General features: G+C 41.6%; 1 protein-coding gene across 1 annotated transcript; it reads right to left on the bottom strand.

Annotated features, from left to right (window-relative positions):
• Window positions 1-15,375: 15,375 nt before the first annotated feature.
• Window positions 15,376-71,790, bottom strand: LOC117555127 (zinc finger protein 516-like). Its single transcript, XM_034229863.1, is given in 7 exon segments — window positions 15,376-19,449; window positions 22,778-22,848; window positions 25,595-25,699; window positions 33,759-34,860; window positions 34,862-35,091; window positions 39,257-41,463; window positions 71,696-71,790. Coding segments are annotated over 6 exon segments (3,309 nt in total). The 5' UTR covers window positions 40,998-41,463; window positions 71,696-71,790; the 3' UTR covers window positions 15,376-19,389.
• Between the last annotated feature and the right edge of the window lie 299 nt (window positions 71,791-72,089).

Below are 72,089 nucleotides of genomic sequence, written 5' to 3'. Positions count from 1 at the left end.
TCGGTGGCCAGGGGGGAGCACAGCGGGGAAATGAACTCACGCTTTATTAGGACTCATATTGACCTGCCTCTCCTCTACCAGCCCCAGCGTCATGCTGTATACACCCCCGATTGAAAACCAGGAGGTGTTCGCCTGGAAAACATTGTCTTCCTTAAGTCACATGCGAGTGAATGTTCTGTTTTTATGCTCCTCAATTCTGCCGTCTTTCTGGTTCAAGAGGAAAAAAAGACATAAAACATAACAAACTTTTAAAAAAGGGGGGAAAAGGTAAACTTGAATCAGATCTGGAAACAACAATAGTATTGTCAAAATGCAAGAAGAAGCAGAAGAGAAAAAAAAACACGTCTCACCGGTGAGGTTTTTTATTTGTACATCAGTTGTGCATGCCAACATCAAACATTTAATGTCAGCATTCTTCAGAGACACACACGAAAGGATGCGAGATGCAAGGCTCACATTGTCATCAAACAATCAAACAGTCATCCGCTTCTCCAAACAGCTTGCAGCTCAGCTCAGCTGGCACCAGACACTCACATTACAATAAACATCTCTCCTAATGTTGTGCTTACACCACGCCACGCTTACACAGACACAATGCACACAGACATAAAAAAATAATACTCTGTTTAATAGGTCGGCCTGACAGCTGGGGAATGGAAGTCGGAAAACGCGAAACACTATTGCGCGAATATCGGCGCAATTCGAAGTCGAATACTTTGCCAGTGGATTATGAAGGAACATTATACTTGATTGTGAATGAATGGTTCAAAGTGCCACAATAAATCCATTATCAAGTTGTTATGTCATACTTAAATTCTCCCCCAAAGTGTTCCCATATATCTTGTCAGTGGTTCATTAGCCGTTTGGACAGGTAAAGCTTTCTGAGTTCGGCCCACAGCTGACCCTATATTCTGCCTCTGTGTTCCACTTAAAAATAATGGACATCCCCTGTCCCGCGTCCATCAATCACACGGCAAGAATCCCGGGAACATAGTTTGGAGGGGTTAGGAATTACAGCTTTCTGACTGGGGATAGATTAGCCAGGCATTAGCAGTGTTTCATTAACCTTGCGTTAAGTGACACCCTCCCATGATTAATGGACATTATTAACAAAAGGGAGATTGTATTTCCGAAAAATGAACCTTTTGTGAAATGTCTGCCGCATTGTTAATAGCTTTGTTTATTATCATTCATAGGAGAGGGCCTTCATTTCTGAGGTAGTGATACATAGAATGGCTATGAAGGAGACTGACAGCAGCACTGAGCGAGGCTCACACACAAGCATGTGTTTTCCAACGCACATTGTTTGCATTTAAAGTATTACACTGCCTCATGCAAGCTTATGTACTTTGCTCCTTGTACTACCTGCTCTCATATTAACATTTCCATGCTACTTTATTTATACTTCACTACATATGAAGGAAGATAGCCTTATAAAAGTTACTTTCAGATAAGGGGTTCGAAGGTGGTAATGGTCATTTTTGAGATGTTTTGCTATTATGTTTCATTACACAACATACTTTTGAGTAGGAAACATCCAATATACACATTAACGTGTTGTATTACTACACTTTTTCTATTTGAGTGAAGATTTTTCCTAAATGTACCAAAAAGCATTGGATAATGCTTTATTTGCATACTTAAAACATAACATTCCATCAATATAGTATATATATATATATAAATCAACTTACAATATATTCAACTGTATCCCCTTAAGACTTTTCATTTTAATGCACATTTTTCATGTGCATTTCATGTGTATGCTCATACAATACATTGTGTTATTACAAATGCAACCAGTTCTTCTCAACATGTTGGCTTGAGATTCCTTACAAAATAAACTGTTCTGTACCATTTTTAACTCTTAAGATGTCTTAAGCGTTAGTAGCAGTTACATGTCTCTCTCTCATTAAAGTTGCTTTCAAGACCCAAAAAGTAAAAAATGATCAAATATCTCACCAAAGAAGGAACAAAATTGAGAAACGTGCCAGAAAATGTGTACAAATTTGAGTTGTTTCGTCTATATGTCACCTCATGAGTCATAAAATGTAACTTTTGATTATTTGGACTTTGCTTTCTAAAATGTACAGTAGTAAAAAGTAGCTACAACTAGTAAAGTAAAATGCTAAATATGCAACAATGCATGAATCCAAAAAGTTAATATCTTATATAACACCACTCTCAGGGACATTGATTGGACCCATATACTTCTAAATACTTATTTAAAAAACTTCAATTACATTTTCTTTGTAAGCAGGACTTTTTAAGGCATTTCTTGGACTCGTACTGGTTTATTTTTACCTTTCTGCACTTTAACTTAAGTGAATGATATGAGTTCTTCTTCCACCACTGAACACTAAGTCTATTTTACAACTGCCAATCACTGATATAACACAGCAGTGAATCAGCTATTATGAAGGCTGTGACATTTGCTGATCTAAAAAAACCAAGCGTGGGGGCACCGAGGAGGTGATTGCATTTGACATTTGAGAGTAAGTACGAGCGACGGTAACCACTGTGGCTCAGCAGACAAAGAAAAGAGCACCACCTATAGAAAGCTAAAGGAAAAAAAAGACCCCACAGACATCGTTTGATCGACACCGGAAACCACAAAGCAAAGACATCACAGAGACAAAAGCATTTTTGAGGATAACCACTTAAACCTCTGTTTCCTTCTCTGTTGCTCCATGTCACAGGGAGCTGTCTGTCCGTGACGTCGGCAGGAGAAACAGCGAGAGTTCACACCGGAGGCGGCCTGTCCATCACCTCTCATCCTGCCGGGCTCTTCTGAGGGTTGCTGTCCTGCACGGTGAGAGGCTGGAGGTGAGGCAGCAGGTGAGGCCAGGGAGGGGAGGGGGGGGCATGAGGTGCTGCTGTCTGGGCCTCCTGTCCTGCTGTCCTGGAAGCTCTCCGGGCCACATGGGAGCACGGTGCTGTCGGCGGCTGTCGGACCACCTGAACAAACCCGGGCTGCCGTCACATCTTCTCCGTGTGTATACGGGGAAGTATGAAGTGCAGGTTTGTTTGAGTTTGTTCGTGTGTGTGCCCTTGACTGCCATGTAGCTGGCTTTTATCTGTGCTCCTTCTGGGGACGACATATTGCAACCCCCCCCCCCCCTCAGCTTAGGCCTAAAAAATATATAAAGCGGCCTGAAAAATGAAATAAAAATGCAAGTCTAGCCGGTAGGTCTGACAGGATAAGCAGCTCAATCATCAACTTGGCCAGGCTATCAAATCCCCAAGCCAGACACAGCACACACATAATGTAGAGGTTAGGGAGCCACTAGAGTGGTCGCTTCAAATCCTGGGACCAGCGTGAAAAAAAGAGGCAGTGGCGGACAAAGTACTTCGATCTAGTAAAGTAGTATACTACCATTTTGAAAATAATTTCTCACAAAGTCCTTCTTACAAGTATAAAACTATAAGCATAAAAATGTACTCAAAGCAAAAAAGTACTCTTTCTGCACAACTGACCACGTGCTGTCAATGGATAAGGCCCTTCCTACATCCATGACATGGTCAAACCATACACTGTTGCGGCCAATCGCCACTCCTTCGCTGCAAATGAGACCCCAATAACCCTTAGCAAAAACACAACTGTTTGCCATCCTGGCCCCAAAATGGTGGAATAAACTTTGGCATCAGGACAGCAGAGTCCACACATCTTCGGTCACAGACTCAAACATCACCTTGGCCAATACAAAATAAATCAAAGAAATCTCTCTTCTGAACGTTGCCCTTAAAAAGGTTTGGTTCTAAGTGAGGCTAATGCAGAAGCACTTAATCTGGTTGGGTTTACAGATAGTGAATGTACCTGCAGGATTCTTGTTGTTTGTTTCTTCATGGTTGGATGCACTTATTGTGAGTTGCTTTGGATATACGCTTCAGCTAAATTAGATGTAATGCAACTGCTATTTTTGTATTTGATTATTATCATAGATACTGTATGACTATTCACTAATTGTTCTTTACTTCAACAAGGTATCAATAATGACTTATAATAATTAATGAAAATGTATTTTTTAAATATATTTTGCATTTTTTATATCTCAATTAAACTGTCAGATTAATGTTGTGGAGTAAAAAGTAAAAAAATTACCTTTGAGATAAAGTGAAGTAAAAGGATAAAGTAGCATATTGATATATGTTCATAGTAAAAGTCATTCAAAATTGTACTCATGTATAGTAATTGTACTTTTTAACTGTCCACCACAGAAATAATCCTCCTCCTGCCCTGTGGCCTTCCTCTATTAATGGGAAATCATCAAATCAAATGCACTACACAAGATGTGTTTTCGTGTGAAATCTGATATTCCATTTTCCTGTAAATGCTGGACTCTGCTCCCTTCCTCTCCACCTCCCATCAGCCTGTAGTGGAGGTCTTTCTCCCTCCTCCTCCTCCTCCTCCTCCTCCTCCTCCTCTCCTCCTCCTCCTCCTCCTCCTCTCCTCCTCTCCTCCTCCTCCTCCTCCTCCTCCTCCTCCTCCTCCTCCTCCTCCTCCGTCCTGCAGCCTGCTGCTGGGGCTGCAGGAGGATGAGTGTCGCTGTCATAACGTCTGGCACTCAAACAGACCCCGCTCCTGACGGGTGGCGGCAAACGCAATGTGACACAGCCAGCAGTATCTGGTTTCTCCTGCACCGACTACATTTCATATGGCTCAGAGGGGCTTAGAGCGGCCACGGGGAGGGAGGGAGTCTCTGTCTGTGTGTGTGTGTGTGTGTGTGTGTGTGGTGTTGTGTGTGTGTGTGTGTGTGTGTGTGTGTGTGTGTGTGTGTGGTGTGTGTGTGTGTGTGTGTGTGTGTGTGTGTGTGTGTGTGTGTGTGTGTGTGTGTGTGTGGTGTGTGTGGTGTGTGTGTGTGTGTGTGTGTGTGTGTGTGTGTGTGTGTGTGTGGCTGTAGGAGGTAATCGAGCAGATGTCAGGAGAGAGTCTGAGAGGGGATGTGTACACTGAGGGACGACTGAAACCTGTCACATTGATTTTCAGTGGTCTAGTAGCATATATCCAAGTGTGTGTGTGTGTGTGTGTGTGTGTGTGTGTGTGTGTGTGTGTGTGTGTGTGTGTGTGTGTGTGTGTGTGTGTGTGTGTATGCGTGTGTGTCCATGTAACAGAGCAAATGTAGTCACACTTTAGCCGCACACTGTTACATTCACTTACAGTGTAAATGCATGTAGAAAGTGAAGCATTAATCCAAAATAAGTCCGAATGCATTTGATTGTTAAAAACGTCCATATCAGCCAATATCATGTTCATGAATCCATTTTAGAAGATTTCACATTTTTGCATGCTGTATATTTCCGATAACGGTAATGTCATGCAATTAACCCACCTCCAAAAAAGGGGCATTCCAATCTATCATGTCTGGCAAAAAAGACAAATATTTTAAAACTGAATCTGCAGCACCAGGCGTGAGGAAAGAATGATTAAAAGAAATCAGCAACACCCATAAAAAGACAATTTTGGCGGGATAAATGAGCGTGCTTCGTGACAAATGTGTTTAAAAAGTGATGTATGAAAGGATCTTTTTCATTCCCTTCTTCTCTTTTTTTTAGGAGCCAAAAATATGAACCTGCACAATGTGTCTCTCCTGGTTAGTCTGCACATTTATTTAAGCGAACCGAGACGTTAAAAACACAAATCATCTTCTTTTCTTATTCTCAGATTGCACTGTAACTCCGCATGTTCTACAGACTGAAAGTGAACCATGGGTGCTCTCAGATAAAATGTCACCGCCATATATATCCCCGGGCTCATTTTAGTGCAAAAGCAGCCACAGTTTTTTGAGCAACACAGGCAGGAGCATGACATCCGTTCACCTTCTTCTCCCTCCTCCTCTTCCTCTATGAATCCTAGAAGCAGAAGATTCCCAGCAGAGGAAACACAGACGCTCTCCAGGTTCTGGGTTAAATACAGTCGCCACAATCACAGCCCTCCTCCCGCCATACATAGTGTGCCATCTTTTGGCCGCTCGCAGAACTGCCTCTTCCATTTCTTTTTTGTTAGCAGGGGAAAGATCATAAAATCAGGGAAATAAAGTGAAATGGTTGTCTGGGGATGGATATGTCCCTTGCAACGTGAAGTGGAACTTGAGGAAATCGGCGGATCTCCTGCGGAGGACTGTTGCTGCAGGGCTCCTTTTTTTCCAAACCCTCACAATTTATGCAAGCTTCCCAGCCGTAAAAACACACATTTCTGCCTTCTGATGTCTCTCAAGCTCGCTCCTAAAAGAGGCGATTGGGCTGAATGAATGAGCCGAGAGCTGAAAGTAATTATGGCAGTTAAAAACAATTAGACATAAATATTACAACTTGGAATAAAATCAGGATGTCAGTGTGTGTGTGTGTGTGTGTGTGTGTGTGTGTGTGTGTGTGTGTTTGTGTGTGTGTGTGTGTGTGTGTGTGTGTGTGTGTGTGTGTGTGTGTGTGTGTGTGTGTGTGTGTGTGTGTGTGATACGCTTCCACCCAGCAAAATACAGAGAGAGAGATAGAGATATTCACCTTCGAAGGGTCACTCTCCTCTTCCTGGCTCATTAAAAACAGCCCCATTAGCAGTGTTCCTTCAGAGCCGACTGCCGACAGATATGTGAGTGTGTGTGTGTGTGTGTGTGTGTGTGTACACTGGATTGTAAAGACATGCAGCGTTTTGGAGGCCTCTGGGCTGCCGAAGAATACATTAAACAGCAAAGAGCCCCTCTCCTCTTCCTGACTGACTCCTGCTGGGACTACTTAGCATTTCTGGGGTGAAAACTTCTCCAGCAAGGTTGTCAAACACTATATACAAATTACAGCCGAGCTAAATTGCTCCTGTATGTGGTTATTTCCCTTTTGTGGTGGCTCATGTGTGTTTTTTGAGCGTGTGTTTGTCTTGGCCCTGACGAATAGGCTGAATTCCCTCGATACGCTACGCGGGCAATGTCGCTGGAAGGGAGAGAGCAGATTTGTAAAAATTGCGTTCAAAGCTGAGAATCCCACAAGAGTCCAAAACTACTTCACAATCGTTTGCTGATGGAAATTCGAGAGGTTTTAATGTGTTTTTTGGGTCACAGGTGGTAAGAGAAAGTTATAAATATCTCTTTTCTTTGCGCTCATTGTATCGGGATCCAGGGAGAATTAAGCTGAAAATGTAAATTAAATGCTAATCACAATCCCTTCACATTTAAGTTTGTCCTTGTTGCCTCATAAAGCTAATGAGTGAGATTTGATTGGCAAAGGCCTGATCTCAGATCAGCACTGGAAGTGTGTTTCTTCATTAGATATGTCCCAATGGTGTACTGAGAGGTGTTGAGGTGTCTGTACTTTGGACTCTATTGCTCTTTTTGTAAGAACTGCTGCATGTTTTAGACCTGTAACTTTGGAAAGGCACTGGTGGAAGGAGTACTCTGACCCTTTAAGCTGCAAAGCACATGTAACCAGGATCCCATGGTTAATGATGAGGACTTAACATATGATTAAAATACACTACAATACATTATTCATCATACCGTTTTTAAAGATATTCTGAGGCAGTCTATGTTTTCGCCATGTGTGGCCATGTTTACATTTGGAGTGCTTTTGGGGGTTTTACCTAAAAAAACGTTTTGTTTTGATGTAGCCATGAGATAAATCTCCCATAGAAATGGAAATAGGAGTATTTAAAGGCTTCACCCAACAGTGCTTCATGAGGTATCCGCATATTAGTCCAGGTAAGAGGATACAATGATAAAGGGCCTGTGGATTTGCCTGTGGGGAAATATTTAGACAAGAAATGTACGTATGTCTTTGATACACTAACATGTAACAGTTTGTCTGCGTTTTTATACCGTTAATAATGGCTTTCTGAAAGCTCCGATTTCTTTCTTTTTCTGGCTGTACCAAACATGGTATTGTAGATTGACAAGAGAATCATCCAGGAACACATAATACATCTGTACAACTTTATTATTAAAACACTTGGTAATAGGACAGTTGACAGACAGAAGACCCTACAAAGTATAACATGCATAACTTCTATAAATGGTCCTACTCCTTTTATGACTTTTTGTAACTTAAGCTAAAGTGTAAAAGATTAAAAGGTTATTCCATTACGTGTAAACAACCTGCATTCAAAATATACTTCAGTAAACGTAGATAGGTGTAATCAGCACAATTGACTAAAGGCATCAAATATAGAGCCTTTTCATTCCACATTCAGGTAATTTTGTAATTTGGTTCTGTGTTGCCCGAACTTGGGGTCAGGCCCCATCCAAAGAGTCACAAGATAAATATCAGGGGTTTGCCACACAAGTTTGTATTCAATGTTGGGTTTTATTAGTTTTATTTATCTCTTATTCACTTTTCTGTGAAATGTTGCATACTTTCACAAAACTCTTACCTAGGGACTTGAGTGTCAATTTGTATTTTAAAATGTATTTTTTTATTTAGGTTGAGGATAAAAGGGCCCTTTTGTAAGAATGAAAATGTCTTGTGTAGTTATTATCATTTACTGAGAATTAAATAACATTCAATTTAGCCAGTGAGGACAATCGTTTACATGATTATAGAAGTCTAATTTATTAGCTAGGAATAGATTAAGTTTAAAGTAAATCATGTAGCAGTGACTCTGAAGCAACAGGGAATGAATAGTGTCCATGGAGGTCCTTAGAAGGACAGTAACACCAATGTGTGTGTGTAGTGTACATGTGGACGTGTCTTGTCATAGTGATAACAAATGGCCTCGCAGCTCACCACCACCAGTCATCCATTAAAGCCGAAACCAGGATTCAAACTCGACCCATCAGAGGTGCCAATAACGAGCAGCCCCGTAGAAAATTATAGGGGAATTTAAGTATGCCGGCTAATGGCATTGGCACCGACACTTTGCCAATACACATTTAGCGGGGTGGTGGTGCGGCTGGCCCGGGGTGCCGGCGCAGACTGACACATCTCTCTTGAGTCTGTCCAGGCGGGAGATTGGCCTGTCCGTCAGCGGCCAGGTCTCCACCATTACCCATGATCACCCCCAGCTCTTCTTACCCTTTTAACCCCCCACCCCTGTACTAAAATACCCTCTCTTCTCCCTTTGTCCACAACATCCCTCCCTGTTTTCCTCTTTTACCGCCACCTCTGTCCTCCATTCTTGTATAACAGCGATGTTGTAGTGGTAAACAAAAGAAGGTGTTTAAACTCTGCCCTCCAGTCGATGATCTTAATTAACAAAACAACCAAAGTAATACAAATCAGATAACGCTGCAGATAATTAATGGGCTTTCTGCCTTTATGAAACTTAAATTGCTCCAACACCATGTGTCTAACATGTTGCATTGTCTGTGATGTTACAGTACTTGTCAGAAATTGTAATGATAGGATGATAATGATAATAGTCCGAAAAGTGGCGGTGCTTAAGTGCACTCTTTATTTCAGTTTATTTTATTTTGTAATTGGATTAAACGTATTCAATTGGGCCACTCAAATTATTTCATGTTATTTTACATTCAACTTAATACAAATAAGTGTGATGAAGTTGATGTGCAGTTGAGTGGTTTGAACTTGTTTTGTTCTCATATTCTGTACTCAGGGTTAGCATAGTACTAACTAGTATATGATATATGATGGGGTGACCTCCCTGTTAGAAACACATGGGAAAGGCTTGCTGCCCTTGAACAAGGTTGGAGACCATCAGTAATTACCAGAGACGAGGGCGGATGGCTGGTGGAGACTGGCGTTTGATGGAAACACAATGCTCATTCTTCACGCGATAATCTCCTCCATGTACAGATCTAAGCAAAGGAATGATAATAAAATGCCAGCAGTTCTTCAGGCTCTGTTATCCTCTGTGATTTGGCTTTGCCGGGGGAAACTGTAACGCGGAGTGAGGTTCAAGGCGTTGAGGAAGAAGAAGAAGAAGAAGAAGAAGAAGAAGAAGAAGAAGAGATGAAGGGTATCGGACAGCATTTGTTTCGACAAGAAGGGCTGATGGTGATAGGACAGGCGTTCAGCCAGAAAATGGATGACCCCCCCCCTTTTCTTAATCTGCCGCGATGCTCATGTCAATTGGTAAAGACCGATTGAATAGATTCCTAATTTAAAGGCTTTATACAACCCCCTCCCTCCCCTTCTTTAATTCTCCTTCCTTGTTGTCTTCTTGCAAAGGAGAAGGAGAGAAAAAGTGTTTTAAAAAAAAGACTTCTGAAAGATCTCTGCCAAAAGTGTAACGTGAAATTTAAGCCACCAGCATTAGCCGGTTAAGTATCAGCGGCAGAGAAGGGGTAATGAATGTAGAAAGGGGAGACATATGAAATGTCATTAATGTTAATTCTAATCACTTTTTGGCTATTAAGCACAAATTAGTGAAGGCGATGTTAAATGTCATGGTCTGTCCTGGGATTCATATAAGAGAGGGTGGGGGCCACGGAATAGGTTCTCATTTACATACTTAAGATCCAACTTAATTCTCACAAGGGGTGATGGCAAATGAAGCCGAATCGTAAACCGACGACGATGACACGCAGGCTGGAGAAAAACACAAACGTTTTCTGGCGGCTGATTCTTCATTGTTCCTGCTCAAGGTTATTTTCTTGAGCTTGTCGTCGAACGTCATTCCCTTGAATAATTCCGCTCAGGCTTTTCCTCCCTCTGGCTTTAAGGTTTGCGCAATTTAAGACCAATCATGTCAATGTGGAGAAGAATTAATCCCACTTAAAAATATATTACATGACTAGAATGTATGTTAACATCCCCCCGATTCTGTCACTGGATATAGACTTTAGTTTTGTGGAGCTGGAGATAGTTGAAGTAAATAATCATGTGGGCTAGATATCAAGAGGAGTTCATTGTCAAGTTCACTTATGTACTCACACGGGCTTGTTTTCATGTAGGTACTCTGTATCTGTCAAGCACTCCAATCCTGGAAAAGAATCAAGGCGGGGAACAATGCAGCGTTTTAGAAGCAAGTGGAGCTCGAGCCACACAAAAAAACCATGTCATGTAATTCATAGCGATAGATAGATTAACCTCAGTGCACCGCAGAGGCCTCTGCATTCTTGTCCACATTGTTCTAATGGCAGCCCCACGGTCTTTGGGAATATCCTGTATTTTTGTGCTGCTCTCTCTTTCTTTCCTCTGTGGCTACAGTTGACTGTGGGAGAGTAAATAACATTTGATATGCATAAACAGCCCCTTCCTATTCATTACTGTCAGAGCGTTGGAGTGCAGGAGGCGGAGGTCAGCATGTGAAGGTCCTCCTCAGGCAGGAGAAATGCCTGTGGTAGCTGTCACTCCTCTCACCCCTCACCACCACCACAACTCATCCCCCAGCCCTCCCTCCATCACCTCCTCTTCCTCCCCCCTCCCTCCCTCCCCTATTAGCACAGGCTCCGGGTCATAACCTTTCCGTGGCATTTTGCGATTCCACAACCCTTTGATTAGTGCAATATTTACATATTTCACAGCGGAGAGGGCGTTCTTGTGTCGCAGACACTTGAAGTGTTGTAAATGTGTTTGGCCTTTTGCCTGGGAAATGCGGAGGAGTCGAACTCTCTGGTGGTAACTGTAGTCAAGGCTGCCGCACTGATATGCGCCGTAGTGTGTTTTAAGTATATTTACCCCCTCCACCGCCCACGCCAGCCCAGACATTGCACATGTACAAGTGCCATTCGGTCTGCGATGTGGCCCTTATCCTCCTGAGGAAGGCCGTTTAGCAGCCATTAGAGAGGGATAGTGCTCCCTGGTGGCAGATATAGATCATGCCCTCTGACTCGGACGGTACACAGCAGAGCTCCAGAGGGTTACATGCAAAGAAGAAAAGAAGAAGTACTCCAGAGAGATGACTAGTCCATTCTTAGATGCAGCGCAAGAGATAGCAGAAATACATGGATGAAATGCGAGGTATGATCAGGGCGAGCATACACAATATAGTGTACTGTAAGAAAGGTTAGAAACTAGCCCTGTGTTGATTAGTACAGTCCATGGTCTCAGGGTCAGGTCCTTGGGGGGTTGGTTGTATCATTATGTAGCGCTGACTTCTATTCTTAACACTACCGCAGGATGCCACCACAGTAAGACATTTTTTAGAGTGTTTGCCAGACTCCCTCAGTCAGTTATTATTGTTCTTCATTTTTTGTGAAGTATGAGGAATAAAAAGGAATTCAGGGCCATTTGGAAGGATTTGTTTTTCTAGACTTATACCTTTTAGAGTTGGCAAGGTTGGACTCGGATTCTAATCAACTTTAGATGTACTTTGTGTTTAGTATTCATTAACTTTAAATGTTCACCAGAAGCATTGAAGTTCAATTTGAGAAAGTGTGAATAGGATCTGTTTCTTTTTTTGTTCACCACTGATTGGTCAGAGAGACACACTTGACATTCTTCTTTCGTGTTTTTGAATGAATATCCCTTCAAGGATGATGTCACAGAAGTTGCATGCGCCGGGACTACACTAATCCGCTGATTCCCCCGCCTACATTGAGGAGCATTAGTCTTGTTCTACAGCTCACACTTTGAGAGTCACTTGCAAAAATGTTCATCATTGGAACATTTGTATAAGAGCACCCCACCTCCTTAAGTTTAGGGTCCTACGTGGCCCTTTGCTGCATGCCCACTTTCTTACCTCAATGCTGTGTAAAGTTTTTTTGGTAAAGTTATGACAATTGTCAAAAATAGCCAAATATTTGTTCCATCGAAGTCTTACAATGTTTTAGGCTTTCTCAACTTGATCACACAATGATTCTGCGCAAAAACGTTTAAATGGTTATGTCATCTCTATCATAAATAAGCTATAAACATCCCTTTAAACAGGTGTAAAACTTTTTTTTGTACATGCTTACCTGTTGATATAACCCTGCGGTAACACATTTGTGACTGACAAAGGGACCAACAATAGCTTACTTTTGCCACATAAAGAAATTGAAAAAGAAAAGTACACTGTGTTCTTCACCCACCTTTCCATCAAATGTGAGTCAGCCTGACATTCGGCGTATTTTCCGTCTCAGTCAGGCATTCAGGCAGTCAGCTTCCCTCTGCTGTGTGACAGAAAGAAGAGATGTCAGCGAACAGGTTTTTCCAGGGAGCTCAGGGCCGTCACGTCTGCCTTCGCAGTGACTGATGAGGTTGGGAAGAGTGACGGGCAGCTGCAGTCTTTTCTCAGCCCGCGGGCCTGCCTGGCATTAACGTTATGTGCCATGTTCTCAGAGGGAACCCGTCATTCACCTGTCGCTCAAACCGACAGACAGATGGTGCACATAGGCACGCAACATGAAAGAGACTGGCAAAGTAGCAACCAATCCCTAGGTGGTCCCTCGCAGTTGAAGGGTGAGGGTTTCTCATCACCGTTGCTTGGCAGCTCGACTTCAACCACGCGGCCACACACGGACATCAAGGTGCCAACGGGCCCCGGACGAACATCAAAGTGGCGATCCATCAAACCTGTCACACGCTATGAAAGGGAACAGCTTGCAGTGTGGCTTATGTCTGATCTGTTTTTCACCTCATCTTCATAAATCATGACCACTTTGACTTTCTTCTACGGGTCATTGGTATTGTGTGTCGAGCGAAATCATAGCCACAGTGTTAAAGAAAATGGAAGCCATTTTTCATGTTGACAATTTTGTAATTTAACTAGTTGCTTTTTGGAGTGCAGTTGAATTTTCGACCACATATCAGTTAGACAACTTATATTACAATACGGAACAGGATGATTTAACATATTCCCGCTCGTCAAAGCCTGCAGGTGGATGTGGGGGTGATGATGGGGCATTGCAGTGGGTGCACTCGGTAGATGATATTGAGAGTGATGTATGTCAGGTGTGTTTGTAGCATTGAGGTTTAAGGTTAACTGCCTTAACTATCTTGCAGGCGTCACATCATTTGTATTACTGTTCAATAGCAAAAGGTATATCAAGCCTTTAATCTGTCGCAGGTCATATTTTGACTTTTGTCTTGGCTCCAAAACTAGAAATGGGTTGCGTTCGAATTGTCAGTTTAGCTTAGGAAGGTTCCTAACGGAGTGAAGTGACTACTCTAGATGATAGGAAATTAGCTTCAATACTTCCTTTATAACCTACTTTAGCTTAGGAAACACTGCACCTTTGAGAGACAGGAGGAAAGGAGAAAGTGCTGTCCCACAATACCTTTCAGCCGCAACATTTACCATGAAACAACATTCGGCCGTTCAAGGAAACTACCGATCGTGACAGAGAAATGCGTATCGTGAAAGTTACGGTGCTTATTAAGCATTTGACAACGTATGCCGTAACTTGAGAAAGTGATTTGTTTTGAATGCTCAACACCTAATGAAGAATATATTTGTCACTGTTGTCCACGTTCATAAAGCCTGCATAGAACAACACACCATAGCACACGGTACAAAGTATGTGCGCTTACGGTAGTCCGCTGTACGGAAAACTGTAGTTTCCCCACAGCCGCACACATTAATAATATCCGCTGGCGCGTCAAAAGTGCAGTCGGATTCTCTTGAAGCCCTGTTGTCTTTTCTTAAGTACTTTTGAATTATCCTAACCACTATTATTTAACCCTGTGACGTTTCACACAGAGGTTAAGGAATAGTGGTTAGGAAAAGACGATAGGAGCTGATTTCTGGACAATTCGACCGCAACCCAGGACTCACTTTGAACTGGAGCATATGCATGTTAATTCCATACCTCATAGTTATGTTCAACTTAAGTTATGTATGATACAAGATGATAAAATCCCAGTTTTTGTTATCTTCGCTGTCATCTTAACTGCGAGGGAGCAAGAAGGGTCAACTGAGTGGGACTCAACTCTTCTTCTTATGTAATGGTTAAGGGAGACACACCAAGTAGTGGATCTGTACTCTGCTGAGTGCACTTTTATGATCTTTCTATTTTCCGTTTCTTTCTATAATTCCTGCTGTACTTCATTCCTGCCAGTTGCCATTGTATATTTAGTTTGTTCTTAACACTGCGCAACCATTTTTGAATATCATTAAATCGGAATCGGGTCATTAAGAGCTTCCAGTTAATCTAATCTGCCTCTGTCTGGACTGGGTAAGGAGAAAAGATACATAAGATAAACATTGGACTGTAGCTACAGTCAGGAAGAAATAGTGGATATGAATATTTAGGATTGAAATACCAGTACAGCTTGTGTGCACACTGCTGAAAGTAACATATGATGACAGCGAGCAACCATGGCGAGAATAAGCCTTGTGAGAGAAACATAAGAATGCAAAATGTGCTCAGTTCTCAGTAATCTTGTCAATATGTACAGATGTTGCACTGAACGTTTATTTGTAAATTCCACATTGGCAGTCTGAGTAAAAGGGAAAAAATAACATTTGCAAATCTGTGAAGCTTTTTCATCTAAACCTGGATGTGTTCAGTCACAGTGGCTGAGGTAGATTTAAAACAAACAAGCAAAGGCAGATGAAACAGAGCCAACAGGTGCCATTTTGTGTGTCTTTTATTGTGGACATGACATTACATCTTTCTGAAATGATGTACAAAAGTGAAACAGAACTGAGAATGGCTCAGACGAGGTAGAGCTTTCACACCGGCTTGCTGACATGACAACTACACGGTATAAAAACTAAAAAACAATCCAGGAAAAAAAAAATCGAATTAAACAAATGCTGCTGTCTGCCTCTGTCCTCTGATCCTTTTTGAAGTGATAATAAATACAGATATCAACCAAATACACTTGGAATAATAATTTCTTCTAAAGTAAATTAATCATGAAGTTCATAACAAATAATAATTAAAAAAGCAATACGGACACAAATAATACAACTTAAGAGGCATGATAAAAACCCAACCAAAGAAAAAAGAACAACACATGCCAGCCCCTGTGGGAGGGCAGCCATGGCTAGCTATTGAACAAATCCTACAGTTTAGTAAAGAGAAATACTAAAAACACACTCTTACATCTTTATTATGAAAAAAAGCACTGCTGCACCTAGAATGATCCAACTTTCAGTGAGGAAACAAAGCTAAAAAGCAGTGCCACACAGCCGTCACAGAACAAATGATTTGTCAATAGAAATCTATGGAAACATCCTAACAAAAAGCCTCTAAACCCCAAGTGACATTGAAGTGTGTTAGCCGGCACCATTAAAAATACATTCTCAAAGAAACCTTAGCTAGTATTGGACAAAATGAGAACGGTTAAAGCAGTAACCTAGTCTAAGTGCACTAGTAATGCCATTTGGTTTCTACCGCTGTATATAAGGGTTTGGTAAGAGTGGATTACAGATAGACAGTTTTATATTACATACACTCACTCCTGCTTCAAAGTTTTTCTAAGTCACACTTCGGAGTACAAATTCATCACTGAGGAGTTCATCTTAAAGGGAATTCTGTACAACATTGGTATTAGTACTACACTACCTCGAAGGCTAGAGTGTCCGTTTCAAGTATTTTCACTACCCACACCTTCAATACACACATTTGTGTATGATTAGGGATATTCAAGCACACAACGCTGTAAGCATAACTCAACAACCTACTGGAATAGCAACCATTTCATCATTAGGGAAAAACTGCTGAGGTCTTCAAATAGATGGGAAGTATAGTACTGTTTACGTTCCGATATCTTTTAACTGCTTAGATTTTTGATGTTATGCGTACAAAATGTCTCCACATTTCAACTCTTGCTGTGTAAATTCGCTTTCAACTGCCTTGCTTTCATCTCTTTTCCCCATCGTGGCAAGACCATAGACTGTATAAAAGAAGTGGACGTAGCCTCAGGGTCTGGAAAGTCAGGCATGCAGAAGTGCCTAAACCTGCATTATGTGTAAAGACCATCAGGGGGCGACTCCACTGGCTCCAAAAATAAGTCAAATTGTATGGAAGTCTATGAGAAAACAACCCTACCCTAATTATTTTAGGGTAGGGTGTGTTCCCATTTAAAGTAAAATAAAAGATAAAGCAGAGTACTCTTTAGGGCTTGTGTTGTGATACAACAACCTGTCAATCAGGATATATAGCAATGGATCATCCAAATGTAGTCACTTCTGGATCCAAAATAACTTATTGCCATGGCCTACATTTCAAACACAAGGTTTTAAACTTGAAAGGGGGGACTTCATGGTGGCTAAATACACATATTTTATACATGATAAGGTCAATGCATGGCTTTTTCAAAAATGTGGAGGCTGTTGAAGAGATACAAAACAAGCCCAGGACATAAAGAGAGCATCTCCTCCTACTCCACCAGCCAATAAACTAAAAACACTTCCATTGCAGAGGTGGTAGGCTAGTATAGAAAGCATCTAGAGGAAGGCTGGAGTACACAGAAGTGGTAAGTCAACCTCTTATACAGTACAGAAAGGACTGAGAATGCACATACACACACACACACACCAATGCACACCCACCAGTGTTAAGGCTGTGACGGCTCTACAATTCAATAGACTTCAAAATGTCTCCATCTCCTGTACCTGAACTCTCTGGAAGCCTGACCTCCTGACTTCTGGCTGCTCTCTCCCTCTTTATCTGACCTCCTCACTCTTTTCCTGCTAGAATGCAAATCTTCACATCACCCTTCAAGAGACCGACAGTGTGAGAGTTCGGCTCGTTTAGTCTGCTTAAATGTTTGGTAGCAAAAGAAGCTCTGCTCTCTGGTTGTTTCAAGTTGAAAAAGGAATAGTTTGAGATATTTTGGGAAACACGCTTATTCCCTTTTTTTGCCGAGATTTATATGAGAAGATGAATTTTGCTTCCGAAATAGTTTCATTTGACTCATTTTGAGACCCCTGTAAAGGTAGAACTTTTCACTATGTTACAATAGTAAAAAATACACACAAATAAACCTTTACTTTGTGTAGAAGATAATCTACCTAATCAGAGGAATACATTATTCCCAATATGTGCAAAACTGGCATTTGTAAATAAATAACTTCATGAGGCATGAAAGGAACACATATAAACTGTTAAAGTATTCAAGATAATACAGGCTGATTAACTGATCCGCAAATGGTCTTAATGAGGGTGAAGTATTTATTTAAATATCTTGTTGCCCCTTAGGTCACATTGGTGCTAAAAACTCACAGAGAGACTGGCTTGCTTTTGATACCAAAAGCTTTAAGCCAAAAAGTCTGTGTTACCCTTTAGAAGCATGACATGAAGATGCACCTTCACTAGCTAACACTTAGCACTACCATATTCTCTTTTGTAATAGCACAATAGTTTATTCTGTGCGATCCAGAGCGAGCGAGCGTCTTCCTGTCATCCCTATTGTTTTGTAGTCGGTCTAGCTCAAAGTCAGAAGTGTCGGAAACACTCCTTAATTTGATGGAGCTATGGAGGGAAACTGCCTCCACTCAGTCCCTTCCTCTTAAATGGACAATAATTGAATGGCCATAAAAAATGGTACGCTCATTTATATTGGCTATTAAAAACGCACACTCTTTTTAATGAGCACTAAAGCAGACACCCCCATTAGCGTTCTCTTTCTGCCTTTAATCCTACCTCTCTCTCTCCTTCTAATCATCAGCTACACAGCCTTAGAGTGGTCACTGCACTGCTAACATTAGACTTTGGAGTGGAGGGAAGTGAGTTTAACACACTCGTGCACACACACACATACACACATTCACACAGACAGATGCAAGTCTAGAACTTCATAAACCCAGAGGAAGAAAGAACATGCAATGCGTCAATTGACTGTAGATCAATTGTGAAGCGTCTTCTCTCTCAACTCTGATGATTGGTGTCCTGAGGAATGCACAACCTCTTCTACAATAAAGCTAAAGCAGAAAAAGAAAGGGAAAGATAACTACAGCAGCCATGCAATGCCATAGTCCTTGATTCAAAAAGCTAGCAGTTGCATTCAAGTTCAGTTTCTCCGCTTTGTTTTATTAAAACTTTGCTTTTCTTGTAAAGCTGCACAGGGTGACATCGGTCTGTACCTCTGAAATGGCAGCAAGAGGTTACTCTTTGTGTTTTTAGGGAGTTCTATGTTCAGAATTCATTGAAGGTGATGTCATCTAAACACAACCTGCTAATTGTTGTCAATCTAAAGAAGCAAAATATCGATTTCTGGTGAAGATACTGCAGAATAATCTTTTGTAAGTAGATAAGACACTCCTCAAAATTGCCTAGCACAGCTTTAACCACCTTCTTATTTCAAATTAAAAAAAGAAAACGACTAGCCTTCATTGTAGAAAATGTGTCTAAGTTCATTAAAGGGTGATGGGTGGCAAGGAGAGGTTTGAAAAGTCCATCATGAGTCTTGGGTCCAGCTTCCAGTCCTCTCATTTTTAGGAATGGTGTTTTTTTTTTGGGTTGTCCCCGACTAGACTGGCCTCAGTCCAGATGGGTTACTCTTGTTGTTGTGGTGGCGTCGGTGTGTGTTTGGCAGCCAGCGCTCCTTGCTCCTCCTGGCTCAGTATTAGACTCCTTGTGTCGGGGTACTGGCTGTTGTCAAAAGGCAAATGGTGGACACTCTGGACGTGTGTCTTTAGGTTCCCTTTCTGAGATGCTCGGTATGGGCAGAGCTGGCAGCAGAATGGCCTCTCCCCTGGGGAAAACACACACAATACACACTTTAAGTTGAAAGGTCAGATGGTAGCCAGAAAGGACATAACACAGGGAATTTGGAGACTTTTTGAGAACACAGATTAAACAAGACAACGATGTAACACACGGATGAGTATTGCTGGAGTGCAAATGAAAAGAAAGGGGGGAAAAACAACCAAACACACAGACAAACATAAACCAAGAGACATGAAGGCATTAGGCTAGAAATAGGGCTTATTATTTGATAGGAACAGCATTCACGGTTAATTTTTTACATCTAATTTCACTTAGAAAGTTAACTGTGCTTTTCTATCCTGAGCCAGATGGACTTCCTTTCTCTTTCCCTGCCATGTGGACAGTAGCGCCACACATCCCCTGTCTGTCATTTCATCTTTTTGTATTCCTCTCAATCACCAGGGCCACCCTATGCCCCCACACACACTCAAACACACCCCGTACACTCTCTTGTAATTAGACTGACCTACAATGGCACAGACACCTCGGCGGAAAAGAAAATAGGAAAAATAATTATAAAAAAACAAGCAACACACACCGGAACAAAACAAACGAGATTGCCATTTAATTGCACCTAATTATCATTTTGATAAATGGAAGAGTATCAAAGCGGGAAAACAAATGACTCCCCGTGCCCCTCCCGCACCTTTCTCCCTGAAGAAGAAACAGGGAAATATAGCTGTTATCATACATCATCAGACGGTGGAGAAAGATAGGAAAGGGGGGTGGAGATACAAAAAAAAGGTATAATTAATCAAACAAAAATCTAAAAAAAAAAACAGCTGGAGAGACGGGGAGGGCGACACGTGAGAAGAAAGCGAGAACCTCCACGACATCGTCCTGCGAGGAAACATCGCCGACGGGACCGCTGCACTACATTATAATAAAGGTTATCGTCACCGTAAAGCAGCGTCAACACTACATCTAATTGGACCCCTCCGCCGTGCCTGCTCCCATCATTCATAGTGTGCGGTAAATCTGAGTCCATTTTGGGTGTGGGTGTGATTAATTAAGATGGAGGCGCAGCGCGTAGAACCCAGCTCTATCCGAATGTCAAAGCAGAACATATGTATTCCTCTGTTCCTCCTCTGTCTCGTTGACTGACTCTAAAAACTCCTTAAAGACATCAAAGCAACTACAGGGAACGTGTTTGCACATCTTTGTTTGAGACATGTATACTTTTTCTGAGTGGTGATGGAATGAGTCCCATGATTGAGTGAGCATCTTACCACTTTCAGTTCCCTCGTCTCGAAGTCAACTATTTATGCCTGAAATAAGGTTTGTGGCTAACACAAGCTTAGGAGATGTTCATGTTTTGTTCGACGTCAGAGAAATACCCCACTCATGAATATCCAAACATTTTTCGATTATAAAAACAGTTACTGACAAAGTGACCAAATGAGGCTGCTTAACATCATCACGCCCCACACAAGTCTGCCTTCAGCGTAGCGGTGCTGATGTGACCTTGATGCAGTCTGTTTATAGCCTAACGTTCTTTATTTCTGGCAATTGCATTATGCTTCAAATATAACAAAAGTGGTGTTAATATGTGGAGAATTATCATAAACGTTTGTGAGCCAAAGGTCTTACTTTATGCAATATTCCAAAATACGATGGAACAATCCCATTGGTTTTTGGCAAAGGAACCCTTGCTATGCTGACTTCTGGTTCGGCCTACAAGTAAGCAAGGCAAGGCAAGTTTATTTATATAGCACTTTTCAACACAAGGCAATTCAAAGTGCTTTACAAAAAATGAAAGACATTAAGAAAATGGCATTTGAAATCAGTCATTAAAAATAAAAGCTAATAAAATAAACATTAAAAGGAAAAAGTACATGGATAAAAGTTACAGTGCAGTCTAAGATATGAATAGTTCAATTAAAAGCAGCGACAAAAAGAAAAGTCTTCAGCCTGGATTTAAAAGTAGTCAGAGTTGCAGCGGACCTGCAGGTTTCTGGGAGTTTGTTCCAGATATTTGGAGCATAATAACTGAACGCTGCTTTACCATGTTTAGTTCTGACTCTGGGGACAGAAAGCTGACCAGTCCCTGAAGACCTGAGAGATCTGGATGGTTCATAATTTAGCAGGAGGTCAGAAATGTATTTTGGGCCTAAACCATTCAGTGCTTTATAAACCAGCAGCAGTATTTTGAAATCTATTCTTTGACACACAGGAAGCCAGTGTAAAGACTTCAGAACAGGAGTGATGTGATCCACTTTCTTAGTGTTAGTGAGGACTCGAGCAGCAGCGTTCTGAATTAGCTGCAGCTTCCTAATATATTTTTTAGTGAGACCTGTGAAGACACCATTACAGTAGTCGAGTCTACTGAAGATAAAAGCATGGACAAGTTTTTCCAAATCCTGCTGTGACATTAGTCTTTTAATCCTAGATATATTCTTTAGGTGATAGTAGGCTGATTTAGTAACAGTTTTAATGTGACTGTTGAAACTCAGGTCAGAGTCCATGACTACACCTAGATTTCTGGCTTTATCTGTTGTTTTGAACATTGCCGACTGAAGCTCAGCGCTAACTTTTATACGTTCTGCCTTCGCTCCAAAAACCATTACCTCAGTTTTATCTTTGTTTAATTGGAGAAAGTTCTGACACATCCAGTCATTGATTTGTTCAATGCACTTACTCAGTGTTTGAATTGGAGCATAGTCTCCTGGTGAAATTGTTACGTAAATGTGTGTGTCATCTGCATAGCTATGGTAACTTATTTTGTTGTTCTTCATTATCTGAGCCAGTGGTAGCATGTAGATGTTAAAGAGAAGAGGCCCCAAGAGTAAGCGTAACAACTGCACCACTCTGACGGCTAACACTTATATTAATGTGTGGTCAATCTACAGGTGTAACTTGTGGGGAGATAATGTGTTTGGTTATTTGTGTGTTTGTCCGAGTGGGTTATGTCTTAATATATTTTAAAACGTATTTATCTCTAAGACCTTCTGTAGTTGCAAGTATCTGATGTCAGCACTTAAGGTGTTAATTGAAAAATTGCCATCTTAAGAAGTACAATTATTTTTCTATAAGTGACATTAAAAGCATCTGCTACCTTTTCCTGACATACTAAAATAACCACCAAGCCTCCAAGCTTTTCAATGAGACAACTGTAAAGTGTTTTACTGGATACACACGCTGTTGTCAGGTGTGATCCAGCAGCATGGGAGAATGCCAGGTGTTAATGCCAGGTGCACATGAACAAAAAAACACATAAAAGGGTGCACCGACACACATGCTGATGTGAGACAATAATAAAAATACACATGCATAAGCAATGAGGGAGCCCAGTGGTTAGCCATGGTGCAACATACTTGTTTGGGAGCTTCAGAAGCGGTGGTGTGAGCGTCAGTACCTCTGTGGAGTCCGTTAAAATCATACCCAACTGTGGGGGGAGAAGGAGGATGGGGGGGTGGGAGGAAAAGGAGGAGGAGGAGGGGAGGAAGGGGGAGGAGGAGGGCATTCGGTTAAAAGCTCTACCAGATTCACACAAGCAATTTCTTTCCTCCGTCCACCACCATCCGCACACATTAGCCACCAGCGCCCTTGCTAATAGAGGTGGGGGGGGGGGGCTGGCAGGGGTGGTGATCATGGTGGTGATGATGGTGATGGAACCTGGTGGAGGCAAGTCAGTGATTTAATATGACGCATGTTAATAGAGGCCTCGGGGTGGCTGGCCTTTTCTGCGTGTGCACGTCCATGCTGAAGACAACCGTCGGTGACAACATTAATTACAGCTTTGGCGAGTGTTTACAGACCCTTATGCATGGGACTGTGTGTGTGTTAATGCGCTATGTGTGTGTGTTTACAGCAAAGCTTGGGGGGAAGCTGAGCGCTGCATCACTTACCATTTGGCCTCTGTCACTTAGAATCACTGGCTGTGCCACATATCATTCACACTCTCTATAAAGAAGCTACTTATCTCACTGTCTACTGCGATCACTGCCGGTACGGGTGATGGACATGACAGGACAGGAGAGGGAGGAAGAAGGCGGGAGAGGGAGGAAGGCAGACAAATAGGAAAAGAGAGGAGATGAAAGGTACGAGAAAAAGAATGAAGGAAAGTAAATAAGGGAACAGGAGATAAGAGGAAAATGGAAGAGAGGAGCAGAGGTTATAGGTGGGATGAGGAGTGGAAATGATACAAAAGAGGAAAGTAGAAAAAGGAAGAAGAGAGAAGAAAAAGTGATATAGAATGATTAGGGGAATTAAACCAAACAAAAGGAGAAGAAAGGAGTCAAGAGAGGACAAAAGAACTGGAGTGCAGAATAAATGAGAGGAAACATGGGAGGAAAAGGAAATACAAAAAAGGTGTGAACAGAGGAAACAAGAGTGTAACAAGTACGAAAAATAGGACAGGAGAGATGGTGAAACAAATAAAGGAAGGACATAGAAAGAAACTGAGATATTTTGTCACGAGTGGAAAGGAAACAAAAAGAGGACAGGAAAGAAGGTGAGAATAGAGGAAGTGATGAGGAAGACAAACAAAGTAAAGATGAGTGTAAAGAAGACAGAACAAAAGAATCAAGGGAGAGGACAAATCGAGAGGAAAGGAAAGGACGGGAAGAGAGGAAATGTAAGTGCACGGAGGAAAAGTAAAGAGGAGAAGGAGGAGGAAGTGGAGGAAAAGGCAGAATGTCTAAATCAAGCTGTTTAGTGAATGGCATTGGGACGCATGCAAATAGATTCATAAGGTTGGCATGGACAAATGCTGTTCTGCTTCATTAGAATACGCAATTCCATCCCTCTAATTGACATGTGATTAATAATGTATACAATTTGTCACAGGTCAGTATGCGGAGCACATCATGTTTCACTTTAAAAAAGAATAGAGACAGCTGCCCAGCCCAGGGCGGGGAGGACTCACAGACCGCCTGTCACACTCAAGTGAACAAAAAGATCCATTTTGATTTATTTCGGGGGATGCAGGAACGTGGTTGACGTATGGAGAGTCAGATGATGAAATATTGTCTGGAATGTGAATCCCCTTGCATATAATCCCTATATCTCATGTGAGCGTTGATTTGGGGGATAACTAGCTGCGAGGGCGATGACGTGTGTGTTCACAGGTGGCACGGGAATGATTGACTGTTGAAGGAGTGGCCAAGAGAGTGGGAACATCTAGAAACACATGAATAACAAGTAGCTTACATGGTGGATCGGCAGGTTAGTGCTGTACGATTCATTGTTTTTGCTGTTTCTTGTTTGCTAAGATTTTTGTCCGGCATACATTTTCCTTTTTGTACTATTTCAGTGGGTACCTAACCCTAACCCAACCAGTTCTCATCCAAAGCCTCTTTTAGTTACTGCGTATACACTTCTGTAAATTCATGTTGAAGGACTCGACTGTTCTGTTTGTAGTCCTTACACTTAGGGTCGTATTTAATGGAAAATACCAACATACCAAGTGGGCTCATTAACAGTTTTTACGAAGATTCCGACATTCACCAATGTGAATGCCCATGCATATATAATATATAAAACTCGATTCACAACATAATCGAGTGGCCCATGGTGGTGGTGGGGTTATGGTATGGGCAGGCGTATGTAATGGACGACGAACACAGGCCACTCGATTCACAACATTACCCTAATCCTACCCCTAACACTACCCCTACCCCTCACACCAGATACTGCCTGGTTTTCGGACCCCCCCAGACCCCCCCAATAAAGCAAAACTGCACGTTTCAGAGTGGCCTTTTATTGTGGCCAGCCTAAGGCACACCTGTGCAATAATCATGCTGTCTAATCAGCATCTTGATATGCCACACCTGTGAGGTGGGATGGATTATCTCGGCAAAGGAGAAGTGCTCACTATCACAGATTTTTTCAGATTTTTGAACAATATTTGAGAGAAATGGTTATTTTGTGTATTTAGAAAATGTTTTAGATCTTTGAGTTCATCTCATGAAAAATGGGAGCAAAAACAAAAGTGTTGCGTTTATATTTTTGTTCAGTGTATTTAAGCCTACAGCGGGGGAGTTTCAGGGAATACAATTGTTATGCTTTACGTGGAATAAAAAACATTGATTATGAGGCATTTCCATGATCTTGTTGATCCAGTTGAAGTACGTGTTCACGTGCATTCTGTCTTTCTTTGAGTGTGTCTGTGTCAGTGTGGATGTGTTTACCTGTATGGGATCTCATATGTGTACGCAGGTGGCTGGGCTGACTGAAACTCTTCCCGCACTCGTGGCAGAAATACTGTCCCTGCCGCATCAGAGACCTCATCATCCCTAAAACACACACAGGACAGAGAAACGCACAATTAGAAACAATAGTAAAGAGAAAATAGTCAGGACATCAGAGGTTCAATTTGTTAGAGGTTGAAACAGAGGTACAATAGGATTCAAATTAATGGTATGCACTGTTAGCAGACACAGGCAAGACAAGGTATTTAAGTAACACTTTATATTAAGGTACACAAATTAACCATCAACTAGTTGTTGATTAACATGCATATTAGCAGTATATTGGCTCTTTATTAGTCATTATAAAACACTTATTGATGCCTTATTCTGCATGACCATATTCTACAAGTAATAAGCCATTAGTTGAGAGGTTTTCCTCAATAAACCTCTAATTAGTGCTTATTTATTGCAAGTAAGGAAGTTGTTGTACATGAGTTTTGGTCTTAATATGCTCTGCTCAATATGGGCCTAATAAGGCAGTAGTAGGCCTACCACAAGAATAGTAATTCTCCAATAATAACACTTAACAAATATAATCTATTCTTATGTAACAAGACATGAAAGTATAAGTGTTAATTGTGTCTAAATAACAACAAATTAGGTATTTCTATTTTTCAAGTTTCAGAATTCTGCGAGGGAGCTTTGCACTATATAATGCCCAAAACAATCATTAGAGTGGGACAAACGTGGTTCTTATTTGTTTTTGGCAAACAATAACACTGTTTGTCCCATTATGTAGATGCTTAAAAATATATAGTAGCCTACTGTCAGTGGACACGCAATATTTTCTTTGTTTGTGTTATATATATCGTTTGTGTAATCTCTTTTGGGGATCGGACCTTGAGATGAGGCATGTTGCGATCGCAAATAATGCAAAATTAATGTAGCATTTAGCAGCCACAATGCGTTTGATTGTGAATTACCCACAAGTGTCTAATCCTAAAACACCTAAGAGCTGCATTTTCTTGCGATTTGCTCTTTGCTCGCCGCGTCGTTGGGCGCAGAGCCTTGCGGTGAAAACAGCCAGTAAAGTTTTGTTTCTATAGTTACCTCCCCTTGCTAGCTTGCGCCGCTTAGCACCTGTCATCTGAGTGGTTGCCCCCGAAAAGTCCAACCCAGTCTCATGGCATTTCGTGTTCACCAACACGATTTTTAATCTATTGATTCGTGTTCACCAACACGATTTGCCCCTTTTTTTCGTGTTGCACAGCACGATTTTAAAAGCAATGTATTTCTACTGGTAATGTGTTTCGTGCCTGCAGGCTGCAGCACGTCTTTTTCTCCGGTCGGCTCGTGGAAGACCGGAAGCTGTGTTGTTCATAAAAACATGTTATTAATCAATATCAAGCCACAGTTATTGCTTTATTTTAAATTGTATAATTTCGGACTTTTGTTGCCGTCTGTGAGGAAAATAAATGGGGCTCAGAGCCTCAGGATACTGAAATCTGTATTTTTTAAATCTTTTTTTCCTTCTAATTTGTTATTCTTTTCAAAATAACACACTGTTATTTTCTCACCAATAACACACAATTATCCTTGCTTTTATTTATTGGTTTAATTCCATAATCTCGGGCTTTTTTGGCGTCCGTCAGGAACTGAATTTCAAAATAAAAATAACTGGAAACAGACGTAGGCATTTCGAGCGATTACCCAAGATCCTCAGCTATGGGTTTAAGCTCGCTGATTGGATGTTTTAGCCGCAATGCATGCTGGAATTTGGTGTTTATATGATATGAAATCCGGAAAACATTTTAAAATAATAAAATAATACTTAATTCCGAGTGCTCTTGCTTTTCTCTTTGAAAGTCATCACATAACGGCATTGTAATACACGGTTCGGCTGCATTACATATTACAGATCTGCCGTGGTTCTTTATTTATAGAGCCCTGATGAGAAGACCTTTGGACAAACTGGAAGAAATGCCGCCGAAACTGAATACTTGACGTGGATCATAAATATATCAACAATTAAACAACATCTTCAATTTCTCTTCACACAATACGTCTCCTTGCAGTATCAACACTAATTCGGCTGACTTTTACATTTGATCTAATTCGTAGATAGGTTATATTTACACCATAACGGTGCACAGCTGATATAAAAGGACTGTAGTTTTTAAAGATATTATTGATTTTCTTTGAATGTAAGAATGTAAATACTGAGTCTGAAATAATATAGCAATATGTTGTAAAATGATGTGAAAGCATGAATAAAACTACACATCTTCAGATGTTGTACATACATAAGTGTCCTACACTAATACTACAAAGTTATTATGGCTGTGTGTACCTTGTGTGCACCTCCTAGTGGTTAAAGCACGTTATTGAATTATTGTTTTTATGTGTTATATTTGATTTAAAAAATATTAAGAGTACATACTTTCATAGGGGGAAAGTATAAATATAGAATATGAAAAATCAAGAAGATACTATAAGTGATCTCTACAATAAAACAGTTTAGTGCAGGATGTACAAAGATATTAATAGGATGATATGCAAAACAGAAAAACTAATTAACCTTTATTTAAACATTAAATAACAGATTAAGGTCTTCTTTTAAATAAGAAAAAAACTTTGGGGGTATCTATCTACAGATAAATATTAAGCCTGACAAAGTACATAACGTCTAATATATTGCTTTCCTGCAATGTTAACTATGTTGAAGCACTTATTTTAACTGATATTATACAGTATGTATGAATTATACTCTTATGTAGATAGTATAAGAAATGTGCAGAATATGACAGTTTAATGGTGGAGGTACACACATATTGATAGATGTCTTGTAATGCACTGTTGAGGAACCTGTGTCCCAAGTTTTTCATTCATTGCATAACTACACCGTAGTTGTGTATATGATATGTCAATAAACCTTTGAAAATCTTGAAATCTTGAAATCTTGAAAGGGATGTGCAAAATAGCCATAATATACAGTCTTTAATGAACTATTAGTAGAGAATAACGAGTAATGAATATACTTTATTACTCGTTTCCATTCATGTCAATTGCAGATACATGTTTAGTCTTCTCAACAACCAACTATCAAATATCTCTCCTGATTGTTGGCACTTGACAATCACCTTACCTGAATTTTACTCAGGTGTAACTAAAGTCTGATTTAAGGGTTGTTTATATTTCACATAATTAATCAGAATCTGCAAAGTAACTCAAATAAATGCAGTGGAGTAAAAATACCAGGTTACCTCTGAATTGTAGTGGAGTAGAATTACAAAGTAACAATGAGCTGTCATGTGGGTATTAATGCTGCGCATTATGGACACAAGCGATTTTCACCCATTTATTAATTATATGTTTTACATTTGATAACACCAATGTGTTTAATACTGACTAATTGTGGGAAAAAACGAAAACGTTCAGTAGAAACGTCCCATAGAACATTTTGCGAAACACAATAGCCAGCATGTGTAGTTCTGGGGGGGCGTTCGATTCCAGTTTTGGATAGTCTGGCGTGGTTTCGTTCCATTTCACACAGCTGTTTGACGCTCTGCGTAACCTTACGGGGACTGTAGTCCTAAACGATAGCTTGGGATTATGGGTAGTGTAGTGTCTTCGGCCATCCTAAACTCAGAAATGTTGACAATCGCAATGATGCTCGAAATGTCCCTTATAGGCCTACGTCTGTTTCCGGTTATTTTTATTTTGAAATTCAGTTCCTGACGGACGCCAAAAAAGCCCGAGATTATGGAATTAAACCAATAAATAAAAGCAAGGATAATTGTGTGTTATTGGTGAGTAAATAACAGTGTGTTATTTTGAAAAGAATATCGAAGTAGAAGGAAAAAAAGATTTTAAAAATACAGATTTCAGTATCCTGAGGCTCTGAGCCCCATTTATTTTCCTCACAGACGGCAACAAAAGTCCGAAATTATACGATGTAAAATAAAAGCAATAATTGTGGCTTGATATTGAGTAAGAACATGTTTTTATGAACCACACAGCTTCCGGTCTTCCACGACCCGACCGGAGAAAAAGACGTGCTGCAGGCAAGAAACACACTACCAGTAGAAATACATTGCTTTTAAAATCGTGCTGTGCAACACGAAAAAAAGGGGCAAATCGTGTTGGTGAACACGAATCAATAGATTAAAAATCGTGTTGGTGAACACGAAATGCCGTGAGACTGGGTTGAAAAGTCAGAGGTGAACAAGGTCAAAGTTGAAATAATTGTTACTTTTAGGGTTAAGACAATTTAGAGCAGTTAGCGTTCTCAATAAAAAAAACAGCGTTTTGCCGCTTAAAAAAAAGTACATGCTGCATTCAAAGGCCAGTTGAATGTGAGCAGTTATGTGTGACTTTTCTTATAAGGGATGGAAAATGTGAACATCAGCATCAGTTTATTTCGAGGCAGAATACATTTTCAGATTGAATGACGACGTAAAGGTCAGCGTCGGGCAGAGAGAAGGGAGTGGGTGAACATGAGCACAGAGCCTGGCTCCCAGCAGCGGTGGAGCTAGGTAGCGTCAGTGGTAGTGGACTTGCTCAGGCATCATTAGTATGTCTAATGTGTCATTATGAGCGGCTAGCTCCAGGGGCTGGACTGCAGCTGTCACACAGCATCATCTCAGAGTCTGACAGCCAGACACACATAGCACACACACACACCGCATAAATTACAGGCAATTAAAACGCCCCGGCTGTGATGTGCCCGCTCCGCTGCCCGTGTGTCACATGTCAGGTGTGTATGTCTGCATGTGTGTGTGTGTTTCAAAAGTTGTATATATGTGTGTTTGGTCCAAAAGAGGAAAGAGAGGCACACACACAGAATGACTGAACACTCACAGAATGACTGAACACTCCCATTACATGCGCACGTCAGATTAACACGTTAATGGCCTTAAATGCGGAAAGAAACTTGTTGAATTTTGATGAATTGACTCGCGAGACATGGCGTGAGTACATGAGACATTAGGAAATTCTTCTCTCAGTTTGTCTCTTTTAGAAGCTAGAGAAAGCCAACTTTTTGCAGTGTCAGTATTTACACAAAACCTTAAAACAATCTTGAAGCTTGCTCTACAGTTTTCTGGAAAACTTCAGAAATGTTACATTAACATCAAGAACCTCATATAATATTAACATTTCCACAAGTATATATGACAAATATAAGACAGCTAACCATGTTTTAATGCTACAAGACATAATTGCGTTACTTGCAGGTAACAACTTTTGATTTAAAATGTTCTAAAAGAGCTACTCTCAGTTTACTGCAGATGTATATCAGCATGTGTGCACATTTCTTTATTGAATTATTGAAATGCCAACCTAGGGTTGAGATTACCTGGATGACGTTTGGCGTAAAGCTAAAGTACATCCTGAATTATGGCTGTTTTTAGTTTGTATCTTGATGGTTGAATGCAGTTGTAAGTTGCTTTGGATATTTGTGGCGGCTAAATGAAATGTAATTCAAAATGAACCAGCACTTGATTTATCAATTGTTGATCACCCTGCTCAGTAGACTATGTATCTTGGTCCCAATATTTGGTCAAAATACAAAACAAAATAAGTGTTTTTTTAGTCTAGTTTAGTTTATGCAGTATGAGTAGGTTATCTTTTTGAATGCTACATTGATTTTGCATTAAGGGCAAATAAAAACATTAGAAAACTACGGCAAAACCATGTGATTTCTCAAATGATAATGTTAAACTAAAATAAGGCAGTATAAGAAAGTGACCACAAGAAAGTGATGGGTCATGGGGCATGAAGCCTGATTTTGTTTGGTGAAGCAGACAAAATGCATACAGTGTTGCCATTGAGCATAAAGAAAACTGTTGTTTCATGTTGAGGAAATAACTGTATTTAAGAAATTAAAATGTTTGACTTGAGATATGATTGATAAGGACCTGTCAGCTTTCATATAATAAAGCTTTCTGGTGGGCACCTAAATGTGCATTTCATTTGAGACTGCAACACACATACTAATGCTCTCCTGTGACCTCTCCTGTTGACAGATGAAAGACCTGGAGGTTAGTGGTGGCTCTCTGTGAGGGGGACGCCTACTGCACAGACCCCTGGCAGATGCATCAGCACCGTTAGCATTCAGCCTGGCATATACCTGGGCAGTGCCCGCTAGTTGTGTGTATGTTTGCGTGTGGATGGAGGGACCCAGCAGGACAGGGAGGCAGAGGAGGTGACAGAGAGTGTCTCTGGCAGCCCGACTGCTGGCCTCTGGATACTCTACTCCTACTGCGGGCCGCCAGCCCTTCTCACTGATGCACTAATGAAAGACAAGACAGTGCTGGACGGAAAACGCAAGCGGACACGCAAGCGGACACACATTCGTACGCGTATTACAAAGAGAAAACAGGAGAAAGACTTCAAAAAAGGTCACTTTATAGCATGTGACTCAAAGGGCTAAGGCGGGTGGTGACGATATGCGCCTGGACGGGTGACAGCGATGTCATGCGTCGGCTCTCGGGCTGTTGTCTTTGACCCCTGGCTCCGCACAGCCCCACTTGACCTTAGAGACACAACTGAAAATGGGCAAATAATACGCGTGTTCGGTAATGACCATTTCCAAAGCAGCTGGTGGGGTAATTATTCTGTCTCATCTCTCTCCCTGCCTCTTATTTTCCCTCTCTCTTCATTTCGCCCTCCCTCCATTCGCATCTGTGCGAGTCTCTCGTCAGGCAGAGCCGTGACCTAAACAGTTTGTGACAGCTTTCTGGGAGAGTGGAGCTGGAGACTAGGCATGCCTCCCAGACCTGAGAGTAGCAAAGGTTCTTTCACGTCTCTCACATAAAAAAAGAAGAAGAGATACACACTTGCATCTAAAAAACCCAAGCACATACTGTATGGACACACATGCACCAACACACACTGCCCCACATATAGCCTCTTATCATGTCTGACAAACATGCAAGCACACACATGTGCTCATTTAATGGATAACCTCTTCATTATTCAAAAGCTTGTCAGAACCAAGCACCACGTGTGTCTGTCAATCACTTTCTGCCAGATGGCGAGTTAGTGTGAGAGGCAGAGTTGGCCTGTGTTGGAGAGGATAAATGTGTATACTTCATTGAAGATACTTTAGGTTTGGAACTACGTGATTGCGGCCATCGTGTTTTTTAGCCTTTGAAGTTTGGGCATTCTACTTAAGACAGCTCAAAACTAAAATACTCCGTCACTGGAAAACGTTTCTCTTCAACTCTTGACATTTGGCATTTTCTCCAAAGCTAAGACCCTCAGGGCATTTGGTATATCAGCTGATGATGAGGGATTCCACTGAACGCTAACCAAGAAGGATTGCTCATAAAGGTGGTACTACATACATTTAAAGCTACAGTTGGTAACTTTATAACAAAATAACGTTCTGTCGTATTTGGTGAAACTGTCACTATATCCTGACAGTGGTGAATGAGACAGATTATTTAAACAAAAAATCATGTTCCTTTCCAACCCAAGTTCCCCTAATGGCATTTGCAAGATTCAACTGCACCAAAATAGCACGACCAATCAGAGCCAAGGAGTCTCTAGCACTGCATGTGAACTCCAATCAAACTGTCAAACTAGGCGGAGGTGATGAATCCAATTTCTGGTACTGCAATGCCTGTTTTTTACCTTTTTAGAAAGATATTTGATTGTACTGTATGGTGGTAAAATAACAGCCTGCTCCAAACAATGGGCAATGCTTGGTTTTGGCTCGTGGTTTTATAGCCAAACAGTACCAGACATTTTAGTTACTGTTTATCAAATTGTTAAGTTTGACAGATTAATAATAATAATAATAATAATACATTTTATTTGTAGGCGCCTTTCATGACACCCAAGGACACCGTACAATTTGTTAAAAAAAGAAAGAAAACGCTAATAGTACATGTACAACAGAACATGATAAAAACACAAACAGGAAATCATGGAGGAGACAGTCAGATTGATCGGAGTTCTAGAGACTCCTTTGCTTTGAGGAAGAGAAACATCATTTTCTTGATCTGTCTAATACAGAACTGTCAGGATTTAGTGAAAGAAGAACATATGAAAAAAGGTGTTATATATATAGTTACCAAACATAGCTTTAAACTAACAAAATAAATGTCAACAAGTCAACAGATTGAACAAAAATGGCAGTAGTAAAGTAGTTCCTTACCAGTGGGATCCATCAGTGCGTTGGCCGCCCCCCAGCGGTGGTAGAGGGAAGCCAGTTCATGGGGGCTGTAGTTATTGAGGAAGCCGAGAATGTCTGTTGGCGTCTCTGGCGTCTCTGCCATTGGCTCCTGCTTGACATCTCCACGAGCCTCTGAAGGCAAAGAAGAGGAGGAGGAGGAGGAGGAAGAGTTCAGCAAAGTGCCCCCATGTGCCTGGTAGGCTCCGTAGTCATGTCCTGCAGCGGTGCTATGGGTGATGGTGCTGGGCCTCGTAGCTTTAACCCGCCTCTGGCCGTGGGCGTTGGGAAGCGGCTGATGAGGGGAACCTCTAGCCCGGCTGTACTCTGCGAGGCCATGTTTGCTGGACAGCATGAAGCCGAGGCCCTCTTGAGGCATCACATAGCGGTCAGAGATCCGGGATGCAGAAGCTGCGCTGGGGCTCGGGGCTGAGGAGCGTGAGGCGGCACCTGTGCTTTTCTCCAAAGAGCTGGAGGAAGACGATGAGCCGCCCCGAGGGTAAATATCCACTTTGGGTCTGAAGCGAGACTGATGACTCTGGTCCTCCATGTGTTTGACACTGCTGCTGGTTTTGCTGCTGCTGCCAGGCCGGACGGGGACTCTCACTGCTTGGGTCCCCGAGGTGGATGAGGAGACTCTGGAGGTCGAGGAAGAGGGGGTTGAGGAGGAGGATGAGGATGGCATGGCTGCTTGACTGGCTGGCTTGCTCTTCTTTGGAACCTCGATAGAGTTGGTTGGAGGCTGGGTGCGTTGGGCACGCATCAGTGGAGGCAGCGATGGGCATTCCTTCCCCTCCAGCATTGGCGGGGGACCAGTGCGTCTCCTGGGGGATAATAAGTTGTCTCTGGAGCCCTTGGAACAATTTTTCAGGGCCCATTTCGGAGCAAGATTGGAGCTACTGCTGTTGATGCGGTGAGCCACAGTCTGGTGCATCCAGAGCACCTCGGGGTAGCGGGTGGAGTGAGAGCAGAAGGAGCACTTGTGGCTTGGGAGGCCTTTCCTGTCCTGGGTTAAGGAGGCTATGCCCCTGCAGCCATTGGCCCTCATGCACAGATCAACAGGGGTCATGCTGGGATCGAGCGGGGGGGGATCGAGCTGAGAGGTAAGCAGGAGGAGATGCTGAGTTGTTCATCCCCTGGAGGAGAGCTTTCTTCAGCTTGGGGTAACCACTTGGGGTGCCTCTGCCTGAGCAGGGGCTGGGATTAGGGCTGGGTCTTTCTCCGGGGGCAGCGGGGTGTTGGACACGAACATGAGTCAAGTAGACCTGCAGCTCTCTGGTGACAAAGTCACAAAGGCTGCAGACGTAAGGCTTCTCATCTGTAGAGGAAAGAATGATAACATAAAGGTTAATGACTGCAAAGGAAATATTCTTGATATATATATTGTACTTCTACTACTACTCCAGATTGACATTGTTCCATCCAGATGTAGTTTTGTTGAACAGCCACCAGGCTGCAGTATTGGCCAGTTTTGCAATGTATCTCTTTCATTACCACTGTCTGTTTGTCAGCATTATTACATAAATAGTGCTGCTTTGATCTGTACTGCGAGAAGGCAAAGGCCAAGAAAGAAACCATTCCATTTTGGAACATATGCAAATCTCAGGGCAGAAACATTATGTTTCTCTTATGGAAACGTCCTTGGCGGAGCTCTGTGCTCTTCACATGCCCTTCAAGTTTCACTAGTGAATATATTCTGAAATAAAATGTGTACTTTGGCTATTACAAGGACGGTGAGCAAATCAACGCTAACAAAATAATAATTGTGAAACAACTACACAATAATATTACAATATAGCTTAATAAACACATTGTGATAAATAACACAAATTGGAAATGATAACATTTATAAAACTAGTATATAGATCTTAAGGATATTGTACTGGAATTGCATTGTATTGCAGATATGTTCTCTTTATGCATCCTGAAATGCAGCTTCCTAAATTCCCCACAAGATGGCGTTTGTGACCAATTATTTCTTACAAATGAATGTAACTGCTGTTACAAACACACTTTAGATCTCCTAGAGTGTAATTAGAAAAATAAGAATATAAATAAACCAATGAATGTTGGTACTAGAAGTAGTTGTATTCATAATTTATAATAATAAGCACTTTGAGCACCAGGAAAAGCGCTATATATATATAAATGTAATGTATTATTATTGATATACTAACATTACATTTCATCAAAAAACATGACAAAGTTTACAAAGGTTTAGAATATAAAACCATGTCCAAAATGTACAGTATATACATGCACACACTTCAATATCCTATGATATCCTTCTTCACAATAACACCAGTAACCTGCCATCTGTTTTTCGTTTGGCTTCCTGTTGGCAACACTGGCCAACACACGCACACGCACACACACACACTCAGACACACACACACACTCTGCCAAGGTGTCGCCCGGGGCTGGGCAGTGTTAGATGGGAAGGTGCTTGGACTGATGTGTCCTGTTTATCAGGCTGATATTGGTCATTTAACAAAAGAAAAAAACATGAACTTCCGAACACACATTATTATGCTATTATCTTATTAAGGATGTGTTTATTTAGATTTTGGTAAAGGAAATCTGAGCATTGGATGAAGCCAGGCTCAACATGTATTTTCATTTTGTTGAAATGTGATGCAAAGATTATTCCTGAGGGATTTTTGGATATCTTTTTGAATACTTCATGAATCAGGAAACACTGTCAGCAGTGTTTTTCTCCATGTTTTTAGGAGTAAATGTTATATAAATCAGGCCATGTATATTATATCAACAAACCCCTCAAGGAATACCTTCAGAATATATAGAAAAATAAATTAAACTAAAATGTGTATTACATGTAATAAGACACTACAATCAATTACAATAGCTATCACCATGAAACTCCCCCAGTTGATTACTGAGGCAGTATTACATTTGGAAACATTTTTGTTAAGCTACAAGTATTCGGAAAACGTTTTTTCAAATATGCATTAGGCATTTTAATTAGCTATTATCAATTAGGATTTTGAACATAGAAGAAATCTACAGATGCAATCAGGCAAAATTGGTCAAATGTGAATTAGAGGTCTTCTTTTTCATAAAAAGACATGTTTTGGAATCAAAGTATCCCTAAAAAAAAGCTGAAAATCCTGATTATTTAAGAATTAAAGTGAGAATGATAACAATCAATAACACATTGTTACTGATCCGTCTAAATGCCCATAATCTCAGTGTGCATGTATACTGTCACTTCTCATTAGCATTCCTCAAAAGTAGCACTGTGTCTGTGAGGGACATCAGAGTATTCGCCACTAGAGCGTCCTCTGAGTGTCTCTTTCCCCATTGCCTGCATCCTCTCCATCGGGAGGTGACTCTATAAATAACCAATCCCTCAGACATCGGGCAGCCTGGATGGCTCAATGGTAAGAAGAGTGGATGAGTGACAGTGGAATTGCCACAGGAGGTAACCTTAGAGATTAGGAAAGAGTCAGAGGGGACAGGGAGAAAAGGGATGGATGTGCTGAAGCCGTCGTGACAAGGATATTCATTTGGTATGCACAGAATCTGTAACCATTTTTACATGAAATGGCTTTTAAATAAAATCAGATTATATCTCTTTCTCTCTTGCTATTGCAGGTTTTGTATCCAATATATTAGATAGATTTGTATATTGTGTATATATTAAGTTAATACGATTATTTGCTATGAATTTAATTCCTCAAACTAGACACCAGGATGTTCACCAAACCTTTCACTGCTGGAGAACAGGACTGTAATTGTGTGTCATAACAAATAATTGGTTGTTTTACAATAAACAAGCTCAGCAAAGAGAACAAGGAAACATGCAGACAGATTTTCATGGCATAAAAGGAGAGCAAAAGACAAATTCACACACAGATGAGGGGGGTGAGGGGAGTTTCCTGACACAGGAAGACCTGAAATAGCATACAGCTCGATCAGGCCTGAAGAAATGTTGCAGCTATTTTTGAATGTCTGTACTAACAGGGAGGAATGGTAGCTATCCCTTCAGTTTGCGATCCACTATCCTAACCGGTTCTAACTGTGATTTCAGTGAGTTTGAAAGTTAAAAGACAAAAGCCAGAAAGCTCTGGTGCGTTGTATACACAGGATTCCTTCCTTTAAAATATTTAAGCCATGTTTATGGGTGTTTTTTATAGGCTTAGTTTTTTATAGGCTTAGTTTGTCGGGGGACATCTTACTTCTTCCTTCTCTCTGTCTATACTTGTGTACTCTCATGTTCCGATTAACCCAGCTTCCCCAAATGTCTTTCTTTTTGGTGTCTATATACGCCGGGATCCGGAGTCATGGATGATCCTGCGCTCCTCTGTCCTGGATCGCGAGCCCTGGATCTTGAGTCGTGGCTGTGGTCCTGGATCATAGGTCCTGGATGGATATCCTCGTGGATTCATCTTCCTATTATACACACATGCATTTCCAAACATTTGGACTACCTATGTTGCAAATGTATTATCTTTTCAATTTACACACGGCATCTATTGCACGTCTGTCCGTCCTGGGAGAGGGATCCCTCCTCTGTTGCTCTCCCTAAGGTTTCTCCCATTTTTCCCTTTAAACTGTGGGTTTTCTTCAGAAGTTTTTCCTTGTACGATGTGAGGGTCTAAGGACAGAGGGTGTCGTATTGTCATACTGATATTTTGTACAAACTGTAAAGTCCACTGAGACAAATGTAACATTTGTGATATTGGGCTATATAAATAAACATTGATTGATTGATTGATTGATTGATTGATTGATTTTTCCTTGCATGGGTAGGTTTTCTTTTTTTGATCTGCAGTGTTTATTAGTTGTGAAGGTGAAAACAATGATAGGCATTCCAAGAATGCCCTCTCATCTACTGACATGCAACTGAAAGGCTTGCACTTTCAGTTAACTGCTAGTTTCATACTGACAAATTGGATTGCTGTTAACATAATGTTCAGAGGCAGTTAACATGTTTTCACCATATGTGTGTGTTTGTGTGTAGTTCTCTTAACAGCTGAAGTCTGATGTAATTTCAAGATGTTGCCACATGGTGGCTCCAGCTCCCTCTCCATACACACTGATGTTATGAGGAGCTCCATCTACACAAAGCACGTTTCATCAACAGATGTTTACTACAGTGACAGAGTCAGAGGCTGGAAAGGGCTACGGTCATTTCTAAAATGACTGCAGCGTGTACTTCTATTAGTAAACTGCTGTGTTTACTTAATGTACCTGTTTTATGCTAGAACGTTGAGTCAGTACCTTACAAAGACAGATTGAATATTGACTTGGCAATGGTGGTCATAAGCAAAAAATGAAACATCAAGGGAATCTTCAGCACTATAGCCTCCAATTATTGATTTCATACCGAATATGTGACTGACAGATTGAAACTAAGCTGCAATTCCCAAATGAATAATATTTAGGTTCAGCTCCCTTAAATTGCCTTTGATTCAAGATTTTAGTTTCAAAACAAAAGAACAAGATAAAAGAAGACCAACCTGTAGTCTCTCCAGAGTTTGCCGTACCCATCTCTGAGGCCTGGTTCACGAGGGTGGAGGCTGGCGGAGAGTCCCCATACCCCGGGGTGCTGGGCCGGCTGGGGGAGCCTGACTCGGGATCACTGGTGGAGCCCCATCGCTCGTCTCTTGAAGCTCTTTCCTTGTAGCCCACAGATGCCCTGCCTCCGTCCTTCCTGTGTACCCGCTGGTGGACGATCATCTGGTGACGACTACGGAACACCTTCCCGCACTCAAAGCATTCGTTGGACTTGGAGGCAGATGGTCGCCGCCGCTCCTGGCGAGACGAAGGCCGGTACTCGGAATCGCTGAGGCTCTCTGGTGTCCGGTCCCCTGAAGAAGCATGGCTTCCAAAACCAGAGCTGCTGCGTCGCCCTGAGTTACGTTTCCCTTGACTTTGAAGGACATAACGGCTGCTCTCCTTCTCAAAAACCACAGCGGCCCCGGCAAGGGCTTCCTCCCCCATACTTCCTACCCCATAGGAGCCCTTGGAACTTGCCTCCACTGGCTCAACAACCCTTCCTTTTGTAGCTAATTGCCAGGCCTGGTAGCTGCAAAATGGATCTAGCTCTGGGATTCTTTGACCTAGCTTTTCATTCTCCTCTTCATCCAGAGTTTTCTTCTCAACAGGCTGGAGGTTTAAGCAGTCAAAGAAACGTCTCTTAGCAGCTGGTGAGTCCTCATCATCACTGAGTTGGCATTGGCTCGGGGATTTCCTGCCATAGCTGACACTGTGGATTTTTTCATGGGCCCTCAGGCTCTCTTTGTTGTGGAACAGGTTCCCACATTTGGAACACACTTGATAGATGGATGAAATGTGGCTAGTGACAACTTCGGGATCCTGAGCTACGTCATTGATGGTGGCTGGAGGCTCAGCAGATTCCCCTTTTGACCGTGCCCTGGATTTGGTGTTGTGTGTTTTCATGTGCGACTTTAGGAACCAGGCTTCACGGAACCGTCGTCCACAGATGCGACAGCAGTGGTCCAGGATCCCTGCATGTTTCTTCATGTGTGACTTCAGAAACCAGGCCTGGGTAAACACCTGGCCACAGGTCTCACAGGGGAAGGTCCCATCACCCTGAGGTTGGACGATATCAGGTTCGGGCACAACCTCTTCCTTAACAGTGGTATCATCATCTGCATCTGCTGTTATGTGGACCTTTTCAATATGGCTGAGGAGCTGATCTTCTCGAAAGGCCTCATAGCCACAGAGACGGCAACAGAAAGGCCTCTGGTCAGTAACAGGCTTTTCTCTTTTTAGGCTCCTACCAGGCACTTTCCTGCGACTCTCCTCTCCACTATCCCCATTAATCATCCGGTTACAGGCTGAGCTGCTCTTAGTTGGACTCGTACCTCCATCAAGGCCCTCTGAAACACTCATCTCCTCCTCCTCGGCTCCACCCTCTTCATCCTCATTGGAGTGGTGGCTGGAGAGGGTGCCTAGTTTGTGGCTGCGGATGTGAACTTTGAGGTTGCCCTTCTGAGAGGCCCTGTGGTCACAGTAGGGGCATTTGTAAGGGCGAGCACCAGTGTGTCGTCTCATGTGCTGGGACAAAGAGCTGAGGAACGGGAAGCTGCGTCCACAGACGTTGCAGTCAAAAGCCCCTGGGGTTTTGTCTTCCTCCCCATCAATGTCATTTCTATGGCTGACCTTGTCTCCAACCAGCTTCTCCTTCCCTGCTGCCCGGGTCTCCATCACCTCCACACTGCCTCTAGGATTCATTGTACAATCCAAACTACCCTGTACTACCTGGTCTTTCACAAGCTCCAAAAAAACCTGAAACTACTGCGATCTGCTTTTACACATCTAGGGAAGTCTAGCGTGCTTAAGTTCAATTGTCATCTGCCTTCAATCATCCAGGGATCAAGCTGCTTACACAGCAGCTCATTTAGCACTCTCCAGTTACTGGATGCAACACCATCTATCCATCTTCATCTGGCACTGTCAATGAATCAGTAGTTCAAACTATCTACATGCCACAGGCACCATAGAAAGCAATGCATGTAGCTTTATCATTCATTTTGACACGTGCTTATGGTCTCTTTGTCCAAACAAACACATTTCTTTCTTAATTCCAGGTCATCATTGTGTCAGTGGAAAGAGGTTTTGAGTACTTTTCCGCCACACTTGTGTTCTTCATTTTATTGTCTTCTCTCCATTCTCTTCAATCACACTGCATATCCTTCACCTGCAAAAGCAACACAGAAGAAAGACACAAAGGGGGGTGGGGAGGTGGGGGGGTGAGAAAACAGACAAAGAATGTGTAAGTAAAACAGAAATATACCAAAGGTAATCAATTTTCAGACACATTTAGTTGCATGCACATCTACACTAACTCCAGCATGTAGGTCAGTGGTTCTCAAACTTTTTCTGTCAGGCCCCCCCTTTGGAGAAAAAAAAAAGTCGGGCCCCCCCAACACAAATAGTCAAGCTCAGTGGCGGCGCCAGAGATTTATTTTGGGGGTACTGTGGGGTAGCTTGACGTTTCATACAGGGTGCTCAAACATTTAGGGTTTCCCATTAATGTACCGGGCGCTACAGTGGAATGTTCTACTGCAACACTCCCCACGCATACACACAGTGTACCCGCAACTGTTACAATGAAGGCTCAATAATCAGCTCATGGCATATAGGTGTAAGCAGGGGTAAAGTGCTATTTTTATAGGTGGTGTGTGGACCTCACATAGGGGGGTCCGGGGGCAAGCTCCCCCGGGAAGATTTATTTTTAAATATTGAAGTTAAAAGCATCAATCTGGTGCACTTTGAGAGCAAAATGAAGAGATCTACAGTATGGATACATCTCTCAACACAGAACTGTAAACAGATTTACTATTTCTTTATGGATATTTTACAAATCACTCCCCTTTTAAACGTTATACATTTTTTAATGTCATATAGTATTTCATAATTGTTTTTAATTTATTTATATTAATGGTGACCAAAACGTTTGAGACCCACTGAGATAACACTGAGACAGTCCTTTAGCTCACTGAGTCTCTCAGTCTGACAGGAGAGGACTCTCCTCCACTTTGTTGTTGAAAAAACTCCTTATATCCGTTAGCGTAGCTCGCTAGCACCAGAAGCTAATATCAACGATCTCCGGTACGCTCTCTCTCTCTCTCTCTCTCCCGCTCGCGCACACACACAAAATGGCTCGTTCCACACACACACAGAGCCGAGCTTTAATGAAACACAGACACCCAGACGTAATAGTACTGTATCATATTATTTTCGAATCAATAATTTTTCAAAATATGATTTTTTTTTTTTTTTTAATTAAAAATCTTTTTAATTTTTTTTTTTAATAACCATTTTTTATCCTGGTCTCTCGCGCCCCCCCTGTAATGCCTCTGCGCCCCCCTGGGGTGGCGCGCCCCCCACTTTGAGAACCACTGATGTAGGTGGACTGATGGTGTGTTAAGCTAGATCTGCATGTATTTTTGTAGTACTGTGAATTTATGTAAGACCCTGGTTTTGGTCATATTTTTAGGGCAGCTACAAACAGAACAGAAAACAGTGTATGACCTCTTTAGAAACACCTAACACACAATCAAATTATGATTTACACTACAATTACATCTACCCCTTTTTATTGACCAACATATTTATCTTTCTTAGACCCCGCATCTATTGTTACTTATATATGTGTTTATACAGATTTACATCAGTATACATTATGGACGGGCTATTATCATGTTAGTCCACCATGTATCTGTGGCTGACATTGTGCACCACCACTGTGCACGTGCATGTGTGGTTGTGAAGAGCTGTGCTGGGCTCGGGGCTCTGATGCCACACTGGCTGAGTCGACACTTTACACAATCAGGGTGTGGGGGGTGAGGGGCTGTGTTCACATCAGCAAGATCAGCAGTGCCACCATATTCCCTCCCCATACTGGCCTCACGCACCCGCCTCAACTGACGCTATCACATGACAGGGATCTTAAGTACACAACAGGAAGTGGCTCTTCAGACAGTTTGCTTTGCTCTATTTCTCAAACTGGAGTTCAATGGGGTGGGGGAGACAGTCAAACAGAAAGAGAAAGGAAAGAAGAAATGAAGCAGTGTTGACTAATTTAAAAAAAACTGCTGTAATTTCAATTGACCTATTAAGTTGTATAATATTACACATCTGCCAAATGTGTCAGATGTTTTCACCACATTTCCTTTTTATGACCTATTATTATTTCTTGCAGCAAAGTCCCAATATTCTCACAAGAATCACTCAAAGTTAATCACATCTTTATTCTTTTCTCCGTCTCAGCTCATCGATACTATCATTACAAAAGAGCCACTTTCTGTTACAGCTTTGTTGATTAAACTGACATATTTCTTACTGGAGTATACATTTCAGCCGATGCTAGATCCTGAGAGTGTGGACTGAATGAAATGCGACTGACAGCATTATTATAGGCTATTATATCAAGTGACAGGGCCCATGAGTTGAGTTACTGCCAGGCTCTAATTATAAGTGGATAATTGATCATAATCATAAGAGGATAAGGTGGTGGAGGAGGGAAGTTAGCACCAGAACAATCATATGTCTTAAACTCTCGCGCTGAAAATGACTACCCTGCGCCAAAGCCACCTATCTATCTAGAATGATTTATGCTATTGAAATCAGAGCGCCCTCAATGGCTTGCCATCCTTCCTCCTGGAGTGCTTAGTAAGCTTAGGCTTCCAGTTGACAAGAACAGTGCTGCTCCAGCCAGCATTGCAGCTGTGGCTGACATTAGATACAAAACGTATCTCCAGATCCATACCTTTTTCTGTCTAAATGTTAGGATTAGAATTTGGGGTTAGGGTTAGTCTCAATCTTGATAAGCATTAAGGCTCACTATATCCATATGCGTTTTCAAAACATTAGGTCTTTTACATTTGTAGCCATGCTAGTGACATAGCTCTAAGGATGGCAGTGATGATCTGTTGATCAAATGCACCACTTTGGTCCAGACCAAACTACTTGATGGATTGCCATGAAATATTCTATGTACATTCATGTTACCCAGAGGATGAGACTTGATGACTTTTAAGGTCTCCTCTAGTGTCACCAGCAGTTTTTACTCTCACCATCCCAATGATGGATTGGCGTACAATTTGGCATAGACATGTACAGATTCCCCATGATGAATGATGTCTGTAGTGATCCCCATCTTATCCTTTATAGCACTTCTAAGGGGTTCATATGCATGATTTTGAGCGTAATGTCTCAACAACTTTTGAATGGATTGGAAATGAGAATAACTTGATTGATCTTCAGCCTATTCTAGAGGCTTATTTCAAGCTTTATTTGTTTTCCAACAAGTAAGACTTGGTAGAAAAGACACTTAAACTTCATTGAAGGCAGAAACAAAATGATGTTTTGTAACATTCAGTGTTTGGTACTTAGCAAATGCTATCATGCTATCATGCTAAACTAAGAAGGTGAACATGGTTAACAAGAGGCCTGTGCAACATCCGTTTTATTACACTAACATCTACTGACATTAACATCTAGCTCAAAGCATCACTGATCCTCACAGAGCCGCTAGAATGATGTTATCTTTTTGTATTGTTTTTACAAGCATTATAATGTGTCTTACATGCAGAAGAATTTATGAACATCTTAACACCACATTGATTCTTTGTGTAGACGTTTACATCCTTCCCTAAATTCACATAACTGCCGTCCTTTATGGGTCTCATTCATGTGCTTTGGTTACGTGACATAACATATTCCAAATATTTTATGAAGTATAAAAAAACATAAAATTCAACGAAGTGATTTTCATGAATTTATGAGCTTGGATTTAACTAGAACGATAAGAAAATAAAGAAAGTATTGATACACTTGACAAATCATTTAAATGAGGAACAACACAGCTTAAGAGAATAATATCCAATATGCGGCGTTATCAGGTGACTATAGACATAAATCTACCATAGTTTCCCCCTCCATCTGTTCCATCTGCTCTCCATCTCCACAGCCTAATGTTACTCATTAATACTTAGTAGTTTCTTTTCTGGCGCTAAAAACAGAGGATAATAATCTTATTTCCTGTTAAATGGCCTCGCTGATTGGGGGTCAGTATAGAGCCGAGGGGGGTTGAGACTCTTCAACAGTAAGCCTGTCATCCACCAGGCAGTCGCATGTGCAAATTGAAATGTAATCAGATTAGCCGCCAGAAGGGAAACAATGCAGGCTCCTCACCGTACAGGCAAAGGGGGGAGAGAAAAATGACAAATTGGCTTAAGGGGGGAGAAACTGTCCAGGAGAGACGAACAAGATAAGCAATCATCGAAGTCATCAAAAAAGAAAAGAGGCATCAAAGCCGTTCTTAGAGCAGACATGGTGCACTAAATGGATGACGTGTCATCCTGAAGCTAGAAAGAACCGTCCACTTAGCAGCTAATGAACCTCTCGCAAGACCGGAGATAGTTTCAGGCAAGAATTGGTGTTTTATTTCCTAAGTGTGTTTAAATGCTGTATTCTCGTGGAAACACTTTTCTGATCACCTTTAAATACTTCAGACCAGTCCAAACCTTGTTGGGAAACGTCATTGTTCTGCTATTAGACGTGCCATTAATGGACACTTAAACTGCACCACAATGAATCACTGGGAGTAAGTGGAGGCCAACGCTCAGCTGATAATGACTGCTGTGTCAAACAAAAACAAACTGTTCTTTTTTTCCCCCTCAATTCTTGCAATCTCAACTTCTGCTTTGTGAACACTGAACCGTAGCAGCTGAAGTTGGGCCAGAGGAGGAAATCCACTCTTATTTTCCCATCCATACGCAGCCTTCGCAGAGCTGTTTGGCTATTTCTGTTCTAGAGACTCCTGAGGATCACATCTGGAGTGAGTCTTGAAACTAAGTGTCAAACTGTGCCTGAAGGCCAGAACCAGCTGAATGGTTTTCAAATCACAAATTAGTACTTTTTAAAAGCAAGACTTCTAACGTTATGACGTTCTTAGTTATGTTAACTTTTACACCTTAAAATGTCTATAAACGACTATATTCTGTTGGGTTATGTACTAACTTATCCCAAGTGTTTTTTTTTTTACAATTTTCAAACCTAGAGAAATCCATCATTGTAATCATGGTAACATCTGTTTCATGTCCCTTCTGTGCAATCAGCAGCAGTTGTGGTTGTCGGCCAGAAGCTGTCCTAAATGGGCTTGTTGTCGAGTTTCAAGCCAAACTTCTACTACACTTTTAAGATCTTAGTGTTTTTTTAACTATGAATGAACTGTAACTGGATGAAGGATTTAAGTCATCGGGCGTACGGATCATACATTCTTAATCACAAGCACAATCTAACAAAAGCTAGTGTTCAGTGGGCACCAAACAACATTGAAGAAACAGTGTTTAGTGTTTCAACGGTTTTGATCACCGTGTTTGATTATTTTTAGGGGTGCACCTAATGGGAAATTCTTGGCCGAAACCGATACCGAAAATAGGAAACAGTTGGCCGAAAACCGAATGCCGAAAGGCCGAAAATGATTAATAGAAATATATATATATATATATAATGTATACATTTTTTACCAATGTTGTTCAGCTACCTGATTATGGAAATAGACATGATTATGGCAAAACTTAAATAATAATCACTATTATGGGTCCATAAAACATTTATTCAGCACTTTTGAATGCATACAGTACATTTATATATGTCATGTATTATTGCTAAAAAACATTATATCGCAGTCTTAGTGTCGCCAACTCGTTTCTAATATGCAAAGACAACAAATGCGTCTATGATGTATTTTCGATCAGACGAGATCTCTCTCCCCCGTCTGTGTGCGAGGGGGCGGGGCAGTTTACACACGCAGCTGCTACATGCAGTGGAGCACACTGCGGAGATGGCGGAGAGAACGCGCTCCGAGGTGTGGTTAAACTTTACCCGTCTCGATGTGGAGAATACTTGTTACCATAAGTGCAATAACAGTTTAGCACCGGGTTTCGACCGTCTTTCTAGCAGCTCTGTAGCCCCATCCACGAGTAACGTTTCCACGTCAGGTGTTATGTATGCTAGCAGCAACACACGGAGTTAACTACATGATACAAACATGGGTTAATGATTAGAGGAAACTGAGTTATTTAGTTTGTTAAAATTTCAGCTATTCTGTTTACAGTTCTGTCATCAGATTATTTAATACGATTTGTTAAAGGCTCAGGGCAATCTCGATGACAAAGGTCAATGTCCCCCCCCCCCCCCCCCCCCCCCCTGTGAGCCAGCCGCGAGCATGGTCGCCGCGTCTTTATTACGTCATCACAACAACACGTTAGGTTACCAACGTAAGCCTGTTCTGACATTCGGTGATAACAGGGCCTTTTTAACCATTTTCGGCCGATAATTTTCGGTGGCCGAATATTCGGTGCATCCCTAATTATGTTTGCAATGTAAGAGACCTCTGAGGGTTATTTGTCTCCTAGAAAAATCCTCCTGAACGTCTGAAGTCATGACAGCAACAAGCTTAGCAAAGTGGCTCTGCAAATAATATTGGTTACCTGAAAAAATCTCAAACGATTAATCTGACTGCAAAGGTGTCAAAAACAACAACTCCCATGATTCCTCGCTACTTAAGCGAGTTTGAGCCCTATACAAATCCCATCTATTATTATTATTATTATTATTACTTCAGGATGGGTACTATAATAAAAAAAGGTTTTTCAAATTGGTGACAAAACAGGACTCATACAAAGGGTGCTCAGCCTCACTGCCTGATAGAGGCCAGGAAACACCTTCGTCATAGCAATCATCTCAGAAGCAGCCATGACACAAATCTCCTGCACCCAAGGGTGAGGAGATTGGCTTTCATAACACACTGACTCACTCACACTGGCACCTTATCGCTGATAATGACTGTAGGTCCTTCCTCATGTGGGACATCCTTCAGCCGGGATGGGCTTTGCTTTCCCTCCCACTCAGCATTAGAGGTTAAGAAAAAATACACAGCCGGGAAAAATAGAGAGTGGACCTCTTGTTTAAATTCACACACACAAACACACGCATACATGCCGGGGAACTGAGGAATCAAGAAGCAAAACAGAGGGGGCTTTTAATGTTGTCCACACACATCTTTTGAAAGTCTATATGTGCACACTGTGGGCTTTTAACACTGTTTCATACAGGCAGCATTTAGAGCTTAACGGCCCATACAGAGAGCTGCTCACACACACTCTCACACACGCACACACACACTGCTTGGTGAAGCGTTATACACAGAGCACTTTACAAAAACCTTGCTATCCTCTGTTCAGTTGCTCATAAAGTAGAGACATTCAGCGCTCGGAGTGGGACAGAGGGGATGGTATAGAGTCTTAAACACACACACACACACACACACACACACACACACACACACACACACACACACACACACACACACAGTGCAGAGGCAGTGTATTCGCAGAACAATCAATAATCCATTATGAACAAACTGCTCTTCACCTCACACCCTGCTCCAAACCGGCAGACAAAGAGGTCTGCTGCAAGCTGCACCATGAAGAGAGAGATGGAGTAAAGCACAGCTGGATGCAAACACACACACACACACACACGCACACACACACACACACACACACACACACACACACACACACACACACACACTGGAGTTTTAGGAAATGTTTAGGGTGTCAGCTGGGGAGCACAAAAGAGGCTTTTTGCAAACGGTGTAGTTGATATACAACTTTCTGCTTCAAGTACTGTAGATTCAGTTACGTCCCATTCATCAAAAACATCATTTACAGTTGGAAAACATACGTATATCAAAGTTGTAAACTATAAAAATACCTAAAAGAGAGTGCTGTGCACTATACATGTTTCTGTAAAGGGAAGTATTTTTGAAGGAGGATCCTGCTATGTACATTAGCCCTACATTGTAATGACGCCCTTGTTCCATTCCAGGGTTTCCTCCTATTGCTCACATAGTTGAACATAACCAAATCTGACCGTGTGCATTCAAGCTAGATGGGTCCTTTTGAGACGTAATGCAGATGGATGTGGTGCAGCTGTGTGTTTGAGTCGGTTTCGGTACAGGATGTTCCCTGATTTGGGGCTATTCTGACTCGAGATTGTGTCCAGTTATGACTCCAGTTTTGGGCTGTGATTGATTTTGGTCTAGTTTGGCCCGTCGATGCTCATTTGAGTCATTTTCGTTTGACTCTGGTGGGAAAAAAAACAAGTATACATGAGGTAAACTCATCAAAGGATGTGATTGTGTCTTTTTTCTCAAAAAGAACAATGTAGGCATCCCAAAAGTAATTGGTAGTCTGGCTTGAGTATGGTTGATGTGACTCTTATCGAAATTAACTTATAGTTGGTTCTGATTTTGGTCTATTCTAAGACCAGTTTAGGTTTGTTCCATCTGATTTGAGTACACTTTGTTCTGAGTTATGTTATAGTTTTGGTCTAGTTTCCATCTCGGGGTCTGTCCCTCTGTCAGAGCAGGTCATGCTCATAAGCACGAGGAGCAGTGGGGGTTTTTGTGGCATTGTTGGGGTCTCCAATTCCCATCCTATCCCTAGTTCCATCCCTGCCCCCCCCCATCCCTTAAACCCAGCCAGAACAATAGAGGGGGTCCGCGCTGTCTGTCCCTTCTCGAACCCCCCCTATCTGATAAATAGGCTGAGCGGGCCTACTCTATTTGCGTGAGAAGGGCCTTTGGATAGAAAAGAGTCCACTGTGTGTGTGCGTGCGTGTGCATGTGCGTGTGTGTGTGTGTGTGTGTGTGTGTGTGTGTGTGTGTGTGTGTGTGTGTGTGTGTGTGTGTGTGTGTGTGTGTGTGTGTGTGTGTGTGTGTGTGTGTGTGTGTGTGTGTGTGTGTGTGTGTGTGTGGGAAGTGGCAGGTGTTTGGGTCAATACTGTCATCTTACATTTTGGTGACCGGCCCATGCTAGTGGGATTACTGGATGGGTCAGGAGGAGAAGGGGATGCTTCTCAGACGTACAGAGTACACTACAGAGTACATTGCACAGGAAGAAAATACGTTGTAGGAAATGATGGGAATTTTACTGAAACAACTTTCTGTTTGGAGTGGCCAAGGAGGTTGTGTTTTCATGTTGGTTAGTATATGTGTTTGTCAAGGCCGAATTCTCATGAAACTGACAACACGTTTCGGATACACACATATTTCACTTATGGAAATGGCCTTGGCCGAGGTCTCTGCTCTCCAAGTGCCCCTGTAGTTTTCAAAATGATTGGTGTGCATCTGTAGGTTTTTCTACTCGTGTGTAAATTGCTCAGAAGTGGACTAAGTACCCCCCTTAATAGGAGTATTGTAGTAAAAATACTACTAAAAATACTCAGTTTCAATTCAAAGTCTTGCGTTTGAATAAGTATAAAGTACAAAAGGATTAGCTTAAGAATGTACAGGTAGAAGTAATAATTATGCACAATTGCCCATTTCAGAATAATAAATATCATATTACAAAGTTATCAAATACATGTAATGGAAAAAAAGGACTATATTTGCCTCTCAATTGTAGTGGTGTAGAATAATTAATTAGCAGGAAATGGAAACATTTCATATTCAAGTACCTCAAAGTAGATGTACTAGTCCACCACTGGGCTCAATACTATTGTGTTATTTTTTTTAAATAATCTAAATTAGCCACCTTTTAAAACACGATTCACAATTTTCGGAACTATATATCTGTTGCATGCATTCCTTTTTGCATTGTTTACTACTTTAAAATATACTATTCTAATACTAGGAAAACTACTACTACTTATACTGATATATGTTAATACTGATCAACACGTTCTGATACCTGTTGCTTTCATTTAGCTCTGTCCAAAGCCAACAAGAGCTGTCTGCTCTCATGGGTTCAACTATCTTCAGCTTCCTATGGGTCTGTGTGTGTGTGTGTGTGTGTGTGTGTGTGTGTGTGTGTGTGTGTGTGTGTGTGTGTGTGTGTGTGTGTGTGTGTGTGTGTGTGTGTGTGTGTGTGTGTGTGTGTGTGTGTGTGTGTGTGTGCATAATTCCCTCCCCCCTCCTTCTCAAACTCTGCCTGTTTTTCTCACACCGCTCGTTAACCCCTGGGTGCTCCTGCCCATAGAGCCCCCCCTCGCCTCCCTTTCCTCCTGCACCACAGCAGCATTCCTCACACACACATATACACAGATCTGCTGTCAGCGCACAACGCAGACCAAACCATCATTACATGGTCTTAACTACCTCAGAGTTCACAAACAAAACACAGCTTACTGCAGGTCTTCCAAAAAAACCTGTGAAATGCAAATGTAACCCTGACCTAGAGCTTGATCTAGCCATAAACTAAAAATATTATCTTGATCCTAAAATACAGGATCAAAATGTGCTTATGCTACAGCAACTTGCTCATTCCCCTTGGCATTTAAGAATTTCTAAACGAGTCATTAGTAAAGTTCAAATTGTTCTTGATCAAAGATAAGACGTTTCATTGTTTTCTTTTCATTCCATGCAAATGGCTGCAAAACCAGCTCCCTTCTAAGCATTCCCTCACGTTGACATCAAACACATGGAGAGGGCGGGAGAAGGATGGAGCAGAAACACAGCGGGAGCAGAGGTGAAACCAGCACCGCCGCAACTTGTTGGTGTAATAGCGGCGAAAGCAGAAGAGCCACTCGTGGTAATAGTGTTCGATTGAAACTCCTCCATCTCTTTTCTCTCTGTGACCAACTGTCTCTCCTGCCTCCCCTTCCTCTGCGCTCCTCCACCCGTCTGCAGCCACCCGAACAACCTCCACAATTGAACCTGAATCAGTCTCACTGAAGTGTAATTAGACCGGCGACCTCAAAGACGGCCGCCAGTCTTTCACACCGTCACACTTTCTCATTCGACCGTTCTATTTGCTGCTCGCCGCAACAAGATGCCCCGGTGGTGAGTAGGTTTACACACACAAACACATAACATGGTGAAATGGATTTGATATGGTGTTGCAGTGTGACCTGCCAATGTGTTCTTCGGCATGGGCCGTTTTTTTAACAGACCATTACAAAAACGGCCTTCACAATTTAATGGATGAAATGTCATGTGGCCATGAAATACAGATATATATAGACAAACTCTTCAGTTAAAACATTCATAATGTAGATAGTAATGCAACTGGAAGGTTTGTACGTTTGCTACTAAAGTATGAGAAAATACACATTTTTGGAAAAGGTCATAAAGATATGTATTGTATAATTCACCATAGATGAGTAGGCTTAACCAAACTCACCATAAGAAATCACCCTAAAACTTCCCAATATTAAGAACAAGTTTCAGGTTTTTTTATGTTTTAAATATACAAATTGTGGCAACATCTACAGTAATGCCATACATTGGGGAATTTCTGAGAAATCTACAGACGCAAAAAGACAAAGTCTACCAAACACTGGTTATGTAACTGTAGCAAAATAGTGCAAACATTCACTAATCGACCTTGCATGAAATACATCATTTCTTCCTGCACTCTCAACCCCAAGAACACTGATACCAAATTGAACAAAGATGACCCTTTGACCTGCATTTTAAGATTTAGCTTGAGTAATGATACACTAGCAGTTATTTACGTACAAGTAACCTGCTATTCTGCACAGTATTCAAAATGTGTTAGAATGGAACTAACTGGTCTACCAAAGAGGATTTTGGTGTCTCTCAACTCATTCCCAAATAGCTTCACTGACCACAAATGTATGCTTTAGGAACACAAATCCATGATAAGGTGTTACATTGGCACTCTGGTAGCTTCTTCTTTCTGTGCATGAATATAGTATGTGTGTTTGCATTTTCTTTTGCTGCTCATTTAAGTGGTTACTTGGGTTTGATACTTGCTGTTTGTCTTGCTTTAAAACCTGTCTTTACCTCGAGGCAAACACTGAAGAACACATCCTGTTAGAGATATGAGAACATAACAGGGCAACAGATCTGCCTCTGACTCTTCCTTACCGCTTGCACACACACGCACACACACACACACACACACACACACACACACACACACACACACACACACACACACACACTGGCAGTGAGGATGACACAGAAATCTCCTGATGGCTCTACTACAGAGAGAATGTGTGGGCTCCAACAGGCAGTTGTTGTTGTTGCGAGGTTGTTCACACACACTGCTGTAAAGTACAAAACACACACGCCAACACAAAAAAAACACACATTATAAAAAACTCAACTCGAAAAAAAAGTAACCTGTGGGTGAAATCCAATTGAATCCCCTGGAAAAAGTGTTATTGTTCAGAGTACACTGGATTGAATATTGAATGTGTGTGATACCACTAAGAAGCAGTACCATGTACTATACATTTTGGTAACATATAGATACTATACACCTTATAGGATTGTCATAGAAGTATCCAAGGGAAACTTTTAAGATACGTAATGACATAAAACCAACGCTGGTATTATAACTGGCGTGTCGGTCCTTAACATCATCGGGCCCACAAATCCTTCCTCCAGTTGACTTACATTGGGAAAGAGATGTCTGTAAATCAGTGGAATTGTTTGAATCTAAATCAATTACCCAGGACAAACACTTTTATAGACCTTTTTTAAATCATTAGGGTCTAAAAGCTGAAAAATGCGCTAAAAGCCCAATCAAGTTTTTTTATGGGCCCAGATACGGTTACGGTTGCTCTCGAGAGTCAGGCCATTCTGGTTTCATGCGCTACTGAGCAACCTTTACGGCCCGTCCACACAGCGGCGTGCGTTGAAAGCTTCACCATTCACTTTGAATGGGGTGACGTCACTTTTCGCCAAACTGCATTGTGGGAAGTGACGCGGAGCTTTGCTGGTGTGGCTCGCTGCAAAAGTTGAGCAATGTTCAACTTTTGAAGCCTCGGCAGAAACGTCAGCCATTCGAATCATATGCCAGTACAAGCTCTAGCCAATCAAACCGCTGCTTGTGTGTCAGGGGCGGGAGATTCATGTGATTGGTTGTTGGTCGAGTTTCAGACACGCCCCCCGGGAAGCTTCAACGCACACCGCTGTGTGGACGGGCCGTTATGGGAATGAACAAGACCCTCCTCCAATGCTGTATCCAGATCTCTTTATACATCCATGGATACAACTACCGTAATCAAGCCAGGTGGGCTCAACACAAATGTTGCAATTCACTTTTATGAACTGAAACACACAAAGGGCTTTTCAAAGACAAAAACACGGATACAATTCAAACCAGAAAACCTGTCAATCACAATGTAGCCATGCCCTAAACCTAAAGCATTGATGCTTTATTGTGTATTTTACTCTTAATAGAAACACCATTTGTTAAATTAACAGCATGCTGTATTGAAGAGGAACTGAAACTAGCTATAGGGTCTTAAAATGGTCAGGGAAATGTTAAATATATACAATGAGTAGGGTTATTTTCTCATAGACTTCTATGCAATCAAACCTGTGGAGTCGCACCCTGCTGGATATTAGAGATAATGCAGGCTCAAGGTACTCAAGGCATTGTCTTTAATATGCAATCTGATAACTCCCTGCTCGATGCCACTTAATCCCACAAACTAGGCCTTCAAAACCAATATCATGTCCAAGAGACATATTTACGTTCCTATGGGATTATTATAGGAATATAAAAGAGACGCATCTGGAAGTATAACATTCCACAAAGTTGAATTAGGGTCACCTCAAACTCATCACTGACCATCAGAATTCCCTTAAGGAATATTCTAGGAGTTTGTCTGTTTGCGGAAACATCTGCCCACGATTTCATAGCCAAAAATAACAAGAGAAAACTCAGCACCAAACAGGAACCGGGGCTGCTAGCTGAGAATAGCAAACGTTGTTAGTCTGTTATAAAGGACACAGAGTTTCTCTAAAGGGGACACTGAAGCTTCGTGACACATTTCTTTCATACGCGGGCTGACAGGCATTACCGTGAGACGGAGCTTATGTGGCTACCGTGGTTGTGATGGATGGCTGCATGAAAAAAGAGCCGGAGATCCCATCTGGGCCATGTCTTATCAGGCTGACTGATTCACATTGATGAAATCATGCCGCCTTGTTAACCCACCCCAGTGGAAGGGAAAAAACGAATACAGAGGAAGAAAACAAGGCAGCAGAGGAAGAGAGATGGAGAAAGAAGCATGTCAAGGAGAGTAGAAAAGGCAGAGCAGATAATGAGAGAGAGGGCAGCAGAGGGAGGATAAGTGGTAAATAGTGATGTAAAGGCACGGCAGGAGATATATTGGGATAATAAGAGCTGACTGAGAGGGATCCAGGCAGACAGAAGAGAGACACAGAGGCAGTGGGATGCAGAACATACCCATCATGCAGGAGTCATTTGACTTTTTTGGGGAGGTATTGATCACCAATGTCTGTTGAGACGATGAAAAACCAATGCGACCTTCTGTGTATCATCTGTTTCTGGTGTTTAGTCACTCAGACTTTCTTAAAGGAAGCATGATTGAATCACTCACTTGCCTATAAGCCTCGTTATGACAGATATTCTCTGCAGTGTAACCACAGCACAGGAAATTGGCCAGGATCCACTCTCTCGGCATATATCCAATAGTGTACTGAGACAATCTGCTAGTTTAGTTACATTCCACCCCACAATCAACACAGCAAACGTGTGCATGCACATCATGTGTGTGTGCATCAGGTTTGGGTTTGTGGAAGGGTGGATGGCTGCGTGGGAAACGAAAATGTGACTTTTTCCTCTGTTTTGAGAGATGTTTCAGTTTTTAAAAACAGTAAAGGTTTAAGAAATGTCCCACTACGAGGTTGGCAGTTTGAATCTCCTAATCCGCCCAAAGTGCCATTTAAAAAACGGCCACCCTAACGTCACTGATGGCAGAGAACAGCTGTCTCCAGAGGTTTGATTAGACTGGCCAATTTTCATGAAAGCAGCTACTAGAAATGACATAGAAATGACGTCAGCTGCTGTCTGAAATGTTTCCTTGTAAATTGCGACATAACAACCAACAAACTCCCATAAATGACGCTCTTTAGAGGAATGCTTTACCCACAACATTACCATGTGTATATCAAATACAGTATGTGTTCATTTAAAATGTTCGACAACAGCAAATCTACATCAAAACGTGTTTTTCCAAACTCTCACACAGCTCTTCTAGTAAAATATAAGTCTCATTAGTCCAGTGGTAGGCTTACTACTTCCCAAACGTGCATTTTAAGTAAAGCCTGACCATTAAAACACCTGTGCATAGACAGTCTCACACTAGCACTTGTTGTTTTCCGTATACACATTTGAAGTATTTTTGTGAAAATGCATGTGTCATGAGCGAAGGACGTGGGAGAGTTTATAAACTGATGTTTTGTTATAGTTGTTGTGACTGATTCACATTGATGAATGGGGTGGGGAGGCGTGTGGCGCAGTGGACTAGTGCGTTGGTGTTCGGATCAGGGGAGCACAGGTTCAAACCCCACTGCAGTCAGCATGTCGTTGTGTCCCTGGGCAACACACTTCACCCCAAATTGCTCCTGTCCACAGTATTGAGTATGTAAGTCGCTTTGGATAAAAGCGTCTAACAAGTAACATGTGATGTAATGTTGTTATCATGTTAATGGTTCCCAATTACTACAACTCGTCAAAGACATTTTCAGTTTTTTGAAAGAAAAGGCATGCAAGAAAAAAACCTTAATAGGTGAATGATAGCTCAAAATAGATAAATCCTTCAAATTGTAAAATAATGTAAAAATGAATCTCCATTAGGTAGCTGAATCAGTAGTTCCTTTGCTTCACTTTGCCTTCTGGTGCAGGTAGGTCTGAGAAAAGCAGATCACAGCATCTTGTCCGGGTAAATAAACAGCCTTCCTCACCTCCGCCTGTTTGCAATAAACTGGCCAGCAGAAGCCGATCTGCACCGGTTGCTGTGTTGTTAGACAGTAGTGGATTTTCCAGATCCACATCTGGAAGCATGCAGCAGCCACACTGCCATGGACGTCAGGCTGACAAGCTGTCTGCTAATTGGCTACATAATGTCACTTGGGATATTAATGGTAACAAATTGCTGTCAAGTAAAAAAATCCTCCCGTCCACTTTCTATGGTTTTACTTGAAATGAAGGAAACTGTCCTCCATAGGAGAAAAGTCTACAACTCTGTGTATGTATGGCATGTTTTTGGAGACTTTTGTAAAATAGTTTTAGGTTGGTGTATTTGCTATTATTACATGCTATTATAACATGTAACACAGCAGTAGTGGCTCACGTTAGCTAATATCGGCACCAATAATCAATCACTGATGTCATTCTGGGACTGACCCTGATATTGAGGACAAACTGAAAAGTGTGTACACTGCTGGCAGAGTATCTGGCAGGAGATATCTGCCTGGATTTGAAATGCAGTTTGCTATATCTGAGACAGCAATTGCCTGCTCTCTTTCAAAATACCACTTTAGGAACAGGAAATTGTGATAGTTAATGCTATGAAATCCGGCCAACGTTAGGCTTTTGTAGTAGTAGCAGTTTTCGTAGCAGTATCAGCAATAGGTGGTGTACAATATGAAAAGTTAAAGCCACGATTATCCTTGCCATAACAGTTGCGCTTCACAAATATATTCAGAAAATCTTAAAAATGTGGGTAAAACTATTCAAATGGAATTAAATCATACTGAAGCATCTTTTGGTATTTTAGTTTAGAATACAGAAAACAAGCAGATCATAAATCATAGGGCCTTTTGCGTAAATGAAGGAAACATAAACAAATGTGGCTGTCTTACGTACTTCCTGTATTTTGAAAATGAATACTTTAACTTAGGGGAATAATGAGTACTTCTTTGACCTCTGATTAGCAGTAATGCTAGCAGTACCATAAATAAGAGACGTTTGCATTTTGATGAGAATAAAGAGCAGATTTCGAGTATTTGTGGTGAGATTATTGCTCCTTTTACAAATAGTGCAACAAACACACAACACAAGCTCCCCTCTACACTCCCCTAATGCTGAGCTGTTTACTCAGAGGAGCTACTGATATAGGAGAAAGCAAATGTTGCATCAAGCAGTCATGTTTGCGTAGCTTTTCCCCGGAGAGATCAGACTCTTCCAACAGGGAGTTACCTGCATCAGCCAGGCAGCAAAACAGCCATTAAGCCAGCCAACCGACCACCGTTGGAAAAAAGAAAGAAAGAAAACTAAACGAGAAATAAGCGACAGAGGATTACGCACACTGTCATTCTCTCCACATCGCACCAGTGGACCAGCTTTACACAACACCAAATGTGTCGAGACTAAAACACTGCAGGATGGGTTTACTAAAAATGGAGACAGCTCACTCCTGAGACACAAAGAGAGTGAGGCTCCTGCTTAACCTGCAGGTATTTGTATGAATCTAAGATAAGCGAGTGGAGCATACAGAGATGGTGACAGCAATCCATATTGTAATTTAAACAAATGTGGTTTGATAAGGAGCCTCACTGTAAATACTATCCTGCAGCAATTATGAGCTCAGCTTGTGTCATGCAGTATCCACAAGAGAGCGGTTGTTACAACAAGAGGACAATGGCCCTTTATTTCAAATCAGGTCCAACTGTTATGTATCTGATGTCATTGGTATAATGCAACCTCATTGACAACATATTTATTGCAGAATTATTGAAGACCACACAGATTTAATGAGATATTTTGAAATGGGCCCACACTTTTAGAACAAGAACTTCCTATGAAGCCCAACATGATTTATAGAAATAATAATAATGAATCATAATCTTCTTATATCATGTGTAACTTTAGTTAAAAGTAAATATTCATAATTAGTTTTAACGATAATCATTATACATCATTTTAAATGACTTATAGGGTCATCTATCATAATACTTAAAACATTTATACTTTTTATACAACCTATTTTAAAAATCCATAATGAAATATACTTATAATGCGACATATGATTATACTGCATAATAGTAATACATAATATAGTGTTATATCATTAGAATGTATTTTTACTATGAGAATTATAATACACTTTCAGAAATTTACATTTTAAGATTTATAATATGTTGTCATTGAGTGCTCATAAGTATAATTACAGTGCTATTAAGAAATATAAGTATGTTTATAGGACATAATAGACATGGATGTGTCAACAAACTTGATGTATTATAATGGTGTGGCATGAGTTGCTAATGAATGGGCTTTTACACACTGGCTATTTGGACATACTTAAAAGATTGATATAATAAAAATGTGTTTGGGCGCCCTGGGAGCTTCAGTGTAAGAGTTGGCAGTAACAGTCCTTAAAATGATTCCTAATACAAACAAGTACAGCACAAAAACCTCTGCCTCAGATCTATCTGGGACACTGATGCCTGTGGAGCCTGCTGTCCAGGTTTTAAACCTAAGCACACCAACTGCTTGAGAGAAGTCATATCGCAATATGTGCAGCAGCCGGCAGCAACCTCAAATAACTTCATTACAGTGCTGCATCTGTAGTGTGTGGCTAATATACATCCCATATTCAGAAGCTCCCTTTATGTTTTAGTGCACGCATTTACTGGCATAAAAACCCAGATAAATCATGTTCAAAACTAGCCACGACCAAGTTTAGGCTGTAGCCCACCCACCTTTTGTGTCAGACTTAGTAATTAAGACTGCTAAAAATGGGTCAGTTTTTTTCTTTGGGATTTATCAGGTTTTGTTTTAGGGGGCTTTGTGACCCTTGTTAAAAGAGATTAATTGGGTAATTTCAAGGAGTTGGTCAGGTATAATCTGATGGGATTAGTGGCTCTTTAAATAGAGTTCTACGGCCCGGGGATTAGACGATCACGGCCAGTTGGCCTCAGGAGCAACAGATTTGTATCTCTTCTCATGTTTTTAGCTTAAGGGTAAAGTAGGTTATGATGCTGTATGTTGCCCTAAAGAGCTACAACTACATATTGATTGTTTGGTTTGTAAAATGTCTGAGAAATATGCCTATCACGTCGATTTGTGATATCTTTAAACTTCTTGTTTTCACACTTCAAATTCAAAAATATATACTATATGGTATAAAACATAGAATAGTAGGATCTACTATTTGCTATAGCAGATAGTAACAGATCATTAGTTTGGAGCTTCCTGGAACACCTCCAGTGTGGGGATGTGTTTAGCCAGGATGGTGGGTTGGGGGTTGGCTGGGGGTGGAAACGGGGGCACTACCAGGGGGCCCTACCTTCCTCCCCTCAACTATCCTCCTCACATCTGGATACAATGTGGGAACAGGGCACTGAGGCCAGGGGGATTGCTGAAGGGAGGGTGTGGGTGTGCTGGAGGATTCTTTACAAAACATCAAGAGCCAATGGAAAAAGGTGGTGGTGGTTTTGCTGTTAGTGGATTTGGGGCTGTGTGTGTGTGGTGGTGGAGAGGTGGTAGGGGGAGACTAAAAAAGCACCCTGTCTTTGGTCCTCTTCTTCCCTGTGTAGTTGACTGCAAGGCCCCCGAGCAATAGACAGACAGAGAGGCAGCTGGGAGCTGAGGTAGTAGCAAACAGCAAATCCAGACAAGAATCTGGTGTTTCTGGGTAAATACACCTGATAAAACAATCAGTCAGTCAGTCAGCCTTATAGGGCTATACTGTATACGCACCAAATACAGTGATTCAATTCCACTTTTGATCCAAAGCATGGGAGCGAAAGGAACGCCTCAATTACCAACACTCTGATTTAGTTTAAGATGTTTTCACGCATTTTAAACACATGAAATACAATTTAATATCTGTTTCACAATCATACCGTATGCAAAGTATGAAGGAATTAAGTCCTAATTAAAATGAATCATTAAATGATTGAACCCGAGTTAAAAGGGCCGGATGGATTGACAAACGAAAATGATTGATTTCATTTTTGCATTTTTAGCTTCTGTCGCTAGCAGTTTGATGGTGTTTTCTATAGGCCCGGGTGGCGTAGCTGAAACTACACACACCATCCACAGTCACATCAATCCCACTTTTATATCATGGGTGGTTAACCTCCTCTGACAGCCTACAATCAGAAAACATTTAACATTTATGACCTACTAGAAAGAATTCAATGACTCCGCATGGCCAAATGTCTTAAAAATGTTAATGAAAGTGAACACAAATCAGTGAATCCGCCCTGTGATCGGTGTCTGCTCCAAAATGTATTCATACAGATTTGCAATGCATTTGAACCAACCAACTTTGATGTATACAAATGGTGCACTCACCATTACCATGTAAAACACCCATTGTGTCACTGGAATTCCATCTAGTTAAAATTGCAAAATTGTCTCTACAGTCTGATTTGCCAACATTTACAGAACAAGGGCTACAACGAGGGTCTTGTTGAAAGAACGTAATGTAATGTATATCACTCAGTCATAGCACAACTTAACTACATGATGGAAAAGGCTTGTACTTGTTATTCCTGCTGAGTAGAAACCCTCACATTAGATGACTCTTGCAATTGTTCACCTTGCATGCATGTGTGAAGTTGAACTGTATCTCTGATCCACATGTGGATTTGCGGTGAGCTCATTAGCCCTTGGGCGACCCTCCCCCCTCCACTTCACCTCTGTCCTCAGTGACCCCGAAGCCTGCTTGACCCTGCCAGAGCTCCACTATTACTTCCTATACCCTGTTTCCTAACGCCTGTCCATCCTGCCATTACAAAGTAGCATAGAACAAAGGGGGAAAGACTGTCATACTCCTAACCCTAACCCTACCTCAAGCATTGTCTAAATGTGTAGTTTCTGGCTTTTCTAGCTGTTCCTATTATCTTTAACAAGGCTCAGATATGTTCGCTTGACTCATTTTGAGAACTGGCAGCAAAGGAGAACTAAAACTGCCCCCTGAATTTCCATATGAGTGGGTCTGCTCAGGAAGTAACAATAGTGACTTTCAGGCATGTCAATGAGAGCGTTGTACAACAGTCCTGCTCATTTAACGTAATCGTTGTTGGAGTATGATGCGTTTAGCTGTTATCCCATAACTCAGGAAAAAAGGACTCGTGTCTTTTTTCCTCCATTATGATCAGAAAAGCAGTTTTTGACAGGATTAACTCCAGACTTCAATCCATCTACCCCCCACCCCACACACACACTCAGTAAAAAGCATCGCGGCAAGGTTAGGCTGACATCAGCGCCTAACGATCAGTTCCTCTGTGGGCTGAATGATTAGCTGCAGTAGCCTGGAGACTTTTCCAGCTTGTTTCCCTAAGTTGGTCAGACATGCAACATCACTGGCCTTCAATCTGCTCTAACTAAACACACTGTGTACATTCTCTCTGACTCTAAAGAGAGGGAAGACTTTTACGGACTAATAGACGATGCTAAGAATGTAGGGAATGTGGGGCAATTGAGGTGGATAGGGAAAATGTTTTGAAGTGTGTCGTGTTTAAAGTTGTTTTCGTACTCAAACGGAGCAACAACGGTATCTCCTCGAGGGAGATCAGACAACAATGTGAATGTTTGTATAAATGGTTGGAGTTGTTAGCAGTTAAACTAAAGTGAAATGACACATTGCAAATATCTTTAAAGAGGTATTCCTAAAAGTCCTGTTGTTTTCCAAAATGAAGTTCTAACGAAATGCTCTTTACATTCGCTTCACAGAAAACTCTTATCAAACATTTTAGTAATTATGTTTATGAAGTTTAAGTTGGGGACAAGCCTTACTTACCTTACTATCGCTATGAACACACATAAAAACATAATACGAAACTTTGTATCAGACTTCATCACTTTTTGGTAACCTTTTAATTCCAGTTTAGAGTGTGTTTATGAACTGGAACAGAATGGTGAATGCTAAAGAGGAGCCTCTCTGCTTAGGGAAACAGCTCACCCAACCCCCACCCACCCTTAATGCCCTCTGGGCTGCTGTGAGTTTGGATTAAGTTTGGGTGCCACGTCCCCTCCCTACCGGGCCCGGACGTCACCCCTGCCAAACATACAGAGTTTTTGTCATCGAGTGGCCTGTCAAAAGGAAGTCTTGCAGAGAGATAAATAGACTGAGGTTGAAAGAATGCAGAGGAAAGAAAGGCTGGTTTTACAAATGATAAGGAAACGTCTGCGTGCTAAAAATGATTAGTTGACTAAGCAAATCAACAGAAAAATAATAGTTTGACTATCAATAGTTTTTCATTCAAAATATTTCTGAAGACATTAGTTACAGCCCTGAAATATGTCAAAATATGCTAATTATGTGTCCAACTCATTGTTCATCAATCAAAGTGTTTTGTTTTATTAGTTCTTTTGGTTAAGTATGCATATCGAGACATTCATGTATTGAAATAAAAGGTGAATCAATGCCTTAAGGTGTTTATGTTACACCATTGACAGGTTTGTTTTTAAATTCCCATTTTAATGCTATCTAATTAGGGTATCACTGGTGTGTGTGGTGTGTGTGGTGTGTGTGTGTGTGTGTGTGTGTGTGTGTGTGTGGTGTGTGTGTGTGTGTGTGGTGTGTGTGTGGTGTGTGTGTGTGTGTGTGTGTGTGTGTGTGTGTGTGTTGTGTGTGTGGTGTGTGTGTGTGTGTGTGTGTGTGTGTGTGTGTGTGTGTGTGCATGCGTGCGTAGTGTGTGTGTGTGTGTGTGTGTGTGTGTGTTGTGTGTGTGTGTATGTGTGTGTGTTGCAGGCGTGCGTGCGTGTTGTGTGTGTGTTGTGTGTAAAGCAGTGGATCGATAATGGCAGTCTACTACGGTGACATCTGGGCTGGACAAAGAGTGCTGTTCCTTCCCCCGGCAGCTCTCCCCTTCTCTCTCTCTCTCTCCCTCCTTCTTTCTCCCTTCCTCTCAATCCCCGATCACAGCCACGTGGTCCTCTGGGCTATTTCTCCCAGCTAAGCTTATTTCTCTTCTTTAATCCCACAGCAATCACAGCAACAATGCCAAGCGTGGGTTCATAGACGCAGGCAGAAATATATTAACTATGATCGCTCAAAAGCTGATAAGCACTGCTAATGAATCCGGCACATTCAGCCTCAGCTCTGTGTGCTTGTGATTGTTATTTCATTGGATCATCAATAATGTGTAAGAGGGAAAATCAACATGAGTGCCAGTGATGGATAACGCAGCATGTTCCGTATAACGGGCTAACATTGAAACTCTTGACATTCTACAATCTGTAAATTCAAAAAACACACATCCTTTTCAATTGAACTGACTCTGTCAAGGAGCTGTTAAGCTGCTTGCATCACTGCAGGCTCGAGCTGCTGCCTGCAAGTGTCCTCAGTTGCTCTGATAAATGGGCTCCATATCATACTCTCATCCACTCAGTGTGGGCCAACCCTGATTTAGTTCCTGCATTCCTACAGCTGATTACATTATTGGTACACATTCTAGCAGTAGTTTGACCATGCAGTTTGTCAAAGCAACACACCTGCTTGTGTGACATGAAGATGAAAACGTCATGCACAAACACAAGATGTCTTTACACACTTGAACTTTCCTTAGGAACCTTTGAAGGAACTCATGGCAATTTGACCATGGGGACCACTGTTTTCTCAACCCACCTCCCTATGTCTAGGGGCGTAGTACTTTCTATAGAGGTTGGTGAACTTCGGGCTGGGGCTTGAGGCACTGATCTGAATTCTCTGATTGGCCGTGCCCTCGCAATTCACAGGACGGCATCAACCGCCATTTGAAAAAAAGCCTGCATTTGACTGTTAACTGACACAGCTGTCAATCATTTGAGAGTTTGAGCCAGGCTAAAATGTTTTAATATGTCTTTTTTTTTTTTAAAGTTTCAACATGTTTTCATGCTATGATGCTTCTCCGGACCCTCACCACCATAGGCAAAGGATAACAAGGCCCTGTTCCCTAATCCCCCCTGCCTCCACCCGCCTTAAACCCCACACCAACTCTAACCTCTCTCCTATCTTAATCCTCCGATTACTACATCGTTTTCTTTGGGCCTAATTTAGACAGCTATCAGGACTCACTACCTGGACAGGGCTGCTTGGCATGGCAGAGACTTGATCTTATTGGTCCTCATGGGTGGGGAGGATGCAGGTGTGACCCAAATAGACGGATTACCTACCCACCTGTTGGTAAAGTTTCAAGAAAATGGTCGAGAATGTTTAGGTAAATAATAATGGACGTACATATCCACATACTGGTAATGTCTAGGATGATGGTCGCAGTAAATGTAAATTGTTTGTGATTATCCGAGGCAGGAAGCAATGCGTTTCCCATGGAGGGCTCATTTATAATTTAATCCAGGAGCTTGGTGTTTCTAGGCTAACGCAGAGAGATTGCCCTTTCAGAGTAAAAACCCCCACCATGCAGCAGGGAATCAATGCCGTCACCAGAGAACAGACACAAGACATCGTAGTATTTTCTTGCTTCTGTTTCATTTTCCAAAGAAATAAGGAACAGCCTCTCCATAATCCAACCGTAATATGCCACCGACAGTGATCAAAACCTGTGAAGGCAGGCACATCCTTGCTTTCGTAAAAGACGTGATTGATACAATAGTAAGGAAGATCAGAACTTCATCAGAACTGACTCAGAGTCTGTTCAAAGCCACACAACATCAACATGAGCAGTAAGGGCAGGAATGAAGAAGTCAAAGCAGGGTAGCAATTACACTTCAAAAAGTACTGAAAAGATTCAATCAAAGACCTATTTGCACAAAGCTAGCTCTGGAACTCTGCCAGACGTGAAGTCCACAAGGTGCTGGGAACCACACAGAGATGTGCTAATGCTAAAACAGGATATATACACACTTAAACCAAGAGATACTAACCGGGAGATACACCTGAACAAGAGTAAATGCAAATCTGGTCTTGATAATGCCTTGCATTTAGGGTGGCATAAAGATGATTCTAGCATTTGCAGATTTTTCTTTAAGTTATATTTTGGCCACTTGGGGGCAGCAGAAACAAGCTACAATGACAAAGTATCAGTCAATATGACAGACTTGTCATCATATTTGGCTCATGTATACATCTGGTAGATACAAAGCAGCATGAGCTTTCATTAACTCTGTTATGTCATGTTTCTCTATTTATTCGTATGTCAATGGCCGTGTTGTAATGAAACTTGGTGGAAGGAAAAACAGGCGGATACATATACGCATTATTTTTCACTTATTGGAAAAACCACGTGTTTTCGCTCTGTTTTGGTCTACACCATCTCCTGAGGGAAATATATGGTTCTCTAACTGCTCAATTCGACACTGTTTTCTACCTCCTAACTTGTTCTTTCTGATGTTTAGTTCTGAGTAGGTGGACCACAGTGTTAGAGCATTTGAATCAGAAGTGTAAAGTTGCCGGCCAGAACATCAAAACATAAGTGGCAATACATCTCTGTAGAGTTGTGATGAATTGCAAGTTGAGTCATAATTTGCTTTGATTTGTCACTTTGAGCTAAATGTTTCATGTCAAACAAAGTCCATTGTTAATGTTTTTTTGGGATTACGCAGATTTAATATTAAAAGCAGAGTATGGAGAAAATCAACAGCACCAGTTACTTATCAATTAGAAGAATTGTTTTGAAAATGTAGAAAAACTGTTTTGCCAAGCTCAGTGTCATTATACCTACACAAAAAAATGACAGTCTTTATGGTGTTGCGCCCCCCTCTCAGTTGGTGAAGGTAAATGACTATGTCCATGGTGAAAAGGCACAAGGCAGTAATGAGTAATGAAAACAGCCGAGTTAGTGCTGCCATTCAGTGTAGGGCCTGCTGCTGTGGAATGTGAGGCGCCATTCATTCACATGGGTTAAAATGCATTTCTGCCACCCACAAAGCCCTGCCTTGTCCTCATTGTTTCTCACCACACCAATAAAACACTTCCACATTCTGAAGGGAGACGATAACGAAAATTAAATTGCTAATTTTACCCCTACATGTACAGGACAAAAACATAAGTAGGGGATATGGGAGGGGAGGGGTGGTGAACTTTGCAAAAACAAAAAGTCAGGTCTTTGAAGGAGATAAAAAGTCGAGTTGAAAGTTTAATCAGGATAAGCGCCGGGACGCAAAAGTAAGCACACACAGGCGTACAAAAGACAAACACTCCTATTGACAGAAGCCCAATGTATGGCGCATTTATATGTAAAGAGCAATTACAAAACACTCCACTCGAGTCATGTGTGAGCTCTCGAGGGATCCGTGTGTGAATGTGAGGCATCTGCGCCAGGCTCTGGCAGAAACTGGTAGAAGCTTATTCCAACATGAATCACATTACTGACAACATGTCACATTTAAACACAGCTCATGTTCCTCTTCTGCCTCGGTTAACAGTGCTCAACAAGTGATCTCAGACATGACACTGTTTGGACACTTGTGACATCAGAAGAACACTCCCATATTGTGGCTCTTCCTTCAACAGAAAAACAAGTATGACCTAAAGTCTGCCAGAAATCAATAAAGAAAAGCATGTATTTACATACCAACCTTCAACTGTATTCCTGGTTCTATGCGTGGGGGGAACAGGTGGCACTCTTAAGGGCAGTTTATCCACTTACAGTTCATTTGGGGAAGTTACATTATGTATTGTTGTGTGGTGTGTTCACTAGTATAACCACACAGTTTGGGGTTCAGGGTCGAGAAGAATTACTTAACATAATGTCTGAAATGTAAAATAGGGGAGACAATGTAATCCTGTCTGCAAAACAACGCTCCGTCTCTTCCTCCCACCCTCCCTCCCTCCCTATCCCCCCTCCCTCCCTATCTGTCTTTCTGTATCTGACCTTACACAGAAGAAAATACTGTACACAACCAGAGAGAAAAACAGTACTCCACAGAAAGGCCAAATCAACGGAGGGGGGAAAGCCATCAAGTACAGCAAGCTCACAGTTGTTGATGCCATGCACACACTTTTTTTTTTTTAAAGATAACTATTGGATACTGGAAGATTATCACCATAACCCATACTTTAAAAATCCCTCAATAACTATGCACAAGTACAGCAGCAGCCATTAGTCAACAGAAAAATAATCCCCACTTGTTTTGATTATTGATTAATCGTTAAAGTAAATGTACATAAAAAAATTGAGTAAAATGCCGTTTTCAGCTATTTAAATATGGACCAAAAGTAATTTCCTCTTTTTCTACATTGTTCATTTTTGGTGGGTTTTGGTGTGACAAAAGAAGTTTAAAGACAACAGCTTTGATTTGAGAAACTGGGATGGACATTTTTCACAGTTTTCTGACTCCTACAACAAACGATTAATCTAGATTAGAAAATACTGGAATTGTTCATGAAAAACTCAGATGGCACCAGGAAAATCATAGTGTTTGTTTGTATAGGCCTATGTGGTGTGTCACCACAGTAGCCTAATATGCCAAGTCAAAATTCCAACAACACCAGATAAGCCTAAATGTCATGTGTTCCCCTCTATCTGTATTCCTTTACTATAAACAACATGAAAGTGAGCATGTTTTTTGACGCAGGTGGGCGCGCAAGCACGTGCACGCGCGCACTGTCTTTTTCTCTCTCTCTCTATCTCACTCCACTGCAAACTGCTTTTACATAACTATCTCCTCCGATACTTCACTCAGCCCCTGAGGGGGGATCACTATGACAATCCCGTCCTTTAGTTTAAGACACCACTAATAGGTATCTTTAATAGCTTTTATGTTGACCTTTATGGATTGTGTGCTCCTATTATCACCTTTAATTGTCACTTAGGGATTCCTGCTGCTGGTTAGTAAGTTAATATCGCTCGTATCGTATGCTACTTTATGATTTATATGTTACACCGCCCTCAATATCCCTTTAATAACTTAATGTTAATATACTACCCTTCCTTAGTATCATCTTTTTCGCAAGGTTTCACTCTGTTATCAGTCTTACATTCCTTAAAAATACCCTTATAATTTTGCTGCCCCGTTTCTTAATCAGTCCACTCCTAAAGGAAATGACTGTGTTAAAGCCCAAAGAGTCGGTAAAGATTGGACTACATAGCAGAAGCCCGACGAACGCACCCTCCAAAAGAACAAACAATGATAATTATACAGTCACTTCCTTACCAGTTAGAAACACCGCTGACAAACACTCTCAAAAAAGGGACCGGTGCAGCTCTCGGAACGTTAAAATATAGAAAAGAGTCCAGCTCCGGCAGAGATAGAGAGGAGAGCCACGGTGTGTGCCGGTGCGGCGCTTGTCAACAGCGACCCGGAGTTCAACTCGGCAAAAAAACCCGTGTGGAAATATTATTATTATTATCTCTGGCGAATTCCTATCTCATTGTGTTATAGAGCAGTACAGGTTTCTCTCTCTCTCGCTCTCTCTCTCTCTTCCCCTCGCTGTTTCACGGTGTCTCTCTCTCCTGTCTCTTGTCGTTTCACTGCTGCTGCCTTCAGGTGTTGTCGGGAAATGTCGCGATTCAGATTAGTCGATTAAAAAAAAGATAGCTAAGCTATTTTAATCTCGTTTAATTTACAAAAATGACCAACATTATATTTGTTATATTTGATATTGAGATATCACTTTCGACTCTGTTACATGAATGACATGTATAGTAGGCAAAGTAATTGTTAGTGAAAATAAACATTAAGTTGTTTTTGTAGTTGAATCGATTAAGTCTCTATAGAAAAAGTTTTACGATAACTGTGATTATGATGAACAAACTGGAATAACGATAAACATACAGTAGTCTATGAATCATTAAATACATAGGCTATGTGGGTGTGTCAATATTATGATATAAGAGTAGGGTTGCCTAAATTGAAACTAGCCTATACTGCATGTTTTCTTAGAGAAATCTGAGTTAATCCACAATGACAATCATCAGTTTCCCATAATTCCCTCACTTAAAAGAAAGTGCACTAGGTAGGCTCAAATAGGGTCTTATGACGAAACTCATGTGATCATCTAACATGTCACAGTATGTCTGGTGCGATTCAATCGTGGAAGTGCCGGAGTTTATAGCCGTCCATGAATGCACCACCACAAATGGAAAGAAACCCTGTGTGTGTGTGTGTGTGTGTGTGTGTGTGTGTGTGTGTGTGTGTGTGTGTGTGTGGTGTGTGTGTGTGTGTGTGTGTGTGTGTGTGTGTGTGTGTGTGCGTGTGTGTGGACAGGATCAAAAAAGGAGAAGCAGAAAAGTTTGTCCTTGTCACTGAACCTGAGTGCACACACATCTCACATTTTAACATTGTGTGTATGTGTTTCGTCTCCATTGCGTTCTACCAGCAGGATCAGCTGCTTTATTTATGTGTGTGTGGTGTTTAAAGTGTCCAGAAGAACAATTGCCCCCGGCCCATACCCCTGAGCAGTCCCACCACCATACATGCGCAATGGTATCCTGTGCGCAAAAAGACGTGTTGGTGCCACACACAGCCTGCGATCGCGCTAGCCTACTTTGACACACACACACACACACACACACACACACACACACACACACACACACACACATTTCGTTCCAGTCACCTGCACGTAGAGGCAACACGTCTGATAGTGGAGTTAAAGAGAACAAGTCACTCGGATTCCCCCCCCCCCCCCCCCCCCCTCCTGGAGTCGCAGCTATTGTGTCGCTTTACCATAACAGCAGGCTCACATCCTGTAGGTACATCATCATTTGGGGAGGGGAAAAAAAGTTACATGCATGCCCCCCCCCCTCCTCACACACGACCCCCCACCACCACCACTACCAACACCATTTACTCAACTCATCCATCGCCACATGTTTCCACCCCCCCCCCCCCTCCTTTCACACACACCGCATGCAGATTAGCTGTTTGAGTTTGAATCGGCACAGGGATTGAAAGGAAGAGAAAAATGCGCACATACACGCGCGTACACACACACACACATATAAATGTTCCAGTGGTTTCAGATCCTCATATCTTTGACATTGAAGAGAGAAGTTCCGGCTGGCTGCTGCTGGCACCTGTGCCTTGCTCAGTGGCAGTTGTGTGCCATGTCTATTATGTAGGACACGTCCTCCTAATATGGATATCCCCCTCCCTACCGTCCACCTCCGCCCTGAGTGTCTGCCTCCGTGTGTATGAAACATTCTTTAAAAAAAAGAGGAACTGTTTATCCATCTCTTGGATGTTTTCTACTCTGATCTGTCTTCTTTTCGTTTCTCTTTTAATTTTACTCGCACTCGTATTGTCACCACAAATCTGTGTGAATGCCGTGATTGAGTGGGTTTTCCAAAAAATAAAAAAAATACAATAGATCCTCAAGGAGGAGATAAGCTTGTGGAAAGTTTGTTTAACCTCAGGACATGACTCCAGCTTTTCTCACGTTATTCTTACATGTTCTTATTCTAAAAACGGACTTAAGGCAGTTTTTAAAGCTTGATGAAGTATGGTGACTCGCATATACATACTTAAACTGCTATGATGAAACATGGACATTACAAATGTTTACCTTTACACACTTCTGGCTCTGGTCCCTGCTTGATACGATCGCCGACAGGACGTGATAACAGATGTATTTGTCCTTAATCAACCACTACACCCTTGTCTGCATGAAACCTATTTATACATCAAGATCGGACTATCGCCCCCACCTACAGCCCATTCAGAACACACGGGGTGTTCCGGTTGAGTCTGTATGCGAATATAAAGAGAGGAAATAAATGTGCGTACCTGCTTTATCCAAAAGAATAATCCAGGGTGACTTCAAGAAGCAGAGACAATCCTAAAGGTGAAAGCATGCTCTTTGCAGTGTATGCTGAAGTGCATGATTGAGTAGGGCGAGTCCACTTTGTCCCGCGGGGGTGGGCAATTATCCTTACCGGTGATTTTCGTTATATCACCGATATATTTCGTGTTGATTATGAACATAGAGAGTCATATGCGTGATTTGAATCAGAGTAAATACTTATATACTGATGTAAGCTAGTTCCCGTAGTGAGTTATTTTCTTCATTTCCGGACACCCCTTTTCCTCGGCTGAATGGATTCTCCCGCATTAAATGGAACTATCTGCTATTGTCTCATCAGCGAAAAGTTGTTGATACTGCTGGGGAGTCACACAAAGT

Source organism: Gymnodraco acuticeps, unplaced genomic scaffold (genome assembly GCF_902827175.1).
Source record: "Gymnodraco acuticeps unplaced genomic scaffold, fGymAcu1.1, whole genome shotgun sequence".
Taxonomy (NCBI): domain Eukaryota; kingdom Metazoa; phylum Chordata; class Actinopteri; order Perciformes; family Bathydraconidae; genus Gymnodraco; species Gymnodraco acuticeps.
This window is presented reverse-complemented; position numbering and strand designations above follow the sequence as displayed.